This window comes from Benincasa hispida, chromosome 7 (genome assembly GCF_009727055.1).
Source record: "Benincasa hispida cultivar B227 chromosome 7, ASM972705v1, whole genome shotgun sequence".
Taxonomy (NCBI): Eukaryota; Viridiplantae; Streptophyta; class Magnoliopsida; order Cucurbitales; family Cucurbitaceae; genus Benincasa; species Benincasa hispida.
The window spans coordinates 16,294,212-16,366,300 of record NC_052355.1 but is presented as its reverse complement, the minus strand read 5'-3'; the positions used below and the strand labels follow the sequence as shown (position 1 = coordinate 16,366,300).

General features: G+C 33.8%; 3 protein-coding genes across 8 annotated transcripts; 1 reads left to right on the top strand and 2 right to left on the bottom strand.

Moving 5' to 3' along the window:
• Window positions 1-7,540: 7,540 nt before the first annotated feature.
• Window positions 7,541-11,978, bottom strand: LOC120082024 (AP-3 complex subunit sigma). Of its 4 annotated transcripts, none has more exons than XM_039037234.1 (9): window positions 11,454-11,978; window positions 10,258-10,380; window positions 10,028-10,163; window positions 9,901-9,943; window positions 9,739-9,800; window positions 9,370-9,466; window positions 8,869-8,939; window positions 8,285-8,376; window positions 7,541-8,186 (listed from the first exon to the last, which is right to left on the bottom strand). In XM_039037234.1, exons 3-9 carry the CDS (start codon window positions 10,094-10,096, stop codon window positions 8,123-8,125), a joined length of 498 nt encoding a protein of 165 aa, XP_038893162.1. In that variant the 5' UTR covers window positions 10,097-10,163; window positions 10,258-10,380; window positions 11,454-11,978; the 3' UTR covers window positions 7,541-8,122. The 4 variants fall into 4 exon arrangements, with proteins under 4 accessions (XP_038893162.1, XP_038893163.1, XP_038893161.1 ...); XM_039037235.1 differs by having other exon boundaries at window positions 10,028-10,157; XM_039037233.1 differs by lacking the exon at window positions 10,258-10,380 and having other exon boundaries at window positions 10,028-10,157.
• Window positions 11,979-17,538: 5,560 nt separating this feature from the next.
• Window positions 17,539-19,637, bottom strand: LOC120081195. Of its 3 annotated transcripts, none has more exons than XM_039035892.1 (3): window positions 18,984-19,637; window positions 18,838-18,903; window positions 17,539-18,080 (listed from the first exon to the last, which is right to left on the bottom strand). In XM_039035892.1, the coding sequence occupies exons 1-3, from the start codon at window positions 19,053-19,055 to the stop codon at window positions 17,718-17,720; spliced, it is 501 nt and encodes a 166-aa protein (XP_038891820.1). In that variant the 5' UTR covers window positions 19,056-19,637; the 3' UTR covers window positions 17,539-17,717. The 3 variants fall into 3 exon arrangements, 1 of the variants encoding a protein (XP_038891820.1); XR_005482711.1 differs by having other exon boundaries at window positions 17,550-17,610; XR_005482710.1 differs by having other exon boundaries at window positions 17,576-17,610; window positions 18,838-19,637.
• Window positions 19,638-44,269: 24,632 nt separating this feature from the next.
• Window positions 44,270-64,134, top strand: LOC120082228 (putative clathrin assembly protein At2g01600). Its single transcript, XM_039037505.1, has 15 exons — window positions 44,270-44,584; window positions 44,709-44,778; window positions 44,871-44,968; window positions 45,574-45,712; window positions 45,821-45,948; window positions 55,370-55,462; window positions 55,606-55,656; window positions 61,817-61,882; window positions 61,973-62,038; window positions 62,173-62,253; window positions 62,351-62,431; window positions 62,745-62,921; window positions 63,008-63,086; window positions 63,169-63,293; window positions 63,448-64,134. The coding sequence occupies exons 1-15, from the start codon at window positions 44,495-44,497 to the stop codon at window positions 63,799-63,801; spliced, it is 1,698 nt and encodes a 565-aa protein (XP_038893433.1). The 5' UTR covers window positions 44,270-44,494; the 3' UTR covers window positions 63,802-64,134.
• Window positions 64,135-72,089: the final 7,955 nt, after the last annotated feature.

The window sequence follows — 72,089 nt, the reverse complement described above, 5'->3', positions numbered from 1 at the left end:
TGGTTCATGCGCATTCTGCTTCTTGGCGGATTGATCTTCAGGGCTTTCTTTAGCTTCTTTATTTTCGTTGCCTTTAGTTTTCTCTTGGATACCTTGTTTTTTTTTTTTTTTTTGTGTTCCCCAGCTTCTAAGGTTTTTTCTTCTGGTTGGTTTGTTTGTTTTTTCTTTTTTCTTTTTGGGTTGTTGATGACGGGCAGAAATGCCATTATAGGCCTTTTATTTAGAATTATGAGGGCTGTTAAGTAGAACATGCGGCAATTATGTTAGGAATTCATGAGAAAACGAGTTTGCATCAATCAGCATTAAGAATCTCGGCTAACCCGTTATTATGTGTTATTATGCGTTCAATTGTTTACTTTTGTAGCAACCGAAGAAAGCGAACGCATGCGCGGAAGCCAGGCTATCGCAAAGACGACCGCATGTGGGGAATCTCTCCATCGCAGAGGCGAACGCATACGTTCGATGCATGGATGTTGCGGCCATCAACCGCATTCGTCCATCGAATAAAAGTTGCGGCCGTCAAGCGAATGCGGTCATTGCAGAGAGATTGTGGCTACATAATGATAACCATAATAGAGGGATGAACGCAAGGTTGGTGAAATGCAAGCATGAACGCATACCTCGGGAGAATCAAAAGATGATGTTGAAATTTGACCTACCATGTCGTTAGCAGCAGAGATTCAGAAAATGACCATCGTGTCGCGACTGTCAGATTCAGAGTAGGTCCATAAATGTTGTCCGCGATCAAGCTCTATAAATAGAAGCCGTTAAGCAAAATTTCAAATCATCCAGGGTTTTCTGCCTGAGGGCAGATCCTTGTGATCCAGACCAAAGTGTGAGAAGATAGCTTGAGAGTTCTTCATCCCCTTCAATCCTTCGAGTGACGAGCGAAGCCTTCGCCAGAGTTAGAGCTCGAGAGAGTCTACTCCACCACCCATCCATGGCACCACCGGCAGCCTTGACACACATCTGCTGGAAGCAAGATCTTGCTTCCAGCTAGCCCTCCATTTCTCATCTTTCCTTGTATTGTATTACATTTTGGCTTAAGGAATTAATACATTTTGTGATCAATGCATTTCTATATTTCCTTCGATTCCATCTCCATCTTCATTTACTTAGTATCCTTAACTTTCATTGCATCATTAAGTAAGACTGCTAGAGTATCGCATACTTAATCATATGACATAGAAATATGAAGCATGTAGCAAACCACCAGGAGGTGTGCGTTGTGTGAGTGTTGTGAGAAAACCTTATTTGCTTAGTGTGAAGTTGTAGCAACGCTTGTCTATAAGCGGACGCAATACTTGTCTATGAGTAGAATCAGTAGCAACTAACTACTCGGGAGGATAAGTAGTTGATCACATTAAGCAATGTAAGCAAGTGTTCACTAGAGATAGGAATAATCTTACATCACCCATGTTTATGTGATTACCTTGTCTTATGTATGTAACCATCACCCCTTTAGAGCTACTCGAGAGAGAGTCTAAAGAAAGAACCTAAGACTTGAAAGAGCTAGGTTAGAATCGAGGTTGAGAAAGCTAGATTAAGATCACATAAGCAAGAATGGAGACTTAAGAATAAGTTCCGTTTGCTATTACACATCGCGTGTGTCTTCGTCAGGTGTGTATAGCATGATCGCATAGGTTTGCTTTGGCTGGGGTTACCCTTGCAGTCAAGCTTAGGGTTGCGATGAAGACATCCTCACCATTTTATCTATTTTTCTATGTATTTTATTACGCGTCAACCGTTGCCATGTCTCTACCTCTCAATCATACTTCTATCGCTTAATCTGTTAGTTAGAAGTAGGAGTAGTGCTTAGCCTTCAACCTCACATTCTTTTATTCTTCACCGCAAACACATCACCGCATACCATTTAGCTACAAGTCCCTGAGTTCGACCTCAGATCACCCGAGAAACTTACGTTCTCGTTATACTTGGCGAGAGTGCAAGAAAACTTGTGACAGGAATGCATGGTCATTGCATATGAGATCGACGCATACATTCCATTCCAACGCATGACCACCGACGTATGAGAACCAACGCATAACCTAAGACATGCATCGCATAATCGCATCCCAAATTCACGTCGTCAGTTGTCTTTTTATTATGGTTATGCTTGTTTCGTCTGTGCGCTGGTTATTTAGGTGGCTTGTTTGCTGTGGTGCCTTGATCTCAGGTTGTGGGGTCTCTCTTGTTGTTGTATAATAATATTAGCTATTCAAAAAATAATAATAATAATAATAATAAATCGTTTTCTTCAATAAAAACTTGCTCCTAAAAAGTAAACCTGCTTTAATGGGAATACCAGATTAAAAGGACTCAAAATCTTGAAAATCAATTATTTCAGTGTTGCCCTCATGAGGTTAGGAAGAATGATCAATTTTTGCTAATTAATTATTCAAATATAGTGTATTTCCAATGTTTGGGGCAACCTATGAGACATGATTAACTACTATACATAAATCAATTTGGGGGGACTCTGATAAAACTAACATCGACTACAAAATATATCTATCTTCAACAATCCTAATAAGATTCGAATTGGCGGAACCAATCTGGTACATTGTCAAACGAGATATAGTTAACTCACTTGAGGGAAAAAGTTTACCTTGGATATATTCCAAAAAATCTTGGAACAGTGAATTTGATGGAATATGCACCTAAAAAACTCGAAAATCATGATAATGAGAATTTCCATCCCATCAACCATCAAAGAGAAGTCTAATATGTTGTTAAAGTCATAGCAAAAACAATAACTTGTGAAAAAAACCACAACAAAACCTAAATCGATAAACACTTTGTGTGAGTAACAAAAGTGATAGGCTATTTTTTTACGATAGTAATGGATATTTTTCTTCTCAAATCGTTAAAATAATATAAAACAATTTAAACCTTCAAGGATATAAGAAATATCCAGCTAATTTATTAAGAATATGTATAAAATTATGAAAAACAATTCAAATATTTGAATAAATTTGAATATGTATAAAGTAATGAAAAACAATTGAAAGATTTGAATAAATTTGAAATTTAATTAGATAAAATGAAATTTGATAATATATGGATATTTAAAATATAAATTTGGTAGGAGAATCTAAATATTTAAATAAACTGAGATTAATTCGAAAAGTGGTTAAACAGAATCTACATAAATAATAAAATATGTAGATTGCATTGACTACATAAGGAAAATCAGGAGGGCGGATGTTATTGAAGAAATGCAATCGTTCTTGAGGAAAATCAGCAATTAACCTATATACAGAACTCAAACTTGTTTATGATTCCACACTTACCATGTATTTGTAGTTTCATCAATAAAAACAACAACGAATCAGACAAGGACAAATCAAGGATTTAGAAATTTGTGGTCATATGCATGTCAGTGAATTGCCGTAAATCTTATTATTGGCCCATTTTATCATTTTTCAAAATGAAACCCTTAATTTTGCCATACGGTTTAATTCCCCTCTAAAATTCTAAAGGTAAGAAGGCTTGAAAAGATAAATGAACCAGATTTTTGTCCAAAAAAATAGCCTATAAGACTATTTATGTAAAAAATAAGAAATTTTAGATAACTATGTAATTAGACCTATTTACTCTATATGTATTGAAAGCCCATTATTTTAGCTCACGCATAGTTACAACAAAACTATTTTAAAACACTCATTGTCCAACATGTTTATTATTTTATAACCATCCTCTCTCCTCATTTGTAACCTGAACTAAAATGACAGCAGCCCAAATGCAAACTATTATAATCTACAAATGATATAACCAACTCAATGTTCCAAACAATCTCTTAATCGTTTATAACCGATGCCCCTGAAGTTTGGTCCAAGAATTTCATAACTTCTCATACTTCCAACTTTACAATTTCACAACTCTCTCCTTGCTCCAATCACCCCTAAGCATTCAACTTTTCAAATTTGTTTAGCTCTTCAAATTTGATTGGGGGTGGGAATTCCTGGATCCATCAATTGTTTGTTTTCTATTTTTGTTTGTTTATCCGAATACAAAAGTATGTATCTCTATTTTTCCACGTCGCTTTATATCATTATAAGTTAAATGAAAAGTGTCATTGTTTCTAGAAAATTTTCGAATTTGGAGTACATCTCTCCACGCACCATTTCATAAATATTTATATTTAATTTGTATATTTTTCACATATTTAATATCATGTTTATCTAGATCTATATTATGGGCAATAAGGGAGAACTTTTCTCTTTTCCTTTTTTCCTAAAACATATGAAAATTTCTATTTTGCCCTTAGAACCCTTTCTAATATATGTAAGAATTCCTTTAACGAACACATCTCCAGAAAAAGAATATCACATCTTTTCACTTTGATGCATCACTTCACATAATAACTAAAATTCATAAGACACGTCCCTTCACATTATAGCTACAAATTTTATAAATACACACTCCTTCATATTATAACTACAAATTTTATAAACATATCCTTTCACACCGTAACTACCAATTTTTCATAGTGTAAATACAAACATTTTTGTTTTTCTTTGGCCCTACATTCATTTTCAAAATGTATGATAAAAAGAATTCTAGAATGATGGTATTGATGTTTTCATTCTCCATTTCAAGATTGTCGTAATCCTCCTCCATATCTTTATTTTATTGGTTTTTTAGTGGATGTCTGTTGTCACCACCACCCAAGGCTCTAACTAGATAGTGAAATCTCTAAGAGAATTCTCTAAGGTTCTTCCATTTGTAATGGAAACCAGTGAGTCTATTCTCTCTTTTTTTTAAGAAAGAGAACAGGATATTAAGGAAAAGAGTTTTTTAAAATGTAAAATTTTTAGGAGACATTTTCTGTATACTATTCCACCAAAATTGAAGACAACTAACATAAAGAAGCATAAATACAAAAATCTAAAATACAAAAGAAAAGATATACGTGTCAAGATGACACTAGACGATGATTAACAATCAAATAAAAAAAAAACAAATGGTATATAATTAACCACGAAATAGGGTAAAAAATAACTTTAATATTATAGTTTATCATTTAGTTTGGATTGATAAGATATGTAGGTTTGCGGATTAAAAGAAATGTCTACTGTCATATACTAACATAAAAGGGGTTATAAGAGAGGATAATCTTTATCTTCCTATTTGGTATCATTTTTAAATGAATATATATTATCCTCAATTATAATTATTTGTACCTTTTCTTCTCATTATTGTGTGTTATTTTATTTTATTTTATTTTATTTTTTCACATGTATTCTCTTAAGAAGAAAAGACAACAAAAGGGTTATCGTTAGGCAGCAAAAAGAGAATAGGGGAAAAAAAGGTACAATCACACTCACATATAATTAAAAACAACTTTATGTGTACTTTTTTGTTTGCAGAAGAATGCATGCTTTTATATTTTTTTCAAGATTAATAAATTTAATGGTAAACTCATCCACACTTTTCCTAATAATTTTATAGTATATATTCTTTCTTTTTTTCTCTCTCTCTTTTTTTTTTTTTTTCGTCTTTAGGAATCACTATATGTGTGCAGAATAATTACCTATGATATAATAAGATCAAATAATGAGTTTTCTTATTTTGTCTATTTTTTTTATCAATTTTATTTTATAAATTTCATTTTAATTACATCACATGTATTTTAATTTCATTCATCTCATCTAATTTATAATGTTTTTTCTCTTTCTTTACTTTTATTCATGTCAAATATTTAAAATTTAAACTCATGATTTGAATTAAGTAGTATATATACTTTTTAAACCAAATATTTAAAATTCTTGAAAAATCGTGTTCTCAATCAAAATTTAAATTTTGTCATAAAAACTTTGCCATAAACATTGTAAATATTTTAAACCACGTCCATTACACGTATTTCTGACTAATATTTCGTAAATGTGGGGGTATATTTAATATATGAGCCATATAACTTTTTTTGTTTGGAAAGGTTATATATGTACATGATTATGATCCAATTGCTGCCGGTGTGAATTGTAACAAATGGTCAGCACAAAATAGTGATATTTATGCAATTAGGAAACATGTAGGTCCAAATGATGTTGGGATTTTGTCCTCAAAATTAATCCTATTCTGCATGATGTTTCTTTGCAGCATTTTAACAATCTTCAAGAACATTAGCATTAATTGATGCGACCTGTAAAAAGATGGTAATTCTCAATCTAAATTCATTCTCTCGTCTTACTTTTAATTCTATATCGAAGAAAAATCTAGGTCAAATTTAAAATTTCATCTCTATAGTTTAGAGAAAGTTAGTGTAACACTGAGGGTTATACAAATGAATCGAGATTATATCTAAATGAAATGGATTCTGAGGATATGAAAGTATCGTTAAGAAAGTCTTAAATTACATCTTACTTTTTGGTGGCTCAATCATAGGAACTCCAAAGGTAAGCATGCTCAGCTTGGAGCAATTCTATGTTAGGTGACCTCTTGGAAGTTTTCTTAAGAAGCATACGAGTAAGAGAAAAGCATGTTAATGCAAGAGAATGTCGGGGGCATCAAGTGTCAAATCTGGATTTCAAATCCTAATCCAAAGCTTGAGCTTCAGGCATATCAAATGATATCAGAGCAAAACCTCTCCCAGTAAAATGTGGTTCGAGGACAAAGCTTGTGGGCATATAATACCCAAGTATAAAATGGATATATGAATGAATTGAGATCACATCCAAATGAGAGATATCTTAATGATATGAAAGTATGGTTAAGAAAGAAAGACTTGAAAATTATTATCTATACCAACAATGTACACCTTTTTCGGTGGCTCAATCATAGAAATCCCAAAATTAAGCATGTTTAGCTTGGAGCAATTTTATGTTGGGTAACCTCTTGAAAATTTTCTTAAGAGTAAGGACAGAATGTAAGAGGATCCATGTTAGTTTGTGGTGATGATCTTCACTCTTAGAAGCAACTCATGACAAATAAGGATGACGTTATTAGGTCGCAAGAGATGTAGAGAATGCCAAGACCATCAAGTGTCAAATTCAAGTTCTGAATCCTAGGTCTGAGGCATTACAGTTAGAATCTAGTTCCTGTGATTTATAATTAGAATTCAATCACTATAGTTTAACAAGATCCTCCTAAATAGTCCTTATGGTATGTATATGTAAGTTTATCAAATTACAGAGAATATTTATAAGGTTTTATCAAACCATAAGAACTAAATTCTCACTTTTAAAACCAAAGACACTAAATTCCAACTTTTCTCAAATCATAAGGACCAATTTTATAATTTAACCAAAAATCTATTCCATCTATTGCAAGTCAAATCCCAGGACACCAATAAAATAGTAATGGGTAGCATCATCGAAGTGGTGTCACGAGGGCACCAAATCATACTCTTGTGTTTTTGGAAATATATAAATAAAAGGGGATGCAACACGAAAAACTTCTTAAGTAGTCATCCAACTTAGTACTACTCTCAACAAAACATGCTTAACTGTGGAGTTCAATGAAATCCAATACATTAGTGTCGGTGTGATCGTACCTACGTTACACTCTTGTGTTAAAGATCCACATTAAAAAGATGGAAGACCTCACAAACATGAGATACTCCTTTCATTCTCAATTGATTTTGAAATGGATCATATTTATCTAATATAATATCAAAGTTCATAAAGTCCAAACAAACATTCGATTCTAAAAAAATTCAATCCAAGAATAGTGCCCCAATTAAAGAGACATCATCTTAAAGGGATACCGATAAGAATTAAGATAAAAAGATCTAGGAATATATGACCTACTGGATCATACCCTGGCAACACAGGTCTCAATATATTTTGAGAAACTGCATTTCATCAATTGTAAATAGAATCAAAATCCAGGTGAAGCAAAGTAGTCTTCAAAATAAGATCAAGCAGATGCTCGTGAGCATGGCCATTAAGAACCATTAAGAACCATTAAGAACCATGCTCGAGATAAGTGACTCTACCCTGCAGGCATCTGAAATCTGTCGATTAACGATGCAAATGTGTTGTCCTCGAGTCAGATAGCTTGGTGAATTGCCTATCCACTTAATTAGTCAAAATCAATAACAGATCTACCAAAATTTTGAAGGCATAGCATCAAAAGAATCCTTCTGAATCGTGTAGCCAGCTCGCTTAAAACAACAAACTCAACCCCGCCAACCAGAAACTGTTTTCGAGACAAAGTTGATAGAATTTGAGGCTGTTTCTAGCCTGCCATGCAAATCCAACAACATGAACGCGTATTAAATCCTTAAATCACAAAGTAATAATAGGTTTTTGGATAAGAGAGAGAGGGAAAGAGAGAGCACTTGGATATTTCTTCAACAGCCTTCATCACTCCAGAAGAACTGGTCTCTAGCACTTGGCCACCAGAAATAATTTCATCCAAAATAGTATGCATCTGCATGAAATTTTTTATTCTTATTAAATTCTAGTTTAAATATTTTGATTAATGAATAGAGAATCATGTACTACTTCCAACCAAACAGTGGTTATTTCATCAACAGAGTGCACTTGGGTTTTGCTCGTTTTCTAGCCTCTACGTGCTGTTCTTCATTCAAGCCTTTTGGTCATTATTCTTAGAATGCTTTTATTTTTTCTGTTTAAGTTTTGTATTATCTCTATTATCTTCTTATTCTCCTTTGTTTTTTGATATCGTGGTTTTTAGTATTAGTCTCTTTTCATTTTATCAACGAAGTATTTTTCCCTCTAAAAATAAAACAGAGTGCACTTGCTATTTTGGAAACAAACTTGAGATAGAAACAAAGGAGTTAACTGGTTTTGAAACTCTGTGGCATTGTGTGCGCATAACTTGTTTTGAAACTCTTTGGCATTGTCTGCGCGCGCACTGTGTACATTTATGTGTTATTTGAGAGAGAGAGAGAGAGCTGACCTTGCTGTAGTTGAAAACTAAGTCAAGCTCGCATACATTTTTGAAGCACTTGTCCAATGTTTCTACAAAAACTGACAAAGTAGGGCCGAATCATCCATCAATTAAGGGAATAATACAAGACAACAAAACTAATCTTATCATTGCACCACATACCTAAAAGTTTATAACAACAAACTTCTGAAGTTCTAACATTCAAATGTATTCAAATAAGAAATTTTGATGCTTCAACTTCTAGTTGGTTCAATTCAATCCTCTTTTAGTTATGCAATTATTCAGGCCTTTTCAGTAAGAGAATTCTAAGCCCACACGTTTCACCATTCCTTGCACTTATGATAATTATGTACTAAAGAATGCCTAAACACAACAAATACCGTCCAGTTTAAAACTTGAGGTACCAAGGAGCACAAAAGTCCTCATAGACGCCTTATAAGCATGTAAATAATATTTGCATAAAAAATAATTTAGTGATCGCTAATTCATCACATATTATATTGGAAGTACCTTGTATCAGGTCAAGCATGGCAAGCTCATTCTCAGAACTGTTGAAGACAAGCACGAAATAAAGGGTTGCAAAGTGTTTGTAAACAAGACGCGAGTCCTACAACAGAAAGAAACAACTAATCCACACGGTTCATGTGAAGGCAAAGTTGAAGTAATTCTGATCAAAGAAGTCACATAAACTAAATTTATCTGGCATTACTCATTAGCATTAGCCAGTCCCACTAATCAGCTAGGCTAAGCCAGTCTATAATTGCACAGCTGGTTCAATAAAGCCAACCAACATTCATTTTTGACAAATTTCTAGCTTCTCAATTCAAGTACATCCTAAACATGGTACTAGAAGGAAATTGCTGGACGAGGAAATATTACTGGACCGAATATGGACTCAGCCTCCACAAAATTGCTGACGTTCTCAGCTCGACTGCAAAGTACTGTACCACACCAAGAAACAAAAGAAATCAGAATAGAGATACAGGTTAAAAGATATTTTAGTAGTTTGCAAAAATCTAATCAAAATATAGAATTGCCAACCTCCATAGACGCTGCGAATGAGTTCCTGCTGCTTCTCTACAGGCTGAATTCAAGATCAACAGACAGATCAGTTGATAGAAACGTCACAAAAACTACAGAAAAATCAACATAAATCCCAGAAAGGAACCTGAAAATTGTAGAACTTAGCAAACCGAGGCTTGCCCTGAGTATTCATCACTATCACTGCCCGTATCATGGTGGTACGGGCCCTGAGCACTCCAGTTGGTTATAGCACTCAATCGCACGTTTTTTACCGTCTGGATCTAAAAAAATTGTGTCAAAGCCCATACTTTTCAATACAACTATTATCAAACAATAATGCATAAAACATAACAATTAGAAATTATAACAACTTACACAGTTCGGTGGAAACAATTTCTTACAAAAGATTTATAAGGTAAACTATCAAATCCTACAAAATGTTTCGATGTCTTGGGCAAGAACTTCAAACTTCACTTCTTTCAGAACTTTCATTTGATCCTTCATTTGAAAGCATTTCAGAGAAGCAAAAATGAGTACAAAAACATTCAATAAGCAATCCTCATATCAAGTTTTGAAATCCATTTTCTTTCAAAACAATTAAACATACAAACTCAAGCAAAATTTTCAGTTAAAACTTTGTTACAAACAGTGGTCTCAAAACCAAAATCTTTTAATAAATTAGGCTTTCAAAATCAAACATTTCAAACTAAAACTTCTAAATAGGCTTTCACAACAACAAAACTTCCAATACTTTTAATAAAACAAAACTTTCGAATGGATTTTCAATAGAACTTCCAATCCATCGATACTTTTCATTGAACAGAACTTTCATTTAATGTAGTGGGAAAGATGCATAATTAGAGTTGCCAAGATATATGTAGTTTCGCAGTGGTAACACCAATCAATCATTCATTTAATCCTATATGTCAATTCGAGAACATTCAATGCAATTACTTAAGTATGAGGCCACATGAGTGCAACACACACTAAAGCTTCATTCCAAAAGACTGCCAAACCACTATAAGGTGTCTTCCCACAAAATAAGTTCAAAAGAAAACACATAGTTTCAAATATCAATTTTCATAAAAATTCATCAAATAAATAAATACAAACTTAATAATAATTTTTCAAAAGTAACAAAACCAAACAGACTTATTTTCAATTTGAAATCGATCAAAACACTTTCATTCAATTTCAAATCATATCAAGCATACTTTCAAACATTTGTTAAATCGCTTTAGTCAAAACATAATTTTATCAAAATTTATATTTTGAAAGGGATGTAAAAACTAATTACCTCCATCAAGAGCCTACAAAAATTAATCCAAAATATAATCCCTTGAACGAACATCATTTCCTACAAGCCTAAAGAATAAAGACATTGTTTATAGTTTAGAACCAGCCTGAAACCCTAATCGAAACTGAGAGAGTGTTCATGAGAGATATTTTTACCAAAATTCAACATAAACCTGAATCGACCATTCTGAATTAGTCCAAAATTAGTTCTACATATTAAAGACGGATATTAAATACTTTAATCGAGTCGGAAAGGGTTCAAAGCACGTTAATACCTCTTGAACCTAACCAAAAAGGCTATGATCTTCACTGGTTGCCGTCCGGAAGTGTCTAAACTTGTAGATCTGAACTCTAAACGTAATTGGTAATCGGATTTGAGGCCAATCCAAGTGTTATAACCACCGAAGACTTACTTCAATGACAACATCACCGCTTGTTCATGGGTTTTTGTTCACGACACCGTTGAGAACCACGTCCCCGTGGCACGCAAGGTCACCTACAGCAGTTGGATGTGGTGTTCGCGGAGTCGCCGGAAACCGCCGGTGGTGTAGCATTCGCATGTGCCGCCACACATCGTTGCGGAAGTAGACGCCGTCGAAGAGTGCACCGATGAAGATAACACAGTCACCACGTGGATAGGATTTTGCCGGTACCGCTGGAACCGTCCAAGCGCCGCTGATTCGTGGGTCTTTGCAGTTAAGTCACCGCCGGGGGAAAATCCAAGCAGAGAGAGGGGAGGGGGTCGACGGCGTGAGGATGAGGGAGTTTAGGATTATTTGATAGATTAAACTCTTTTTTCTTTTTTAAAAAAAGAAATTGATTAGCATTTTCAAAATAGTTTTTTGAATGTTTTTTTTTTAAATAATAGTTTATACAAGGTGATGCCGATGCAAATATCGAAGTCTCGATTTCATAGAAATATCGATGGAAATATTGATTTTAATTGAAGTTTGGAAAAACTTTATAAAAATTGTTATAATTAGTTAATGAAATTTGATTATGACTGAATTAGCTTAACCATTTTTAATCATTATTGATTCATTTCTATAAGATAACATTTAGATGTATATTGTAAAATATTTGTGCAAAAGTTGATGCGAGAACATAAATTTGTAAATTGTTTATTATAAAATAAATTAGATACAAAAATAAAAAAATCATAACATTAAACTAACATAACATAATATAATAAGGAAAGAAAAATCATAACATAAAAGATGAAAAAAACGTAATACTAAACATAAACACAACATAATGGAAAAGAATAAGAGGAAAAAAAACTCTAGAAGTAGACTAAGGTGAAATGATTTAAAAATTTAATGGAAAAGATTTGAATGAAAATATAGAGTTTTTTAAAATAAATTTTTTTATGGTAAAAGAGAAAAAAAAAACTTCCATGGAGCTAGAGATGTCCAATTTTCCAACGGGGTCGGGGATTCCCCTATTAGGCGGGGAATAGGGGAGGGAGTAGGGGTAGAGATGTCCAATTTTTCCATGAGAACGGGCCCGCGGGGACCCACCCGGGGTGGGGGATGGAGAGGGGTGGGGAAAAAAATTTCAGCTAAACGGGGACGGGACGGGGAATGCATTCCCCGTCCCGCCCCCCGACCCAGCCCCGCCCCGTTCCCGTCCCCGCCCCGATTAGCTTTTATATATTATTATTATTATATAATATTACATTTAAATTTCAAATTTGATTATTTATTGGGAAAGATAATGAAATGTTTAAATTTAGTTTATATATGTGAATAATTTGATTTATGTTTTATTTTTTTCTACTAAAAAAAATTAATTAGCTTTTTTAGGCCAAAATTTGAGTAATTTATCTTAAATTCAAATTGTCATAAAAGACTAATAATAATAATAAAATTTAGTGATAAAATTAATTGTTTAATTAAAATTTGCTCACATTAGTGATTTAAATTAATTAGTTTTTTACAAAAAAAAAATAATTCCTGCGAGGAAGCCCGCTCCGATCCTTGTAGGAAATGAAATGGGAGCATAGACGAGGATGGGGAATGGCATCCCCGGCCCCGCCAGCCCATGGACATCTCTAGGTGGGGAAAAATTTCCCGTGAGCTAAACGGGGAAGTCCCCGCCCCGTTCCCGTCTCTGTCCCGATTAGCTTTTACATATTTATTTAGTATAGTTATCTAATGTTATGTTATTATTATTATTGTATAAATATTACATTTAAATTTCAAATTTGATTATTTATTGTGAAAGATAATGACTATATTTAAATCGAATGTTTAAATTTAGATTATATATATGAATAATTTGATTTATATTTATTTCTTTCTATTAAAAAATTAATTAGCTTTTTTAGACCAAAATTTGAGTAATTTATCTTTAAATTCAAATTTTCATATAAAACTAGCCATAATAAACAAATTAGTGATAAAGTTAATTATTTAATTAAAATTTGCTTACATTAGTGATTTAAATTAATTGGCATTTTACACAAAAAAAAAAAGTAACGAAAAAAAAATTCCAAGCGGAGAACCCGATCCCCGTAGGGAATGGCATCCTCGGCCCCGCCCTGCCCCATGGACATCTCTACATGGAGCTATCATAGGTAATTGTAAAAAAAAAATGAATTTTTCATGGAAATATCCAAATACCGATGGAAATTTCAAATTTTCGATAAGTTAGGGGTGTTAGGTTGATGTCCTAAATCTCGTAAGGTCCTATAGTTTGTAATTGTATTATACAAACATTTTATTTATGTAATAAAATATGGATGTTTTATTTCTAAAATTAGTTGCATTAACCACAAACTAATAAACTAACATCAAAGTTATTTTGTAGCTTAAACATGTATATAGAGACATACAAATGGATCATGTTTAAGTGATAACCTAAATGGTTTGTAATAGATGGATAAGGCTGGATACCTTATCCTGGTGATAATACGAGTATGACTCGTTTTGTAGATGTTACAATTATTGTAAAATGCTACAAATGATATGATCCTGATTATTCATGTAGAGACATGTGAGTAGAGATATTCTATACAAATGTGTATGTACAAAATCAAACCACGAAATGTTTAGTCTCATTATATAACGTCGTTTATAATAGAGACTTCCATATCACTAGGATGATCATAGGTAACATGACCTAAATCCTGAGTAAAGTTGTGAACTCCTGCATATGAAGGCGATCCTGTGATTTGTATGAGTGAGAGTGGCAAGATCATCGACTCAACAAGTCTACCATTTTTGGAGATTGAATTCACTCCTTTCCCAACGTCGAAGTAAGTAGATAAATTACTCTCTTAAGGACTGATTCTAGGGCCTGAACAATATGGTGCCACACCCTCTTCTGGACTGAGAGGGGTTTGGTCATAATTGCACTCTAATTTATTGTTCATTAGAAGGATCAGTGGTACTTAAGAAGTTAGATGTAACTATAGGGGCAAAAACAGTAATTTTGGCCTAATTGTAATTTGTGAAGGGTCTGTTGACTGGTTATATCCAATGGACACAGGAATATATCTGTAGTGCGAAGAGGGCAGCGGTCGGTCTTTAGTGGGGTGCCCAATAGTTAATGGATGGTGAATAATTAATTAAACTAGTGAATAATTAATTAAAGGGTTTAATTAATTATTCACATACCATTGAAGCTTCAAGCTACAGGTTTGAATTAATGAGAATCAATTTTTGGATTAATCTAAATCGTTCGAGTTAATTTAGGGAATTAATTATATGTGATATAATTAACTTAATCTAATTATATACAATATAATTACTATAATGTATATGATACATTATAATATAAAGTTTATTTGAGAGGAAATAGATATTTGATTGTGATTCAAATGTTAATTATATAAATTTGATTCATATAATTTAATTTAATATAAATGGGATTTATATTAAATGTCATTGGTGAGAGAATAGAAACTATAAGTTATATTGCATTTGATACAATGTAGAAACTATAGGTTATGTGTTATATTTGATATAATATATAGTTAATATATATTATATGATAAGATAGTTATCACATAAATATATATTAAATTGATTTATGAAAATAAATTATTTTTGAAGGGAATTGTAACTCTATCCCCTTTTTTTCTCTCTAATACGTGATAGTGGGGTAGGGAGAGAAGTTCTTCTTCATGGTGTGGTTTCACATAAAGATGATAAATACAGAGAAACATTATGAGAAATATTTTAATCACATCACTTCCTCTCATCTCTCTAAAAATTTCTCTCTTCCAAAATAGTCAAAGCTCATAAAACTCCTGAATTCTCACCCAAAGAATACAAAGACAACTTTCATGGTGGTGCCCTCATTGACAGTTAGAGGGTTTGAGATTGTACATGACGAGATTTGGAGAAGGAATCTCGTGAAGAAGGGTTCTTCAAGGGTAAGGTTTCTTAAACTTATTTTCTATTATGTAATCTTTGTTTTAAAACATACTGGAATTATCTTTTAAATGCATAATCTATACATTTTTGGTGTAAAATTTATGTTCTATAAATTTTTTGTTTGGATCAGATCCTATGTTCTGCTCAAGAATCTTCAACAGTCCCTTCAGGGGGAATTGAAACTTCCCCTACTAAAATTTTGGGCCTGTCAAAATCTTAACATTTCGAAATTTGGACCGAAATTCTAAAATGTGGTTTTATAACCATTTTCAAGTAATTATTAAAAAAAAAAACCATTTTCAATTTTTTGTTTAATATTTCATTTTATTCCTTTGTCGTTGAAATTTTCATCTTACAAAACTAGCACATTTTTTAAAAAACTTGTTTGGCCCATCTCGGGCGAGATCGACCATTGAGATTTAGTTTAAAAAAATTGACTTTTTCTAACTTATCGATTATTTTGGCCCATTTGAGCCTTTGCATATTAAACATTCTACTCATTTTTCCAAATATTATGTAATCTACTCAAATCTTATATATTTTCAAATTTTCTCGAAATTCGATTATCTTTACCAAATATTATATCAAACCTTACCTATTTTTTAAACATTTAGCCCAATTTCTAATTTCCAAATCAATTTACCAATTATCCAATTGAACTTTTTTAGATGGGTCTCAGTTGATTGAATTTTTTTTTAAAATTTTGGGAAAGATTAAGGTTTCGTTTGTTAACCATTTGATTTTTTGTTTTTATTTTTGAAAACTAAGTTTATCACATTCTCATTTCTTATAATGATTTGCATCTTTCTTAAGCACAATAGTTGAATTTTTAGTCAAATTTTAAAAACAAAACTATTTTTTGAAAGCTATTTTTTTTTCTCAAAATATGGTTTGGTTTTTTAAACCAGAGTTAAAAAGTAGATAACAAAATAAGAAATTTGGAGGTTGGAAATTGTGTCATTGGCTTAATTTTCAGAAACAACAATAAAAAACAAAAAGTTGCCAAAAGGAGCCTAAATTTTTCAAATAAATTACGTAAGATATGGAAAATATATAAAATCTTAGTATTAATCTCGGGCAGATAAATACTGAGATCGGTGAATTCTTGGGCAGATTAATATTTTATATATTTTCCCTATCTTACTTTTCTTTTTGCAAAATTTAATATTTCCCCAAATTTTAAAATCAAAATGCAATCGTGAAAAAAAAAACTAATTGGTAAAGTGATTTTGAAATTTAGAAATTCATATAGTTGTCAAATAAAAATTCGCCTAAAGTTTTGAAAAATTAGGTAAGAATTGAGTAGAATATTTGGTAATGATAACTTTAAAAATATATAAGATTTGGGTACATTATATAATATTTGAAAAATAGTAGAATCTCGATGTTTAATCTATCGAGATGTAGAGAGAAAGGCCAAAAGGGCCAAAACAATCATAAGTTAGAAAAAGTTAATTTTTTAACTAAATCTCAGTGGTCGATCTCGCTCGAGATGGATCGAGAAAAACTATTTGAACGAGTTTTCAAAAAGGGTACTAGTTTTGTAAGATGAAAACGTCAACGTGCTATTTCTGACAATTTTCCTTTTATCTTCAATAACAACACTCTCTTCCCTGTATTTTGCCTCTAACGACGGCGATGATAACAATGAACACACAGTTATTTTTTCTTCCTCCAAAAACACTCGATGTTCGGTAACAACAAACAAAAGTGTAACAACCCGACCCCCTTAGGACTCAAGTTAGGCCATTACTAAATGCATGCATACGACACTCTTTATAGTGAAATAAATGCTAAATAAATAAGTTAAACTCAAAAGACTTTCATTAAATTCAAATATTAAAAACAGCCAATAGGATACCCATAAATCATAAATGATAATAAATAGGTCTGAAAACAAATCTTAATAGTAAGTTTCAAACATCAAATTGAAAGTTGAAAAAAAAAACATGGAAAGAAATCTAAATATCATGAGCGGAAGCATAAAACTGGTTCCAGTGGCTCGATCACGGATTCCACTTGTCAATCGTTGGTGCATCTCTACCTTTACCTAAAACAACAACATGAGAAAGAATGAGTATAAAATACTCAGTAAGTAACCTCACTACTAGGGTCAAGCTAAGCATCTATGTCCTCTAGTGGAACATATACACTTCTCTAGTCCTCAGGGGACACATACATATATGAAAAGCTGATTTTTATCCTACTGTACTTAAGTATGCCCACTACCTCTAGTAAGTCCCGTATGACCCACAACCTCTGGTAAATCCCGAAGGAAAGCACCTCTAGTGAATCCCGAAGGAAACACAGCCTCTGGTGAATCTCGAAGGAAACATAACCTTTGGTGAATCCCGAAAGGAACACAACCTCTGGTGAATCCCGAAGGATAACACCACCTCTAGTAGATACCGAAGGAAACAAAACCTCTAGTGGATCCTGAAGGAAACACAACCTCTGATAAATCTTGAAAGAAACACAACATCTGGTGAATCCTGAAGGAAACACAACCTCCGATGAATCCTGAAGGATAACACCACCTTTAGTAAATCCCGAAGGAAACACAACCTTTGGTGGATCCCGAAGGAAACCACCACCTCTAGTAAATCCTGAAGAAAACAAAACCTCTGGTGAATCCCGAAGAAAACAAAACCTCTGGTGAATCCCGAAGGAAACAAAACCTCTGGTGAATCCCGAAGGAAACAAAACCTCTGATGAATCTCGAAGGAAATACAATATCTAGTGGGCATCTAACTAATCCGTGAGGATACCATCACAATCTCAACATCATAAGTATCACATGGTTGTATAACATACATATACACCTCAACATCATGGCTCTACAACATACATATACATCTCGTCATCTTAGTCTCATAACATACATATACATCTCATCATCCCTAGATTCAGTAGGATCTCCAAGAATAATAATATACTCAAATTATGCTAGCATTCAAACATCTCTATGTGCATCTAGTCTTTTAAATCCTCTTGTCAGCAAGGGATACATAAACATCAAACCATCAATATATCCTCAGTAAATCATAATTATCAATAACCGACTCTAGTCCTTTCAAACCTCACTCTATGAAGGCATACATGAATATCATGTTAACTAATGATCCTCTATAAATCATAATTATCAATAATTAACTCTAGTCCTTTCAAACCTTAGTCAATGAAGACATACACGAATATCATGTTAACTAATGATCCTCTATAAATCATAATTATCATTGCCTGACATTAGGACAGTTCTAGTAGTAAAATTACTTACCTTGAATTGCACGACGAAATTATCCAAAGTAATTTCTCCCGCCTTAGACAAGACCCAAGATTTAACCTAAGGACAACATAATTTTAACATCAACCTTTACCAACACTTTCGAACCAAAATCCACTCCTCTACTCCATAACGCTTACCCAAACGTCTAAAGAAACGGCCTCGAACGAGTTGGGCAACAAACCAAAATTCTCGAAACTTGATTCTAACATCAAGACATCAGGGACAAGCCAAATCTTAAACCGAAATTCAATAGTTTTCGGAACCTCCAAGAAACCATAAAAAGTAGCACAATCTTACCTAAGGCCCAAAATTATGGCGACTGGCCACGAGTTCCAGTTGCGGTGATGGGCTGAATAAGAGATTGTCGGTCGGGCATGACGAGCGGAGCGAGACGGCTGGAGTGGCGGTGTGCTTCGACAGAGACGGCGAAGACTGACAGCCCGCACAGTGAGGCGGGATCGCGCGGCTGGGGTTGGAGAGATCTGGGCAGCGACTTCGGTGGTTGGTCGATGAGCGCGAACGGACGAACCAGTCAGCGATTGGATCTCGCAAGGACAGACAAGTGGCGAAGGTCTCTTGCCCGACGCGACTAGGTAGACGAAATGGTGCGGACGTGAGCGGTTGGGTGTTACGACTGTGCGGACGCGGGCGGCTATGTTCTTTCAGAGGCGCGGCGCGTGGCAAACGTTCGACTTCCGATCTGGGTGGCGACTAAGGTCTCGACTGGAGGGAAAACACAAGGGGGAGGGGGTTTCAGCAGAAGAAGAAAAGGGAAGGGATGAGAAAATAAAATAAAAATTAAAAAAATATATTTATTTTATTTTACGTTATTTTATTTCCTCCCTTCAACACTTATTCTTTTTTTTTTTTTCCAACAATTTTCAATTCAAAACTCAACCACTTTTCCCCAAAATGATTTCAATTTTTGACAATAACTCTAAAATTAATTCAGGTGACAAAAGTCCAAATTTCACCATTTTCTCTGATTAAACAATTAAATTGAAACATCCCTTTATTAGTAATTACAACTCAGTAATTCAATTAAATTTCTAAAATTCTAAAAATGTTCTCGAATATTATAAAATACTGAAATTACATTACGAACAAAATTCAGGATGTTACAAAAAGTTTTTTTTTTTTTAATGTCAAATGAATTAATTTTAGAACTTAGAAGGAAAAGTGAGAAAGTAAGCAACAAGTGATAAAGAACCAAAGCTAGAAAGTGAACAAGAATGTGAGATAGAAGTAGAACAAGAACAAGAGAGAAAGTGAACTAGGACTCGAATTAGAGCAAGAAAAGAACAAAATCATCTGACTTTTTTTTTGTAACGCCAGCAAAAGATTAGAAAATCTTGTTTTAAAATAGTCGATCAAATTTCATTTTTCTATAAAATAGGAGATCATTCGTATAAAAATCTCCTAAAGTTTCAGATTTTTTTTTTGTTTATCTATGTTTCCTTTTTTGTTTTCCTCTTCCAATTTATGAACGACATTTTTTGCAAATTAAGTTCATAATCATGTAATTTTAAAAACAAAGGACTCATATAAAGTATTTTCAAAAAGTATATAACATAACTAAAGAAATTCGGTGAATGTTATGACATAAGTTGAAACTAATTTAAGTTCATGGTTTAAAATTGGACAAAGAATGTAAGCCAAATGAAATTTTGTACCAATAATAGTTGGAATTCAATTTTAAGGTAGGTGACACTACTAATGAAATGTCTTCTTATCGAACTAAAACTAATATGATTATGTTTTTTGCCTGGTCAACTAGAATGTTATATGAGATATATGTTGATAAAACATGACTTTTTACGTGGTCTATTATGATTTTTTTTTTTTTTTTGTTAAGCATGACGGGAGCTTATATGGATCTATGTGAGATCTCATGCATGTATATGGACCGACAGATTTAGTATAGGTACTGTATGCTCTCTCTATATATATCCGATAGTATCAATACCATTAGCTAACTTAGTGGTAAATTTATCTTCCAGTCCTCTCTAGAGTTGGGAATTACACACTAATCCCCACCAAAGGAAGTAATCTACATTTTAAAATTTCTTTTTGTTTATTTTTATAAAGTTTTAACTTCAATGAATCTTTAACTTTTTTATTTATTCTTCAACTTTTTTTACTTCTTCTTCAACTTCTTCTCCTAGTTTGTGAGGTAAGTTTTTTTAAATTTATTTTTCATATTCTTTTAATTTGTTATTTTATTTATTTGCATTTTGTTTTAATATTTCAAAACATTCTTTTTTTTTTGTTTTAATTCTTTTAATTTCTTCTTCAACTTCTTCTACTAGTTTTTGAGGTAAATTTTATAATTTATTTTACTTCTTCTTTTTAAGTTTGTTATTTTATTTATATGCATTTGGTTTTCATATTTCAAATAATTGTCTCTTTTTTTTAGTTTCTTTATTTTATATTTATTTTATTAATTTTTAAAATAATTTATGGACCTTAAATAAACATCTTAAACTCTATTTGTTAGGTTGTTTACATCATGATATTGTTGTTATATTGTCAATTTTTTCTTATGAATTGTTGGGTTGTTTAAGTCAGTAAATTTATGAATTTTTAGAACTACTCATTTATAAATTATTTTTCTTGAATCATAAAGCTCCCCGTCAATAATTTTTTTGGATTTGCCACTGTGTGTATGCATTACATGAGATTATGAATTTAGACATATGTATTCTCATTTCCTTCTCATACGATTGCATGAAATTGATGCAAGTCTAGTAGCTTTCAACTATATAAAACTGATGTGCTTAGACTTTATGTGTTTGTTATTGATATGTACCCGTACATGAAATTGATGCAAACCTAAAGGGTTTAATGTATATAAAATTGACAACAAACACATTTGTATAAAATTGATGCACGTCTTAGAGGATGGAAACAAAGTGAAAACGAGGATGGCAAAACTTAAGGACCCACGAGTTAGAAAAAAATCAACTCGTGTTTGTAGTGATTACATAATCCGATCCTAATAGTGAGATAACCTACTGAAATGACATGCATGTAGTAATGAACTCAGTTAGAAGTTTTGGTATATTTTTGTTATTATTTGTTTATAGGGACAGTTGCAAATATAGACATTAGACCCAAAATATTAACAGTAAAAAAAATTACAAATATGAATAAATTTAAATAGTCTATAATAGACCATATTATTGGTAGTGATCTACCATATCACTGGTAAAAGTATATCAACGATAAACTTAATATATTTGTAATTTTTTAAAATAATATTATACACTTGATTATTATTCCTAAAAATGTTACCAATTACAATTACCCTTAATAAGGTAAAAAAGGAAAATTTTTCACCCTATTCCTAAATCTTTATGACGCCCCAAGCCTTCAAGTACGTCCGTTTGGGTCTAAAATTTCAATCAAAAGTTATTGATTTAAGTTCGGCTTGATATGCCTTTGTTGAAGAAGGAAAATTTTAGGATTTAGGAAATAAACTTAGCCTCCATTATGGTTCCTCCTTACCTAATAATGAAATTTGTAATGTAACAAATTTTCAACCTAATGGGAGAGATTAGGGGTGGAAATGGTTCAGTTTGGTGGTCAACCGAACCGAACAATATTTTTTAATATGTGAAATCGAATCAAATCGATTTATTTTTTTTAATTAAAAAAGGGTTCGATTTGGTTCGATTTTAAATTCGGTTTTGTTCTTTAAATTAAAAATGGTTCGATTTTAAATTCGTTTTTACTTTTTTTTTTAATATATATATAAATAAATATATATATATTAGTTAAAAACGGTTCGGTTCGGTTTCAAATTCGGTTTTCAAAATTGAAACCGAACCGAACCGGATTAATTCGGTTTCAAAATTTCTTCAAACTGAATCAAACTATATTTTTCGGTTTCATTGAGTTTTCGGTTCGGTTTATGTGGTTTGAATGGCCACCCCTAACCAAAACCACCCTTTTAACTATCTCTATGTACCAACTAAGATGCTCCAAAAATTTCAACAGCATCATGACTAACTATAATATGAAAAACAACTCATTTACATTAACACCTGATAAACATTATAACTAAAACTCTTGCAAAAATACTTAAACATTCAACTTAATTTAATCACTAAGGACAAATTAGTTTCAAATCAACACTAACACATTCAACAGCAAATCCCAACATGAAGTTAAAGTAAAGACTAATAACAATACAATGAATTAACAGTAAAGCTCACAACACTAAACCCAACAACAAAAGGTCAAGCAAAATGAACTTAACCTAATAGAAGCAACCAAACTAGTTCAAACTTCAAATCAATTAAGAGAATTAAAGAATCGCCTAATGATCAATCTTTCTCAACAATAAAAAATCATATCATTATCGCAGGGTTACATGAACAACATTAACACTGCATTTTTAGACTACGTAACAACTAACGAGCATCAAGCTTTTAAGTCATAAATGTACAAACAACTACACAACATCGTAGCACACAACAAATAGACTAAACACGTAGAACTCTACTTACCTAAGTGTCTTAAAAGCACTCCTAAACTATTCGACATGCTCTTGATACAATAAGAATAAGGTCTTAGAATTAGAATTTAGTTTGTCTTAAATCACCAATTAACCTAAAAGCTTAAGTTGATGGGTGAAGGTAAATTTAATTATATGTTATCTAATACCACCTTTCACTTGTGGACTTGAAATATGAAGAAGACCCAACTACTGAAAATGAATATTAATCGAGGAGGAAATATTAATGTATGGGCTTGAACACAAGACCTCCCTAAACCACTTGCTTTGAAGGGGTGAGCATTGGTTTGTCGGAGTCGGTTTTTCGATCAAACCATCACTAAACCGACTATGGTCGATTTAGTAAATATTCAAACTAATATTGATCATCGAGGAGTAAAAGTCAGTCGGTTTGGTCAATTTTGTTCTTTAATTTTTTTAAAAAAATTTGCTAATTTGGAATTTTCCCAAACCGAAACTGACCAACCAACTTCGATCCAATCCGTCAACTCGGTTTTTCAGTCTATCATGCTCATCTCTAGCTCTGATACCATCTTAAATCACCAATTGATCCAAAAGCTTAAACTGATGGATGAAGGTAAATTTAATTATATATCATCAAAACCTTAATCAAAGTTCCAAAAAGGAGTCAAAGGGATTCTCTTGCCCAAAAATGGCCTTAATACACCTTTAAAACTTGTCCAAACACTCCAAAAAATGGTCTAAAACTACAAAACAAGATAGCCCTAGGGATTAGCAAGGTCGAACGAGTTTGAAACAAGTCTGATTCTACACTCAGAATATTTCAAATTGTTAGAACCCAATCTAAAACACTTTAATCTAGTTTGAAATCAATTTAGAGTATTCTTACCACTGAATCTACCTAAAAGAACTTGCAACCTTATTCATATTATTTGATGTATATAAATCCGTTTATGTTCCGTTAAAGTTGTTGGCCTTCAATTGGGCTTTTGGGTTCGACTCACGTCTTTTTCTCTTAAATGGAAGAACTCTGATACAACTATCTCCATAATGATATGATATTGTCCACTATGGGCATAACCCTCATGGCTTTGCTTTCGTTTTCACCCTAAAAGGCCTTATATCAATAGAGATAGTCATTCTCACTAATATACCCATGATCTTTCTCTTATCTAACCAATGTGAGACTTTGGTCACATTCCCAACAATCTCATCACGATTCGCCTTAATTCTATCAACTATGTCATGTGGAAATTTCAATTTACCTCAATTTTGAAAGCACACAAGCTATATGGATTCGTTCATGGTTCAAATCCAGTTCAGTCGAACACAATTATGTATGAAACTTCATCATTGACCTCTGAAAATTCATTATTGACGATTCATGCTGCTAATCCTTATTAGGTTGTATGTCCTAAAACTCACCGTTTATAAAGTTAAACATTTTCTATTATCAATAAAGATACCATTCAATTGTTATTGAATTTGTAAATTGCACTTATAAAAACTAAATCCAAAAAACTAAGATCCATGGCTATTATATGAATACTTGAACTTTATGTGGAGACATAAAGATGGATCAAGTTCGAGTAAATAGCCAAAACGATCTATAGTATACGAATAAGGTTGTATGTCTTATTCTGATAACACTATTAGATGTGTCACTCTGTAGTTGTTACAATTTTGTTGTAAAGTGCTACAAACGAAATGATTCTGATTTATTCATGTATTGACATGAGGAGTGGGGGCGTCCTATGCAATGAGTTTGTGTAAGATCGGACCAAGAAATAAGCCACTCTTACTTTATAACGTTGTTTACTGTTTAAGACTGACTATTTCGCATAGATGATCTAGGTAACTCAATCTTAGTCTTGAGCTAACTATGAACTCCTGTTTATTCAAGATCATCCTTAGATTTGCATAGGTGAGAGTTGGCTCAATATCGCCGACTCAATAAGCCTTCCATTTCAAGCGTAAGATCGGGTAGATAGCTGGGGATATAGGGTGCAAGATAGAGTTCACGTCTACCTAATTTAGGGATAGGAAAAAGGTTGTTCTCTTAAGTGCTAAATTCAGGTCTTGGACAAGGAGCCCCACCCCCTCATTGGCCCGAGAGGGATCCAGTTTAGTGATTGGATCACAAACCAATTGTTTTGGAACTTAAGGAGCAAGATGTAATTTCGAGGGTAAAACAACATTTGACCCCACACAAATATATCTACAGTGAGAAGAGTGCAACTATTGAGCTATACTAGTGTGACTCGGTAGTTAACGAATATTGATTAATTTGGTCTAAAGATTTCTAGTCAATTAATCTCAAATTATTGGTGCTCATGATTTGTAGGTCCATAAGTCCCTCTACTAGCCCGTAAAACATGAACACCTTAAATTAGTAAATTGAATGAATTTGAAACGATTTCAATTTGAAGTGTTCAAATTGATTTTCAATTTGAAATGTTCAAATTACAATTATGATTTGAATAATTATATCCGATATAATTGACGTTTAATTTATCGAAATTAAATGAAATTGAAGAGTTTATAATATTTAAATATTGATTTAAATATTAATTACATGAACATGATTCATGTTTAAAATTAGGTGTTTGATTAATTTAATATTTGATATTAAATTATTGTTTAATTAATTAAAGTCAAATTAATTTTCATTTTTTTATTCAATTTGAGAAATTAAATTTTGATTTTTAAATTTAATTAATTTTGAATTAATTAAAAAATTAAAATGAAATTGGAAGTGGAGAAATCCAATTTTCTTCAAAATGAAGTGTGTTCGTCAAAATTCAAACACCTAGCATCTTTGTAAGTGGCATTTGAGGTGGCTTTGAGCTGAACCTTCAGTCTTTGCAGGTATGAGTTGCATAAAATCTCAGAATTTCTGACATTGAAAAAAAAAAGAGGTTTTTCTGAAATTTGAAGAAATTTCTGCAGAAAATCCGTCTGTCTCAAACCCTTTAAATTACCTCACTCAAATTCACTTCAATCTTAAATTCCACCACTCAAATTCAAATTCAAGGCTAAGAATAGTAGAGAAGATCTCTTGTGGTTCACTGAAAATTTGAAGTTGAGAATTTGTGAGGAGCAGCTAGGAAATGTTCTTGAAACCCTTTTATGAAAATTTGATTTTGCATGTTTTTAAAATTCAAATTAAATGTAATTAGAGTGTTTATTGATTATGATTGCTTCCGTTACATGATTCTCGATCCTATCAATCCGAAAATACACTCATGATTAATGCTACTTTATCTGCAGAAGCTCTAGCTTACATCGTTGGTTGCAATTCGTCAGATCAGGTATGGTCTACTTTGGAAAAATACTATTCCTCTTATTCTCAGACCAATATCGTTAACCTCAAGACCGATGTTCAATCAATTTCGAAGAAGAGCGATGAATCTATTAATTCTTATGTCAAAAGAATCAAAGAAATCAAAGATAAACTAGCAAATGTCTCAATTGCCGTTAACGATGCTCTCAACGGTCTTCTGGAGGAATATAATATTTTTCGAACATCGATGAGTAGTCGATCACAATCCGTATATTTCTTTGAACATGAAGATCTTACTATTCGACCTACTGTCATATATGCAACCAATGGACCTATAAATGGTAATTCTGCTGGAAATTCTGGATCGAATCATTCTATTAATAGTAATTAAAACGCTTCTAGAGGCAGAGGTCATGGAAGAGGTAACTCTGGGAAAGGACGATCAAATTTTGGATCTCCTTCAAACTCCGGTCGAGGAAGAGGTTTTCCTTCTACCTTAAATGATAATCGCATAATTTGTCAAGTCTGTTCTCGACCTGGTCATTCCGCACTAGACTGCTACAACAAGATGAATTATCACTTTCAAGGGAGACACCTTTTGGCTCAACTCGCAGCAATGGTAGCTAATATCAACAGTCAGTATCTCAATACACATACCTCTCACGGCTCTTCCTGGCTAACTCACTCTAGTTGCAATGCACATATAACACAATAATTTGACATTTCTTATATTTTAAATAAGTTGGCTTATTTTCCTATATTTGAAAACATTTCTCAATTAAAATTAAAATTACTAATATATTGAACTTAATTAATTAAAATAATTAAATATTAAATTATAATTAATATAACATTCATTAAATATACTAATTGGTCAATTATAATTATTCATTTTTCAAATATTTATAGTTAAAATTAGATTTAAATCCTATTTTCGTCATTGAACTTTGAATCTTGTTTTATCTTAGTCTATAAACTTTCAAAATCATCTGTTTTAGTCCCTAAACTTTTAAAAAGTGTTTATTTTGGTCCCTACTATAAAAAATATGTTAACTATTTAAAGATGAAATCTATGTAAGGATGAAATTGCATTTAGCATGGGTTGAGCAAGATGAATGTGAAATAAAATATCAACAATCAACGTGCCAAAATAGTTAATGGCCAAATTGAGATCTCTTATAGAAAATCGCTTTACTATCTAAGTCAAAATTGAAACCATAGATTTTTTTTTTCATGACTAACTTATTTGGCAGCCTAATCATAAAAAATACAAAGTTAACTCACAATTAGGTTTAAGAGTTAACAGAATCTTAATAGTAAGGACTAAAATGAGCACTTTTTAAAAGTTCAAGAACTAAAATGAACATTTTGAAATTTTAGGGACCAAAATAGAACAAGATTCAGAGTTCAAGAATCAAAATAAGATTTAAACCTTATTTAATTAAATGTAAGAGAATAAATTAAATTTAGTCTTAATTTAGTATTATATAATATATTGTTATATTGATTAATTTTTTAATCACCTAATATATCAATAAATAAATATTTTTAGAGAATTTTCACATATAGAAAAAATGTTAAACTATTTATAAAAATAGTAAAAAAAAAAAAAAACACTGATATATATTGATAAACTTCAATCAACTTCTATCAATGATAGACTTGTATCAATTTCTATCACTGATAGTATCAATGATAGACTTGTATCAATTTCTATCACTGATAGTATCAATGATAGACTTCTATTAGTTTCTATCACAATTAGATCTTGATAAACTTTTATCATCCTCTATTAATGATAGACTTCTATCAATTTCGATTAGTGATAGATATTGATAGATTTCTATCCACGTCTATCAGTGATATACTTGTATCAGTTCCTATCACTAGTAGATGTTAATAGACTTCTATCAGCGTCTATCTGTGATTGACATTGATAATAATGTCTATCACAACTATCTAAAAGCAACAAAATTTTCAATAACAATGTCCAGTGTATGTATCATAAACTATCTAAATGCAAACAAACTAGCAACAACTAGCAACAACAAAATGATTAGTTATTGGTAGACAATTAATAGTAGTCTATCAGTATCAGTGATAGAACACTATCATTATCTATCACAGATAGATAGTGATAGACAATGATAGTGTTCTATCACTTGGTCTTCCATTGTCTATAATTATCATTTTAATTACTATTTTGGAACTAGCAACAAAATTACCAAAAATTATTATCTCTTGGTCTATAATCTAGCCTTTCATTATCTATCATTGTCATTTTAATTAACATTTTTGAACTAGCAACACAACAATAAATAGAGAAAAAGAAGATCTATAGTTGAAGAAGTCGGAAGATGAAGAAGAAAAAGAAGTTGGAAGATGAAGAAGAAGGAGCCGGAAAATGAAGAAGGAAAAAATAATTAAAATTTTCTAGAATAGGTGCGTTTAGTCACTGAAGTTTCAAATTAAAAAATCTCTTTCATTGATAGAAGTATTTAAATTAACGGAAGTGTCCCAGTAGATATTTTATTTGCTAAGGTGGGTTAGTAATTGGGTTTATATTTAAAGAATTTTCAAACAAAAAGGAAATAAAAACCCAATTGGAGCCCTAATAAGAAGTAAGAAGGCGAAACAAACTCTCTCTATTCTCATTCCAATTCCATGCTTTGTTCACACACGCTGTCATGGCCTAGAGTCCAGGCATCCACATGCTTAAAAACCTCAAACAACAAATTATCATCCAAATTCACTAATCCAACCTTGTCCAAAGGGTCTCTTCCTCTGGTTCTTTGCACTGGGTTTCTTCCCCATCTCCATATGAAACAACTTTCTTCATCTCCAAACAAATTGCAAGCCTCCATTTATCTGTCTAATGAAAAGAAATGGTGAAGTTGAAAGACAAGTTTAGAGGACTGGTTGAAAGTTTAGTGGGTGAGTTTTAATTTTGACCATAAAAGATAATAATGATGGAAATAAAACGATATATAGGGAGGGAGGTGAAAGAAAAGAAAAGAAAAGAAAAAATGGTCATAGAATCGAGGGAGAAAAAATAAGGAAGGAATGGAAAATGGGTATGGAGGATTGAGGATGAATAATGGGAAGGAAAAAAACAATAGTTGGGTTTGGAATTGGAATGTGAACACAGAGAACCAACTTCATTCTTTTCATGGGTTTTGTGTTCCTTTTCTTACTTCTTTTTAGGGCTCCAATTGTGCTTTTATTTTTATTTTTCCTTTTTTTTTGTTTCAAAATAATTAAATATAAATCACCTCATTAAATAAGAAATCTATTTGGATAGTTCTGTCAATGAAAGGATCTTTTAAATATGTTATTTAATATTTAGGGACTAAATTGGTTAATTTGAAACACTAAATGTATCTATTCTAGAAAATTCAAGAACTAAAAATATATTTTTCTATCTCCAATTTTCTCACTTTGTTATCTACTTTTTACCAATGGTTTAAAAAATCAAGCAAAACATTTTGAAAACTAAAAAAAGTAACTTTTAAAAACTTGTTAAGTACAATAATTTTCTTCCATTCTTACAATAATTTGCAACTTTCTTAAGTACAATTGTTGAATTATTAGCCGAATTTCAAAAACAAAAACAAATTTTTAAAAGCTACTTTTTCTGGTTTACAAATTTTGGCATAGTTTTTCAAACTATTGGTGAAAAGTAGATAATAAATGAAGAAATTTAGAGGTGAAAGTAGTGTCTATAGGCTTAATTTTAAAAAACAAAAACAAAAAACCAAATGATTATTAAACGGGCCCTAATCTTTCAAATTATAATTCACAAATAAAGAATTCCGATTAATCTAAATTTAATAAACCTATTATAAATATGTTAAATTAGGTGTAAGGTAAATGTCCATTATTAGTGTCCATTGGTCATGTGTCACTTATCTATTACCCCATGTATTGTTCACACCATTAGTGTCCATGTAATCCATCTTCTACTTGCCAAATTGCCTATAAATAGTGACATTTGGTTGGTTTTGAAAGACACACATATTGGTGATCAATCCAAAAAATGGAGAAATCTATTCTTTGTTATTTTATTTAATTTTTGTTATTTGTTTATTTTATATATTTATAAATTATATTATACTTATTATAATATTTATTTATTTATTTTATTATATATTATTATTATATTATATTTTCTCTATATCAGTGTTCTCGTTTTGTGTCATTGTACTCCTCAAATTCACAACACGTTATCAGCATGAGCTCCTATCGGTTTTCTCACTAAAGATAGGTCCTAAAGGTATGTCGGTTTTTCCCTCTTCGTTATAATTAATAAATTTAACGTTATTTTGCATATTTAATATCAAACTTCTAATATAAATACAATATTCGATGATAGTGCTGCCATGACAAATCTCACAAAATTGGAATTTGTCACCTTTGATATTGACGACAGTAGTTATTTGTCATAGATAATTAATGCCGAAATCCACCTGAATGCTATGAATCTTGGAGAGACTATTAAAGAAAGAAATATAACATCCAGTAAGGACAAAGAAAAAGCTATGATTTTCCTTCATCATCATCTCCACGAGGAATTGAAAAGGGAGTATCTTACAATAAAAGATCCTCGTATCTTGTGAAAAAATTTAAAAAAGAGGTATGATTATAAAAAAAAATAGTTATTATTCCTAAAGCTCGTTATGAGTGGATGCACTTGAGGCTACAAGTTTTCAAATTAGTAAGTGACTACAACTCCACATTACTTAAAATCAGTTCGATACTCCTGTTTTGCTGAGATAAAATTATTGATACTGATATGTTAGAGAATACATTTTTTACATTTCTTGTCTTGAATATGCTTCTGCAGCAGCAATATCAAGAAAAATGTTTTAAACAATATTTTATACTAATGTCATGTTTTCTCTGAAGGAACTCGACTGAGGAGAATCTTGAGCGGAAGCGGATCAATCAAATTTCACTAATTATCGAATAAAAAATTTACAGTAAACATACAAACAGATATGCATTTAAATTAAATTACAGCATACTATTCAAGAAAAAGGGTTTCAAGAATTTTATCTTTGAAGACCTTTTTTTTCACGAATCCTCCTTCGAACAGTCAGGTACAACTTGAAGACCTTCTTTAAGAATTTCTCGAACCAAAACCCGGACACAACCACAATGCTACCTTGGTATTCTCGGGATGAGAACCCAGGAGTGGTGGGCTCTGACTATTTTGGTTAGGAGGGAAAAGTCTTAAGGTGGAGGAAGAAGATCGAGAGCTTTCACAGTAGGCAAACTCACAGAACTTTTCTTTAACTTTCTCAATCGTTCAACACACTGACAAAATGTACGGTCGAATAGAAAGAAAAACTATTTTTTTAATTCCTCTTGCCATAAAAAACATAACCACCCACTAAAGTAGGTGGAGAGAAAAGATGGAGAAGGAAGTTGTAACTCCCTTCTTTATTATTAAAATAATAATAATATAATATAAATGAATATGATAACTAGCTTATCATATTATTTTTATATTAAATTATATGTTATATAAAATATAACATAATCAATTTAATAGTTTTAATATTGTATCACATATAAATAAACTATAAATTCTTCTCTATTATATGACATTTTAATATAAATATGATATATATTTAAATTTAACAACTATGAATCATATTCGTATAAATATATTTGAATCTATTCAAATATTTATTTTTCCCATTAAGCTATAATGTATCCAATACATTATGACAATTATATCACATATAATTGAAATAATTTGATTATATCATATATAATTAAAATCCCTCTATTAATTTGAACAATTTAAATTAATCCAAAAAACTTATTCTCAACTAAATTCTTGTGAGCTACCAAAGGGATCTCATGGACCTGTAGCTTGAAGCTCCAATGTGAATAATTAATTAAACTCTTTCATTATATATTATCACCATCCGTTAACTATCGAGCAACTCCACTAAAGACCGATAGTTGCACTCTTCACAGATATAGTTCTGTGTCCATTGGATTAAACCAATCAACAGTACGATGACCCTTCACAAATTGCTCGTAAGTACAGCTAGGCCAAATTACCATTTTGCCATGTAGCTACATCTAACTTCTTAAGTACCACTGATCTCTAATGAACAATAGATCATAGTCCTACTATGACTAAACCTCTTCAGGCCAGGAGAGGATGTGGGCCACATTGTTCAAGACCCGAAATCAACCCTTAAGGGAGCAATTTATCTACTTACCCTTGCCTCGGGGAATAAGTAAATTTCATCTTGTGTAAGCTGTGTTCCCAGCTCCCCAATCAGACGAATCTCCAAAATGGTAGGCATGTTGAGTTGACAATCTGGTCACTCTCACCCATACAAATCAAAGGACCGCCCTCATAGGCAAGAGTTCACAACTCACTCAGGATTCAGGTCATGTTACCTATGGTCATCCTGGTGAAATGTAAGTCTCTATTATAAACGATATTATATAATGAGACTAAACATTTTGTGGTCTAGTCTTATACCAACTTCTTTGTATAGAATATCCTCGCTTGCATGTCTAATACATGAATGATTAGGATCAGATCATTTGTAGCATTTTACAACAATTGTAACACCTACAAAGTGGGCCATACTCGTAGTGTCACTAGGATAAGATACCCAGCCTTATCCATCTACAACAGACCATTTAGGTTATCACTTAAAATGATCCACCCGTATGTTTAAGTTACAATGATAACCTTGGATGTTAGTTAGGTTTGTGGTTAATGCAACTAAAATATCATATATTTTATAGATAATGAATTAAATATCAAATATTTTATTAAATACAAAATGAGTTTTTTCATACAATGTTTACAAACTATAGGACCATACGAGATTTAGGGCATCAACCCCAGCATGGCCAAACAAAATAACGAGTTATTAATGAAAAATCATGAATTTTGACTAATTAGGACAATACCATTCCCTGAAGTGAATGCTGTGAATTTTAATAATAATCGTGGTCGAGATGTGATCGTGGTAGAGGAAGAAATAATTGTTATTTTCGTGGTGGTCGTTATAATCATTCAAATTTCAAAGAACCATACAAAATGATGATCACAAAGGAAAATGTCCACAAGATAAGAGTTCAAAAAGTGTTGAAAATAAATGCTTCCGATGCGAAATGACTAGGTATTAGTCATGTACCTGTCGTACATCAAAGCACTTAGTCGATCTCTATCAAGCATCCTTGAAAGAAAAAGAGAAAAAAAAATGTGGAAGCAGATTTTGCATACCACGATAATGACATATTTGACCCATTCCATATGACAAATTTGGATGTGGCAGATTTCTTTGAATCTCTTGAAGAGAAAATTGGCATAATTGATGGAACACCAAGTGTTTCCTTTGACTTTGAAAATATCTAGACTTATTTTGTTTTTTTTATTCATCTCTTTTTTTTTTTTTTTTTCCTTTTAATAGATGTTAACTTTTGTATATTCCAAATGTTATTTTTCTTATGGTAATTATTTTGATTTAATGAAGAAATCTGGATCATTTTCATATGTTGGGTAACTAAAAAATGAGCAAAGAAGATTTATGTCTGGCAAACAGTGCAACTACACATACAATACTTATAAGTAGAAAATATTTTTCCAAACTGACAATGCTGGAAACAAAAGTCAATACAATATAAGGTTCTACAAATCTAATTGAAGGATTTGGAAAAGCAAATATTATTTTGCCTAGAGGAACAAAATTCACAATTGACAATGCATTTTCTCTAATCAATCAAAGAGAAATCTACTTAGCTTTAAAGATATACGTTTTAGTGGTTATCATATTTAGACGGATAAAAAGAATAATATGAAGTATCTTTATATCATATCTACTATGAAAAATGTATACTGGAAAAGTTGCCTGATTTATCTTCTGGATTATTTTATACTCATATACGAGTAATTGAAACATATGCAATAATGAACTTGAAGTTCATGAATCCAGACATATTTACAATTTGGCATGATAGATTAAATCATCCAAGGTCTACAATGATGAGAAGAATTATTGAGAATTCGAATGAACATCCATTGAAGATCCAAAATATTATTGGATCTTATGAATTATCATGTGATGATTCCTCTTAAGGCAAATTAATCATTAGACCATCACCAATCAAAGTGGGGACGAATCACCTGCATTTTTAGAACGAATTTAACCCACAAAGTGGACCATTTAGATATTTTATGGTATTAATAGACGCATCTAGTAGATGGTCACACGTGTGCTTATCATCAAGTTGAAATCTTGCATTTGCAAGATTACTTGCTCAAATAATTAAGTTAAGAGACCAATTTCCTGATTATACAATTAAGACCATTCGTCTTGATAATGCTGGTGAATCTACATCTCAAGCTTTTGATAATTATTGTATGTCAACTAAGATAACTGTTGAACATCCTGTAGTTCATGTTCATACACAAAATGGTTTAACAGAATCATTTATAAAACGTTTGCAGTTAATTGCTAGACCATTGCTTATAAGAGCTAAACTTCTTATATATGTATGAGGACATGCTATTTTGCATGCAATATCACTTGTACGCATTAAGCTAGTATCTTATCATAAGTACCAGCCATTACTAATAGCTTATGGCCATGAGCCAAATATTTTCCATCTGAGAATTTTTGGATGTGCAGTATATGTTCCAATTGCTCCACCACAATGTACTAAGATGGGTTCTCAAAGGAGTTTAGGAACGGATATGATTCTCCATCGATTATCAAATATCTTGAACCCCTGAGGGGTGATGTATTTACTGCACATTTGCTAATTATCATTTTAATGAGACAAATTTTCCAATATTAGGGAGAGGAATTAAGAAGTTGGAAAAATAAATTATATGGAATGCATTGCTATTGTCTCATTTAGATCCCCGTACAAATCAATGTAAACTTGAAGTTCAAAAGATAATTCATTTGCAAAATATAGCAAATCAATTACAAGATCCATTTATAGATGCAAAGAAAGTAACTAAGTCACATATACCAGTTGCAAATATTCCATCGAGCATTGATATCCCAACACAGTAAGTTGTCACTAATGAGTCTGTAACACGCCAGAAGCGTGGCAGACTAGTGGGTTCCAAAGATAAAAATCCTCAAAAAAAGAAAAATAATTAATAGTCAAGAAGACTTAATTGAAGATGTAAATACCCATGAAAAAATTCATGACATGATAATGAGGAAGGTGGAATACATAAAGATAATAATGAGATTTAAATAAACTATGTCATGATAGGAAAAAGATGGAATCTAATTTATGTAGTTATTGACAACATTTTTGCGTATAATGTTGCTCTTGATATCATATCTGAAATGAGAATCCTGAACCAAAATCTGCCGAAGAATGTCAACAAAGAAAATATTGGCTTTAGGGAAAAGAAGCAATCGAGACAGAATTATCACTTTCAAAATGTCAAACTTTTAGACCAGTAATCGAACACCAGAAGGTATCAAACTTGTGGGATACAAAAAGGTATTTGTGAGAAAAAAATGAAAATAATGAGGTCATAAGATATAAAGTAAGACTAGTTGCACAAGGTTTTTCATAAAGACCTGATATTTATTATAAGGAGACATAGTTTTCGGTGGTAGATGCAATTACACTAAGATATTTAATTGGTCTTATTGTGTATGAAAATCTGGATATGCATCTTATGATGTAGTCACGACATATTTATTTGGTTCTCTTAATAATGATATTTATATGAGAATCCCATAAGGAGTTAAGGTATCTAAAATATATAAAACAAATTTCCAGGAATTGTATTCAATAAAGTTACAGAGATCGCTATATGGATTGAAACAATTAGGACGAATGTGGTACAATCGCCTGAGTGGATATTTATTGAAAGAAGGATATCAAAACAATCCAATATGTCCATGTGTTTTTATTAAAAAAATTATAGTCATGATTTGGTATTATGGCTGTATATGTTGATGACTTAAATATAATTGAGACTCCTGAAGAGCTTTCAAAGACAATAAAATATCTAAAAAATAATTTTAGATGAAAGATATCGGAAAAACAAAATTTTGTCTTGGCTTGCAAATTGAGCATTTAGTAGATCGCCTACATCGTTTATGTCTATCTATGTTGATTATCTCTATAGTGCCAATCCAATCCAAGTCCTTATTTTTTTTTTTTTATTTCTTTTCTCTTATTTTAATATAACTATTATATTTAGAATATTTTTTCTTATTATATTTTGTTAACTTTATCTAGTTAAATATAAACTATATTTATTTTATATATTTTTCTATATATATATATATAAAATAAATTTATTTATTCGATTCAAATTGTTATTTTCATTTGTTTTTTATTCATTAATATTTGTTCATCAGACAACTTATACAGGAAAAGTTTTGAAAAAGATTTTATATGGACAAAGCACATCCATTGAACATTCTAATGGAAGTTCGTCACTAGATGTGAAGAAAGATATATTTCGATCTTGATATGATACTGAAGAACTTTTTTGTACTGAAGTACCATATCTTAGAGCAATTTGTGCACTTATGTATCTTGCTAATAATACAAGACCAAATGTTGTATTTTCAGTATTAGTATGATATAGTTCTTCTCCAACAAAAGGACAATGGAATGGTATTAAGCATATACTCCGTTATCTCTGAGGAATGATCGATTTGAGTTTGTTTTATTCAAATAAATCAAAATTTGATCTAGTTGGTTATGCAAATTCTGAATATTTATCTGATACATACAAAGTTAGATCTCAAACAGGTTATTTGTTCATATGCAGAGGAACTGTTATATCATGGCAATCGGTGAAACAAACCATAGCAGTCACTTCCTTAAATCATTTTGAAATTCTTGCAATTCACGAGGCTAACCAAGAATGTGTATGAATAAGATCAATAGTTCAACACATTCGTATAACATGTGGTTTGTCTTCTAGTAAAAATCTTCTAACAATATTATACAAAGACAATACAACATGCATATCCCAAATCAAAGGATGATATATTAAAGGAGATAGAACAAAACATACTTTGCTGAAACTTTTATACACTCATGATCTTGAAGAAATTGGCAATGTCATTGTACAACAATTTTATTCGAAAGATAACCTGACAGACTTATTTACAAAGGCATTTTCTACTGCAACCTTTGAAAAACTAGTGCACAACATTGGAATGCGGTGACTTAGAGATCTCAAGTGATGTTTCCATGAGGGGGAGTAAGTATACTTTTTAAGAGTATCAAATTATATGAAATATGTACTCTTTTTCCTTCACTAGGATTTTTTTTTCCAACTAGGTTTTTTCTAGTAAGGTTTTAACGAGACATATTTCATATATAATGAACATTTAAGGGGAAGTATTATAAATATGTTAATTTAGGTGTAATATAGATGCTCATTATTAGTGTCCATTAACCATGTGTCACTTATCCATTACCCTATGTGTCACTTATCCATTACCCCATGTATTGTCTATGTGTCTCAAGATTACACACTATTAGTGTCCATGTAATCCATCTTCTACTTGTCAAATTACCTATAAATAGTGGCATTTGGTGAGTTTTGAAAGACACATATTGGTGATCAATCCAAAAAGATTGGAGAAAGTGGAGAAATTCATTATTTGTTATTTTATTTACTTTTTATTATTTTATTTATTTATATATTTTATTAATTTATTTTATTATGTATTACTATTATATTATATTTTCTCCATATTCGTGTTTCCACTGTGCAGTGTTATACTACTCAAATTCACAACCGAACCACGATAGACTTAAATGTATATTTTACTCTAAGAATAGCCTAATTTTGTAACATGAGGCATTACATGCAAAGTACTAAGTCATACTTATACATAAAAACCATATATTTCATATTTCATATTTTATTAGAAATGAAAGAGATTTGAATGGTTAACATTATGTGCAGCAAAGTTTATTGTCAATAAGTGCAGCAAAGTTATTGTCAACAAGTTTGTCTTAAAGCATTCAAACTGTAATTAGAATGAACTTTGAAAATACATCACAAAATTATATTTTAGCAAGCCAAGAAGAATGAACAAGAAATACTTGCAATCACTTAAACTCCCACAAGATTCTTGGTTCAAAACCAGATATGATAGCCAACATGGAGCGGAATTAAATTTAATTTCTATTCTATAATTATATCGACTTGATTATGAGCTATTTGGGACGATGAGTTGAGTTCATATATCGGTATTTGAGGTGTAAAGTTGTGTTGTCTAGGTTAGAAAGTCGTATTTGGGTGTTGAGTTGAGTTCATATGTTAGAAGTTTCTTATCAGTTTTCCTGACATATATAATCTATTTTTATGGTGATTATTTTTGTTGGAAACTTTTTTATTTAATAATTATATATATCTTTTTTTTAATAAATTATGGATTGCATTTTTTGTTTTTGTTTTTTTAATAGAAAAAACACATGTTATGTTCGGGGTTTTGGGAAATGAGGTTCATGGTTTATTTCTAGATCATGCATTTTTTTTTTAAAAAAAATAAGCAACCATTTTATAATTTATGCATGTGACATTTCTAGTTAAGTTGGACAAAATTATATTAGATTCATTGAAACAAAATAAATTTGGATTTATATTGTAAATAGATTATCCTTAAAAGATAACGGTAATATAATTACCCTATTAATGATCATGTTACATGGTTGCCATGGAAAATATGTAATAGATGACCACATTCTCTCGTCCAGTTATATGATGAAAAAACTATATATGATATGGGTCAACAAATGGTTAAGTCCAAAATTACGTAAATGTCAATCCAAATCCTCTATCTAATCGATATGTTTGACGACTTTCTTCTGTCTCCCAAACTTCAGTTCATATTTATCTTTTTGCCACGATATAAACTTCTATTTGGATTTATTTGGAAAAAAATATTTTTCCAAAAATCATTTCCATTTAAATTCTTCTGATAGAAACTGTTTAAAATAAAAAACAATCATGTATTTGACAACTCTCTCTCAAGAGTGATTTTATATATAAGTATGTTTGGATTGTTATATGCTAAAAGTGTTTTTATTAATGTCAAATTACTATAATTGACAACTATAAAATACTATGTAATTATAATTTAAAATAATGGACATCGGAGTTGGTGAAGGTAGCTGCCACGAAGGTGGCTAGAGTTGGCCACTGGTGAAGGTGGTGGCAGGTTGGGCATTAGTGGTGATAAGGGCTAATTGCAAGTTGGTGGATGTTGGAATAAAATATCGGTGACATACAAAATTGGGCCTCCAAACATTGAATTGGTAACTTATAGCAACTCATATATACACCTTCAAGCACCTCTTAGAGAAATTCCACAACTTGGAACCACCCAACCCACCAACCTCTCACCTATCACAAGGATGGTAGTTGGGTTGTAAACCTATCAACACACCTTCAAATTGTCCATGTGATAACATAAGTTGAATGTAATTCGTTTTAAGGTTTTCTACTCCAAAATTACATCATGTCTCCACAAAACTTGAAAGTTGAATTGTAAGGTTAAGATCAAGGGGGTGTTTGGTCCATCAATTTCATAGGATGGTGTTAAACAACTCAACTTCAATAGTAAACAATATTGAAGTTTGCACATTTATTGAGAAAATTCAACTTTGTCTATTTATCTATTTTGCACATTTATTGATAAATTTCATCTTACAACTTTGCATTTCAAGCATAGACTTCCTAACTCCAACATATTAACTTCCGACTTCATAACTCAACTAGTTCCCAAAACACCCCCAAGAGATAAAGTAGTAGACCAAAGATAATCTAGCATCTCCTTAGCAACTCCACACCTCCATCTCATCCTATTATTGATCCCTATATAGACAAGAATGAGATTACCTGATGAGAATGACATTCTACGATGTTGAACCATCCGAACCACCAATCACTCTCTCATCTACCACAAGAACGGCTACTATAAACGTTAGAATAAACACCATATCTTTTTTGATCAATTATCCCCTCTTGTATGAATCTAATAGGATATTAGTAAACTAGAAACAATGATAATCATCAAGAAAGTGACACAAACAATTTTGATGTAGAAAAATATCCTCAATACGAGGAGTAAAAACCACGAACTGAAGTAAAAAAAAAAATCTCTACTATAACCAATAATGGGTTACAACGAGTTTTGCTTAGTCACAACTAGAGATGTGCACAATAAATATCAAGATTAATAATCTCAGCAATAAACAACAACAATAAAGAAAATAAATTAGAAAGGTCTCATTTGAAGTGAAAACCAACTATCCACTGTAATATGACTATAGGTAGCTCCAAAAGAAATCTCCACCATCTAGATCAATTACTTCATGTCACAAACACATCATCAAAATTTAGCTCGATCGGACCATAAATCGACCACCGAAAGGCTAAAAATGCTACTACACGCGTGATTTTCTTTTCTAAATTTTCTATCAAATTCTCTCTCTGTCGTCACTTTCATGTGTGATACACAATTAGATATGTCCAAAAAACTCATGGGGTTGGGGCCCGCAGGGACCCGCCTTGAATGAGGCGGGGAATCCCTGAATATACGGGGAATAGGGCAGAGAATCCCCAAATACATGGGGAATGGGGGAGGGAGTGGGGAATTTTTTTTTTTTTTTCTGTTTGCAATTTGGGGCCGGAGACGAGGAATATATTCCTCGACCCCGATCCCGCCCCGTTTCCTGACCTCATCCTGACTTTTGTATATAAATTATAAATTTATAATATATATNATATATTGTAGATTTTGTTAGGATAATTATGGAGGTTTTAATTATTTAAGTTTAAGACTTTATTACTTTAATTTCTTAGATGTTGTAATATTTAAGATAGAATGTTCTAATTGTTGAATTTTAATTTATAAAAATTATGAGAATTTAGCATTTTAATTATATTTTTTAAATTGAATGTGCATTATTATTTTTGTTACCAAAATTGATAATATTTTATTTAAATGAAAGTTGTATTGGATATGTTTAATGAATTTTTAAAAATATATATTTAATTGAAAAAAATTGTTAGAAAAAATGATGACAGAAAAATTTTCCCCACGGGGAACCCGATCCTTGCGAAATCCCCACCCTGTTCCTCGTGGAAAAATTTATGGGGATGGAGAATGGAATAGGCCTAGGAGGCGGGGACGGGCTTCCCCCTCCCCATCTTGCCCTGTGAACATCTCTATACACAATCAATCGACTGCTGAAGGTTTTCAATATAAAATCTATTTGATCCAAGTTGGGCCTTTAATATGGGCCTCCACTAAATGTGAAATAAAATTTTGGGGTTGATCGCTAAATTTGTAGCTTCCCCAATTAAATAACTTGATATGATATTTTATTTCATTTCATTTAAGAGGCTTATGAATTTTTTGTGGGGAATTATCCATTTAAATGGTTTCATAGTGGAAACTAACTATTCAATTGCATTTTTTTTTTCAAAAAATCATTTCATTGATTTTTTCCACAAAAGGTTAAGCAGGGAATAATTCTCCACGAGAAACCCAACTCCAGGAATTTCTTGCAAAAAAGCTCTATCTCAATCCTCATAAAAGTAAATGGTGAATTTCATAGTAATGGGGAATGAAATGGATGGTAAGGACGAAATGGGGAAGCCAACCCTATCCTTGCCTTATCTCATGGACGTCTCTAAGTTTGTCGATGTCATTTCTCTTATTGTACTCTTGTAGTTGAGAAACCAAGGGGTTTATTCTTTCAGACTCAATGATCTTTGGAATTACATGAAGGTCAAGACCTCTTAAAGACCAAAGTCTAAGTTTTTGTTGATGGTATTCGAGTTTTCTTTCAGCGATTCCTTATTCTTAGTTTTTCTTTTTGTTCTCGAAATTATAATTCTATTACACATGGTCTTACTTGTGATGTTTGAATTACTAACATCCCTGGTGGCTTGTAACATTTGAATTTTTTTTTATAGAAGCACAAAGAAAATAAGAGAACTCTAGAAAATGGAGAGAAAAATAAAATGAAAAAAAAAATCTAGAAATTTTGAGAGGAAGAGAAGGAGAGAAAAATTTAGAAAGATTGAAAGAAATAAAAGAAGGAAAAATTTAGAAAATTGAGAGAAATAGGAAAATAAAGAAAAACCTAGAAAATTGGAGAGGAAAGAAAAATCCACAAGAAATGCTATAGTGATGGATTAAGTTCTATAAATAGAACATAAGGGTCTTTTTAGTGAACAAACGAAGAGATCTCCCAACTTTTCTTTCCATAAGCTCTTCACCGAAATCTTCTTAAAGCATTTTCAAGCCAAGCATAAAGAGAAGTTAGAGCAATCAAAGATGTAATTAGTTTTTCTCTAAACTTATGGTAGTATTGATTGTATTATTGCATTGATACTTTGATGCTACGATTTAGCTAGACTCAAGTTGGGTGCTCATGATTATGTTTGGATGAGTTTTTTTATAAGGAGAATATGAAGGTACGTCCAAATCATAGGAGATGCAGAAGAATGTCGGGACTATTTAAGACTGAATGTGGATGTTGAATCAAGGACATACATCACAGGGAATGCAGAAGGATGTTTTGTGCTAGGGTCGATTAATGTCGAATCTGGATTGTGAATCTTGGACTTGAAACAATATCGTCGTCTAACCTTAAGATATGATGACATTATAATTGGGTAGACACATTGATTTTCATGTCATGTATGCATGCATTTGTGCATTTAGACACTACTCACAAGAGAACTACTTACTAAGTGTTCCATATACTCACCCCACTATATAGATTGTGGAGTTATGAATGTGGCTGAAATGGCATGGCAGGGAAGATTATTTGACAAAGGGACAAAGGGCAAGTCTCTGTATAGACTCTTTTGATAAAGATCTTAATAACCTACCGTGTTAATGTTCTTTTAAGATCTGGTCTAGCATAATATGAAATGTTTGTGCAAAATAGTTTCAAGATTTTACCATTTTAACTCTAAGTTCTCACTAATACTCAATTTTGATTATTTGGATTGACTTTGTATTAATTAATTTAAATGAACTATAATTAAATTAGTTTGACTATTTTTTTTGTTATCATTAGAATTGATTTAAAAGATTATACATCATAATCACTTTATATTAATCGAAAAATTACCATCGAAAACTTTAGAGTAAAAATGTAAAATTCTATAATTTAGAAAAAAATGAAAAAATAAATTAAAATTAAAATATATAATTTAGAGGTAAAAGTAGTATATATAGACTTAATTAAAAAAAATAAAATAAAATGATTACTAAACGTGACGTGAAACATACCAGTGACATTTTTAAGGATAAAAAGTCACATAAAACAGAAGGGCCAGAAGATTTGACCTTCAAACCAAAGTTTTGATATAATATTCATAGTTTAAACAGCATAGTCAAGGGAGTACCATTTTATATAAACCAAAATAGATGACTGTCAAAATATATATATACACCAAAAAAATATTGAATTGCCCATAAAAGCAAATATCATTAAAAAAAACGAACTTATAAAAAAACAATTAAATCCAATCCTAAAAATAAAAAATAAAAAATAAAAAATAATGATGATGACACGTAAGATATACCGAACCATGGGGCCATCCACGCCATCCCCAACATAGGTCAGAAAAAAATTGGAATCTCTTTTCTTCAAAAATCAGATTAAAATTCTTTAAAAAAAAAAGAAAAAAAAGAAAAAAAAAGTAAAGGGCTTCTCCATTCGATCTTCCTCTCCGCCGAAGAATTCCTCTTGTTCTTCGTTGGATCACAGCGAGAGAATCACGGAATCAGAGAATTCAGCCCTGAGAAACACGTAGCACTGTTGTGTTTCAGAGAGAGAGAGAAGAGATCTAGGGAGAGTGTTACAAGAATATGGCTACGCTTCAGACATGGAGGAAAGCCTATGGCGCTCTCAAGGATTCTACCAAAGTCGGCCTTGCCCATGTCAACAGCGATTACGCGGTATTCTTGGATTGATTCCTTTATTTTTATATTGTTATTGATTTTGTCGATCGGGGTTTGATCCGATTTCTGCGTTGTTTTTGAGGGTGTTATCTTATTCTGCGGGATTCTTGTTTGAATTTAGGATTTGGATGTAGCAATAGTCAAAGCTACTAACCATGTTGAGTGCCCGCCTAAGGAGAGACACCTCAGGAGTGAGTGATAGCTGTTTCCCAGATCCATTTTGTTGTTAACATCAATCGAAATTTGCATTGTTGGTTTGATTTTTCTGTTGTTGTTGTTTCAGAAATTTTGATTGCTACGTCTGCAATTAGACCTCGTGCTGATGTTGCTTATTGCATTCATGCCCTTGCTCGTCGCTTGTCCAAGACTCGGAATTGGACGGTACCTTTTTTTTTTTTTTTTGATGATATCTTTTACGTAAGAAATTTTGTGGGTTCCTTTATCTGCATGTGGTTTTTCTTTAATGCCTAAATTTATCTGCATTGGATTTTGTTAAGTTCATTATCTGCAATTGTGTTTCAGTGTGATAGTCCATAAGTGGTACTGCGATATGCAAATTTATTTTACTGATTCTTAATTTACCATTTGAAAGGACATTTCCATTTCTGTAAATTTGGCAGTGCTTCTGGTAATTTTTATTTTCACTGTAAGCTTTAGGTTCGATCATATTATTAGTTTAGTTTTTCTTTCGTATTTTTTTTAGTAGGATTTCATGTATTCACTGATAATGAAGCATGTCCAAGCATGTCCTTTAAACATAATGTCTGTATCTCAGGGTTATTTTGGCAAGTATGACATCAAATTATCTATGATTATCGGTGGAATGAATGTGAGAGTACAATGCTTACCAGCTGACTTATTTTCCTAAGATTTTATCTAGATATATTTTACAATTTTCCCATTACATACTTGTTTCCATCATCTATTGATTCTTTTGACTTGATTTCTCTTTCCATTCACTGTATAAGTTTCTTCATGTTTTACAGGTAGCTTTGAAATCATTGATAGTCATACATAGGACATTGAGGGAGGGCGATCCAACATTCAGGGAAGAACTTTTGAATTTTACACAAAGAGCCCGAATTCTTCAACTGTCTAATTTTAAGGATGATTCAAGTCCAATTGGTAAAAATTTTTCGATCCTCTTCTCTTCTTTTCATTCAAATGATACTCTAATAGTGTAGTCAATAAATCAATAATAATAGATGGCTGATAAACAAATTTTTATAATAGCTTGGGATTGCTCTGCATGGGTACGTACATATGCATTGTTTTTAGAGGAGCGTCTCGAATGTTTCAGGATAGTGAAGTATGACATTGAATCTGAACGCCTGCCAAGACCTGCCCAAGGTCAGGAGAAGGTATTGTATAGAAGAATTTTGTTAATTCATCTGGCCTCCTTGCATGGTACATGTTTGAGTGAGTTATAACATTTATTTATATATATATATAGTCTGACAGATGCATATACTTTTTTTCTATCGGGACAAACAATATGATTATAGATTTCTTATTGTACATCCTATTGTATAGAAGAATTTTGTTAATTCATCTGGCCTCCTTGCATGGTACGTGTTTGAGTGAGATATAACATTTATTTATATATATAGTCTGAAAGATGCATATACTTTTTTTGCTATTGGGACAAACAATATAATTATAGATTTCTTACTGTACATCCTAATTTTGGAATAACTTCTTATAAAAAATGGAATAACCCTAAAGCTTCCTCCCTGGCTCCGCCCGACCCTGAAAATTTCTTTCCACAAGGTTTTCTTCCATCTCTTGAAGTGGTGAACTCATAAACCTTGCTCCATTATTAGATTTAAAATGGTGAGGGAGCTAGCGATTGAAAAGATTTATAAGTTATCCCATAATTTTGGAAATGTAGGCATAGAATATAGGAAAAGATCAGTGGATTGGTGCTTTATTCATGAACCAAATTCCTTTTGAAGAAAGGTGGCTATGAGTATTCACGGAAAATCTCCTTTTGAATGGCATATGCTAAGATGACATGTTACAAGCCTTAGAACCCCTTGGTATAGTATTTCCAAGATTTGGAAAAAGGTTGAATCCTTCTCAACTTTTAAACTTGCTAGAGGTAATTACATATTCTTTCAGCAGGATAGATGGGTTGGTGTCTTGGTGATAATTCTTTGATGCATTGTTTTCTCCAATTATTTGCTCTCTTCATCTCCAATGGTTTGGCTATGGATTTTTGGGATTCAAATATTATCTCTTGGTTTTGGTCTTTCGTAAATTATTGAAAAATGATCAGATATTGGCTTTACAATCTGTGTTGGGTATTCTAGATACCTTTAAGATTAATTCATTTGATGATTCAAGGTTATGGACTTCAGAATCATCTGGATCCTTGTTGGTTAAATCCTTATCACGGGAATTAGCTTCTGCTTCTACTTGACAGCCGGTTTTGTTCAATGCAAGTTGGAAATCTCAGTCTGAAATGGATTAATATTTTGTTGCGGATCATTCACAATGGTTCTCATAATACTTCTGAAGTTCTACAAAATAACCAAAAAAAGGATGTCTCATGTCTCCATTCTTCCATCGATTTGTCCTTTATGCCAAACGGATGGAGATTATCTGTTCCATATCGTCTTTGGATGCTCTTATTCGATACATTGTTGGTTCAAGTTGCTTTCAATCTTTAATCTCAAGTGGTTTTTGTCTAATACATAGAGAGAGAACATTCATCAGCTGTTAGTTGGTCCAATTTTGGAGGAAAAAAACCAAATTTATTATGGATTAGTGCAGTCAAATCTAATTTATCTGAATTGCGGATGGAAAGGACCACACTTTTTTTGAAGGCAAGCACCTTCCTTGGGATGATTAGTTTGAATTGGCTCGCTTACAAGCTTTTCCTTGGTGCTCTCTTTCTAGATCTTATGCTAATTTTTCATCATATGATATATATATTAATTGGAATGCCTTTATTTTCCTTTTCAACTTACTCTTTATTCACTCCTTTGTGGATTTTGTATCTTTTGAGCATTAGTCTCTTTTTACTTCTTTAGTAAAATATTTCTTATAAGTTATAAAAAAAATGAAAAGTTTTGTTTCTTTTTAATAAAAAAGAATATGGGAAAAGATAGTTCATCACTGCTCATACACTACCAATTTGAATTGACGTAGGAACCAAGGTTTCTCTTTTGGATTCTACAAAAAAAAAAAAAAAAAAAAAAAAAAAAGAAAAAAGAAAAAAAAAAGAAAAGAAAAGAAAAGAAAAGAAAAGAAAAGAAAAAGAAGAATCTACATATTTTAAGCGTAAAAGTGCGCTCCTGATTAAATGGCTCGTGTATTTCCATCTTTTTTTTTTCTCAGTTTTTGCAGTCTTTGGTAGTTTTTAGAGTGTTTGGTGGGTGATGGGAGGGATGCCATGAATCCTTTTGCGTTTGTTTCCCTTGTCTGTATCATTCATCCTCGATGAGGAACCACTTGGTTTCGGCATTCTTTGTTTGATAGGGAAATATTAGATGTTATTGCCCTTCTCTCATTTGATGATTAGGGAGTTCTGTAGTAATTAGGGGAGAAGGGGTGTTCGTTTTTGGAGCACATGTCCTTCAAATGATTTCTCCTGCAAATCTTTCTTTCACTATTTGGAAAATCCTTCTCCCTCGAATGGTGTCTTTGCCTCATTGTGGAAGGTGAAAATCCCATAGTAGGTCGAGTTTTTTGTATGGTAGGTCCTTCATGGATGGGTGGCCAACGAGTTTCGAGACTGTTGTGCAATTTGATTGGATTATTGTGCTGCAGTTTTTGTAGGCAGACGGATGAGGACCTTTGAGCATGCTGTTTGGAGTTTCTTCTTTGAGGAGTTTGGCTTGAACTGACTAGACAAAGGGGGTGATTGATGACTTCCTTCTTTTTGCGAGAAAGGGAGGTTTTCATGACTGGCTGGGTATGCTGTTTTATGGGATATTTGGGGAATGAGGAATACTGGAGTCTTTAGAAGAGGGCTTGAGAGACCTTGAAGCGATATATTAGCTCTTATTAGGTTTGATCGGGGGTCCTTTCTTTAGATTGCTTCTTTCTTTTGTGTGCTATTTTTTATGTCCTTGTATTCTTTCATTTTTTTCTCGACAAAAGTTTGGTTATCCATAACAAAAATAAATAATAACAATAATAAAAATAAAAATAAAGAAGAATTTTCAAAATTGATGGCAAAAGTTGGAGTAATTGTTGGATCTCGGGAGGTAGATGGTTGAAGAAGGATTCAGTTGTGAAGGTAGTAGACTACCCCCAGAGACAAATTCTAGAGTGTCTTCCCGATGTAATAAAATCAATCCCATCAAGAAGAACCAAAAGTTGAATTTGTCACCTTTGAAACCGATGTCCTAGTAATAATTTTTTAGGCCATGAGCGTTTTTTTTTTTTGCCAAAAACACTTTCATGGATTGCTGAATAGAATTTCCAAAAAAGGGTATTAGTATTACTTTTGACACCAGGCCTTGTACAAGGATCACAAGATTCAGAGAATGATATTTTGCTTTCAGGAGCTTGTGACTCTTAGGAAGTGACATTATGAGGAATGCTTTCAATGAATTAAGTTCGTATTTTTCTAGAAATGAACTCCTACATATTGTTTAAATTTTACAACATATTCAGAAATCATTTATGAACAACGAAAAATTTCTCTTTTGTCTTTCATATGTGGAGGTGACCTTGGTCTTGTGCCCTTTCTTAGAGAAGGTTTCAGTGAGCTTATCCATTTGCTTTGAAATTGCTTGTGGGGCAAGAAAAATAAAGAAAAGAATAGGTATGTAGGCTTGCAAGTAATAATGAAATAAGAAGTGATTTTCTATATATACTGTACAAAGCAAAAACACTTTATTTTAGGCCATATGTCTGTGTTGGACCGACAATTGTTAGCACAGTAGACATGTGTTAACCACCAGTTGATCAAATTTGACATTAGTCAAATAGTTATTGGGCACATCTTGAACATTTATTAAGCGTGGTACACATATATCATTAACCATAATAAACGCGTATCAACCATCACACAAACATATGAAAAACTATTATATGGCACATGAACTAAAAGTGTTCAAATTTTTATGTATATATTTACTTCTAAATATTGAACATAAATAATGCTAGGACAAAAAGAATACAATTTGAGAGTGAAAGACATTAATTATTGTTTTTTTTAAAGCATATTTCCTTTGCATATAAAAGCACAATATTTACACAAATCTAAATTTAAATAACTGTGTCATGTCATGTCCGTGTTCTAGATTTGTGGGAAGTAATGTGTCTTTGTGTACGTGTCATGTTGTGTTGTGTCCATGCATCATTGGGTAAAATCATGCGTCCTCGATCAATTTTTTGCTCCACCTGCTCAATTATTATTGTGTTTTTAAGGGGTCTAGGGTTACCACCCAAGAACTGAATATAAACCAAAAGCAGAGATGCAATATCACACCCCCCAAATTTTGGCCAACTAGGGTTATATTCTTTTCATTGCCCATTTTTTTTTTTTTTTAAAAAAATACAAATTAAACTCAATATTAGCCTTCTTAAATCCTGACATGCCATCATTGGTATCAATGCTTGCGACCAGGGATTTGGAAAGGCCAATCTCTTCAGACTGGAAGCAAACTCAAAAGCTTTGACGACACATAACAACTTCCTGATTTTAGCTTCTAAGGTCGAGAATAAAAGAGTGTCATTAGTGAGCTGAAGGTAGGAATCACGTTATTTCTACCAAGCACATAACCTTCAAGCAGACCAACACAGGCAACTTCTCCCTAAGGCAACTGAAATAATTGAAAACAACGGTGGAAAAGAAAGGGAATAGATTATCATCTTGGTAGTTGCCCCTACAATGAATTTTACTCCTTAGTTTCTCATTCAATATGCAAATAAAGATTCTGATCAAAGCCCTTTGGTGTAAAAGTTCTATCTGCCCAGTTTTTTTTTTTTTTTTAATATATATATATATTATTGATAAGAGATGAGAGCTTGTAAGAATCACAAAGAACAGCCTAAGGGATGGAGAAAGAGTATCTCCTACCCAAGAATTTCAAAAAGAGCCGTCCAATCAATAAAATCAAGATTGACTATAGTTACAAAAGATTTCCTTCTCCATTCGCCTTTCAAAGAGAAAGGTTAGCTTCTTTTGTTAACTGGGTTATGTGTTATTTTGTGGGATATATGGGGGAAGAGGAATTACAAAGTGTTTAGGGGTGTGGAGACCTTGGTGATATTTGGTCTTTGGTGAGGTTCTATGTTTCTGTTTGGGCTTCAATCTTGAAGATTTTTTGTAATTATCCTCCAGGTAGGTTATTAATTAGTTGGAAACCCCTTCCCTGGAGGGGTTTTGAGGGCTGGTTTTTTTTTTTCGCCCTTGTATTTTACCATTTTTTCCTCTCAATGAAGCAGGTGTTTCTCTTGTGAGTTCTTTCGGTACTTGTTGGATCCCTCCCCCATCAATGAGTCGGTCTTTGATGCTTTGTGGAGGATTAAGATGCAAGGTATCGATAGTTAATGCATTATTCAATCAAAGGTAAACTTGCCTTGGGCTAGATGCAACTCCCTTAACCTCTCAAGATGGTCAGGTCCCCTTTGCCTTTTCTCTCTCGAGATAGATACTCAGCCAAAAACTAACTCCCTCATACTTCTATCCCTACACTATAACTCTCCTCTCTCACCTCTAACTTATTGTGGTCGCCACTGCCTCCACTATTTACATTTCTCATTCCTTTCTTGCCTTTATGTTGATACTGAGATATAATGGGAGGCCTAACATTACCCTCCGCTTCTAAAACCACCTTGACCTTAAGGTGAAAATATGGAAATTGTTGCTTGAAGCCATCTATAATCTCCTAAGTTGCTTCATGCTCCGATAGCCGTTTCCAGGTGATGGGGACATCCCAAGCTCTAGTGGTAGGATTCTTCCTACACCCAAACACCTACATAGGTTCAACTATCCATTCAAACAACTTAGACAAATTAGGGGCCTGATGACTGAACCACTCGATGTTGGCCCAATGCAGCTTAAGCTATGTCACATGAAACATAGGGTGGATAGTTGTGCCCTCGAGTAACAACAGTTTATTTGCTAACAAACCAACTCGAGCCACAATCTAATAAGGGTCAAAGTACTTAAGTGACATCTTTTCATTTCTTTTTCTCAGCAAATACATTTGCCTATTTGGATGCAACTTCAAGGAAACCCAATCACCAGCATTAAACTCCACCTCTCTTCTCTTCTTATCAGCAAATTTCTTCATACGTTCTTGCACGACTCTTAAATATTCTTTCAATATGTCTTTCAAGTAAAGTAACACCACGTCTCGATCTTGAAGCTGCTGATCCTTAGTGGAATTTGGAGTCTGATGATCTCCATATGACACAAATGTTGGTGGCAAACATCCATACACCGCTTGGAATGGAGTTACTCCAATAGAAATACGGTATGTTGTATTGTACCAATACTCCGCCCATTGTAGCTATGAATGCCATTGTTTCGACCGTTCACTACAAAAACACCTCAAATATGTCTCAACACATTCATTAACCACTTCTATTTGACCGTTGGTTTGTGGATGATATGCTGAATTTCTATGCAATTGTGTACCAGCCACCTGAAACAACTCCCGCCAAAGATGTCTTAAGAGCATCTTATCATTATCAGGTACAATTGACTTAGGATAGCCACGAAGACGGTCTATCTCCTTGATGAAAACCTAAACCACTGGCTTAGCTATAAATAGATGCTTTAAGCCTATGAAATGAGCATATTTGCTCAACCTTCCCACATCTTCTTCATCTTCTGTAAGCTTACTCTAACTTTGGTCATACTAGAACCCCTTTCAACACAATGATTTGAGCTCCTTATGTAATTTTCATTGTCAACATCTACAAATCAATCTCAGCCACTCCTAAGGCATGGAGCCATTGCATTCCCAAAATCATATCAACTCCTCCCAACTCAAGAGGAAGGAGACTGTCCACAATCAACAACTCCCCGACCTTCATTTCTACAGAAGCACAAACTCCCTCACCTTTAACAATAGCTCTAGTGCCCATTATTGCACCATAATTTGTCGTTCGACAATCGATAGACAATGTATTATTTAGTTGAAGGAAAACTTGCCTTGGGCAAGATACAACTCCCTTAACCTCTTAAGAGGGAGACTTAGCCAAAAACTAACTCCCTCATACTTCCCTCCTTCCAATAGAACTCTCCTCTCTCACCTTTAACTCTATGGTCCCCACTATCTTCACTATGTACATTCCCCATTCTCTTCCTACACTTACGTTAATATTGAAATATAATGGGAGGCCTAACATAAGATTTTTAAGAAAGTCAAGTTTTATGCATAGCAAGTTCTACTCAGTCGTGTGAACACTATAGCTCGATTATCGAGAAAGATGCCTTCATTAGTGAGTCGAGTTTGTTGTATTCTTTGTCAAAAGTGCGAGGAAGACTTGGATCACTTTTTTCGAGTCGCAAGTTTGGAAAGTCAGCGTGGATCTGTTTTTCAGGAGTTTGGTTTTGGGCTTGCTCGTCAAAAGGTTGTTAGAGATTTGATTTAGGAGTTCCTCCATCTGCCTTTTAGTGAAAAAACTGTTATTTATGGTGTGCTAGTGTGTGTGCTTTGTCATTTGTTTGATCTCAAAAACCATTTTGTTCCCTGTTCCCTCATTTGTATCAATTGTCCAATCTCAAAAATCATTTTGTTTTTGATTTCCATGTGTGGTTTGGGAGCTCCTATTCCTTCTCTTTCGTGTTTCGTCGTGCTCTTTCCAATAGGGAAACGACAGAGGTGGTTGATCTTCGTTCCTTACTTGAGGGTCACCCTTTTAGGTGTGGGAGAAGAGATGTGGGGTTCTGGAATCTGAATCCTTTGGGAGGGATTCTCTTGTAATTCTTTCTTTGGTAAGTTGATTGATTCTTCTCCCTTAGGATTGTCTGTCTTTTCCGTTCTATGGAGGATTAAGATTTTGAGGAAAGTGAGTTTTTTAATTGGCAAGTCTTACATGGTCGTGCTAATACAATGAATCGGCTTAAGAGGAAGTTACCCTCGCTTGTGGTCCCTTTTGTTGCATTCGCTGTTGGAAGGCAGAGGAAGACCTTAGCCGTCTTCTCGGTCGGTGTGAGTTTTCTAGTTTGGTTTGGGACTCTTTGATTCATACGTTTGATGTTTTGGGGGCTCGTCAGAAAGATGTGGGCGTGTTGCTCAAGAAGTCCCCTCTCAACCCCTCTAGGGGGAGAAAGGTCGTTTTCTTTGGTTTGCCGGGGCGTGTGCTATCTTGTGGGTGGTGTGGAGTGAGTGGGACAATAGGGTTTTTAGAGGTATGGAGAGGGACCCTTGTGAGATTTGGTCTCTTGTGTGTTATTATGTTTCTTTGTGGGCCTTGATTTTGAAGGCTTTTTGTAATTATTCTTTAGGTGTTATTTTGCATTGTTGGAGCCCCTTTTTGTGGAGGGTTCTCCTTTTTGAGGGCTGGTTTCTGTCGCCCTTGTATTTTTCATGTTTTTTTCTCAATGAAGGTGGCTTTTTCGTTAAAAGAACAAAGTGTGTGCTTTGTCATGGGATCTTTAGGGTGAGAAATAATAGAGTTTTTAGAGGTGTGAAGAGTGACCTTAGTGATATTTGGCCCGTGGTGAGGTTTCATGTTTCTCTTTGGGCTTGAGCTTGAAAGACTTTTTTTGTAATTGCACTTTAGCTGACATTTTACTTAACCCTTTCTTTAGTGGGTTTTTTGTGGTCTTGATTTTTTACTATGTCCCTGTATTCTTTCATTTATTCTATATAAAAAAATTCAATATTAACTTCTTAAAGGATTAAATTGAAAATTTGTTAAGCAGTTATATCCCATTCTATGGGAATTTACTTTTGAAAACTATTAGGGAGCAAATTTATAAAGTGTGTGAATGAACTTATGTTTCAGAAAAGCAATTATGGATTCATTCACAATCATCTTTACCTAACACAAAAGGAATTTAAGATATTTCTATGACCATTTTTAATGTTGTCAGAGTTAATACCAAATGTAGCCTAAAGTCTCACAATCTGACAACTTCTGCCATCTTGCATTTCCTATACATTTCTTTTTTCCACCGAAGAAAGTAGTCTTTATTTGTGAACTCCCTGAAAAACTTTTGATTAAAGAAAAAGGGATATAAGAGGTTGAAAAGATGTCATCAATTGGATCAATAAGGTTAAGACGCTGGATCTCATTCTTACATTCGTGCCTAAGGTGATTGGGTCCTAGTGTTGCATTCTTTGTAGGGGGCAGCCGAGGAGCCAAAGCATCTCTTCTGGTCCTGTCAGTTTAGCAGATCGTCGTGGAGTAACTTTTTTGTGTCCTTCTCCTTCAAGTTGGCTTGGTGGAGAACTTGTAGATCCTTGACTCAAGGAGTTGCTCTCCCTTTCCCCTTTTCGTGACAAGAGGAGCTTGTTATGGTTATCTTATCTTTTTACCATTGACTAATGTTTGCAGAATTTGGAAGGGAAGGAACCATAGGATTTTTTGATGTAGTTTCTACATATTTGTATTTTTTTGTTGTATTTCTTAGTTCATTGTGTAACAATATTTATTTTTTTAACCGAAGAAAACAATTGTTCTAATTTTCTGTTTTCTTCACTTTCTGTTCTAAATATGCTTGGACATGTCCACTGCATGACCTGATTGCATCTGAGGGTTGGAGAAAAAGAATACAAACTAAACTGTGTGTTTTGGAGTGTTTAATGAGTGTCCCCAGTTAGATGATTGAGATTCATTAATCATGGTTTCTTTCATTGGCAGGGATACAGCAGAACCAGGGAACTGGACAGTGAAGAACTGTTGGAACATTTGCCTGCTTTGCAACAGCTGTTGTATCGTCTTATTGGCTGCAAGGTATCTTTCTGACACTTACGGACCTTCCACTCTCACTTGATACTTAAATAAACTTTCCTTTTTAGAATGTGGCTTTATTTTTTTATAATTCTTTTGCTGTGACCTTCTTTAAGCATGAAAATGACTTGATGTTGAAATTACAGCCAGAAGGAGCCGCTATTGGGAATTATGTTATACAGTACGCCTTGGCACTGGTATGCTGACTTTTTTCTGTTTATATTTGTTATTCACAGTTCCATGGTACTGCTTTTAATTTTTATTTTAGCATAGAATATTATTAATGTTAACGTTGTCATCATTATTATTGTAGCAACAATATTCTCTTTGTTTTAGCTTCTTGGGTAGGCTTAGTAAAGGGGTTTCTGTTTCTGTTAAAAAAAATTCTACTCATGCTATTTTGAATTCTGGGCATAATATTTGGAGGGGGGGAGGACCGAAAATTACATATTTCCCATGCTTAAACTTAATTAGAAAGAAGACTTTCTTCCCTTTACCAGTCCATTTTATGTTCATTGGATAAGAAATAATGCAGGGCCCCAGTGGATGGAAATTCAAGGTTATAAGAAAGAGACATGCCTTGGGGATGTTTTCGTATTGAGGGCCCTTCATGTGGTACCATCTTGGAAAAAGGTTAACTTATTTTAGGCACCCTTAGAGGGATGTTTTTGTATTGAGGGCCCTTCATGTGGTACCATCTGGAAAAAGGTTAACTTATTTTAGGCACCCTTTGTTGAAGCTGTAATATTTAACTTGATCATGTGCCCTTTTCTTTTCTTTTTATTTTTTTAAAAGTTGACAAAAATTCATTGACCACAAAACAGAGACAACCTAAGGGTCCGGGGTAGAGACACCCCCCCGGCCTCTTTTCTCGAGCCATAGTACATTTTTTTGGAGGATTTTCCTATCAAAAGTCTGATACATAGGTTGTTTAACGTTAACACCACTTCTTTGCTAACTGTGAAACCTTATGGGACGTTGATTTTCTTTTTCTTAATGCTTGGGCTTGGGGGTTTACAACAAGTGCCAGCAGGTTCTCTTCCTCTATAGGTCCATCGAGGACTCCCTGTCGATCTTCATGTCCCGCATTCGTCTCAAATATTACGTTGTCTCCATCCTGAAAAAATTCTCGAAAATCTTCTGGACTCTTGTCTTCTCGAGTACTAATTTCAAAAGATTGATTCATAGTCCTATCTGGGCTTGAGAGGGAGATGTCTGAGCCAATGTCCATTTCTACAATTGAGTTCGATGGGGCCTCAACATGACTTGGGCCTACCCTTTTATTTGTGTTGTACCGTTCCTTTTTTGGAGAAAGGATATAACCCAGTTTTCCTTAGCAAGGAAGACTCCTTTTGTTTTTTCGATTTGATAGACAGGACTCCTTTTACCTTGGGCTACGTCTTCCTGTATGGGCTTTTGGCCGTCCATATTTTGGGCTTCATTCGTGGACTTGGAGATGTTTTTAGGCTCCAATTCTTCCACTGTATCAAATCCGTTTTTGAGGCAGGATAAATTTAAATGACTGCTGCAATTATTCAAAGATGTGTCCGCCTCTTTTTCCTCAAAGAAGACTTTTCAAATATGGGATCTCTGGACAGTGGGCTCTATCTTCTGTTTTCCATTTTTCTGCTAGGCTAAATTTAGGATTCAAAGTTCCCTTGTGAAAAGCATTAACTGTTTCGCCGAGAAGCTTCCATGGATTCTGGCGACCCTATAATCAACCTATTGCCATCTTGATGAGTCACAACCTGCACCGTATAAACATTCTCTCCATCGATCTGGTTGATTTTCACTGGGGTAAAGCCACAATAATTGTTTCTGATTTTGATTCCCACATCTACACAACCAATAAGCTATGAGTTGCTTTCTGCATAGTCCACAAAACCTCCCAAGCGGTCACCACACCAATAGCTTTAAAGAACTTCAAGTGCCATAAATGCAGTGGAATATTTCAAATTCTAATCCATCCTCGGTAGGAAGGCACAACATTTTATTCTATGAGTGGTGGTGTCCCACTTCTCAGCTTTTAATATAACTGGACCAAAACTCATCCGACCTCTATTTTTAATTAAAAGTTCTGCTAATTCTCTGGAAGGACATTCAAGTAACATTTTGTCCGGTGAAAAGGATCATGGGCAAATATTGTATCTGTTGGTTTGGGAATATCTCCAAAATCCTTCCCCAATCATCATGAAAGTCTCTTTTAAGGAGTATTTCCCCAAGCATTTTAAGGAGTAAGGACGGATTGGAGATGGGAACTACCGTCCGAAGTTTCATGGTTGGAAGCACAGGGATGGGGTCATGGTCAGAAGCACTCTTCAGCTTAGCTACTTATCCTTCAATGATCTTTTGAGCATGGCTCTAGCGTCAGTTAAATATCTTCATCACAAATTGACTTAGCAAACTCTCTTTGAAGACATTCAATATTATTTATGGTTCCCCAACAAATCCTGTTCAAAGTTGCGGTGTGAGGAAGAGGCAAGCCTTTAAATGTAGAGCCACAATTTGGATGTTGGGACACATAAACACTATATGCATAGCACTAGTGGGAAACCCTTTCTTTTGTGGGGTTTTTGTGGGCTTGTTCTTTGTACACCCTTGTATTCTTTCATTCTTTCTCAATGAAAGCAGTTGTTTCTATTAAAAAAAAAAAAAAACTACATGCATATCACCTTTAGCAGGGAGAGCCCAAGGGAAACATCGTGTGCTAAATCTCAGATCAAAATGTGAATATGGAACTTCAGTTGTTGAATAATCCTGGAAAATGGAAAGTAGTTATAGTTTTGGTTTCTGATGAGGGAGTCAGTTTTCTAGAAGATAGAGTACCACTGAGACATTGAGTTAGTCAAAATTTGTTAAATTCTATATTCTGGATATGATGGTCGCCTGTTTCCTAGAATGGAGGTCATTGGTGACCCACGCCCAATGATTTGGACTTCGCTAGGAAGGTTGTCTGAGTAAGATGTATTAGCTGCAATGAAGAGACTAGGTAGCATAAGGCTCCAGATCAGACAAGTTACGTGGCTATTGTCTTAAACCATAATTTGTTGAAATGTTCCAAAATTGGAGGGACACGTTAATTACTGCATAATGTCGAAGTTCATATGGTTAATTCAGAAGAAAGAAGGGTCACAAGAGTAAGAGACCACTGGTCAATTGATCTCTTTACTAGTGTGTCTACGTGTGGTATGCAAAGTGTTGGTAAACAAGGCTGAAACATGTGTTCTGGTCTACAATATCTTGTAACCTAATTACGTTTATTAAAGGAAGACAAGTATTAGATTCAATCCTAATTGGAAACGAGGCTGTTGAGGACGTTGATAGACCCCAAGTCACTCAGTTTTGTACACACTGGGAAGAGAGAGAATTATAATTAGTGTTGGCCGGTCGGAGGATGAGGGACTGGCACGTTCTGCTGTGTTGGTTCGCGAGTGTGTTGTTGTGGTCTTGTAGGCCTAAGAGAATATTGTTAGTTAGAAAGTTTGTGGTGAGGTGCTTGTTGTAGGGGATTTAAAGGTGTTTGCGTGAGGAGAGAGGATATGTACTGTGTAATCTAGTTTTGTGGACTCTGTTTTGGAGTGTATGGTATTAAATAGAGGTACCTGAACTGCTCTGGGTGAAGTTGTATCATGTATGATCAGTGTTTTCAAAGTGCAAGGCACACCTCAAAGTGACAAGTCCCTTGATTGTCTCCAGGCAAGAGGCGACAAAAAGACGTCGCCTGAGTGAAGCGAGGCGCAATAAATAAATAATATAATATAAATATATTTATAGATGGCATAGATTTTTATGTATAGTCACATCAAAGCCTTGCAAGATTAATACTAAATGGTTAATACGAAGTGGTAAAAACATCAAAATATCACACCTCACCTCAATAAATCTGAATATATAATATAATAATAATAGTAGTATATATATAAAAAAAAAATCTCACCAGAAAATGAAATCAGAATCATCTAAGTGGTTTCAACGAAAAAAGAAATAGAAAACAATAAAAGAAGAAATTATAATCTGCCCTCCACTAACTGAAAGAAATTAAAATATAAAAATATTAACTGTTTCAAATTTATTATACAAAACATTAAAGAATAATATAATTATGATTTTACATTTTAATGGTTTAAATTGAAGATTCAATTAAAGAACCTCTGAAAAATGATTATAAAAGTTAAACATTTCATTAAAAACCCAACTCATGGAAGAACCAACAGCTCAGCATGAAGTCGAAGAAGAAAGAAGCTGAAGAAGAAAGACTGAAACAAATCAACTGAATATGCAGTCAAATGAAGAAGAAGACAGTCTACTGAGGGAAAAAAAATCAAAAGCTCCCGATCATGTCAGAAGAACATGAGAAGAAGAATTGAAAAAGAAAGCAAGGAAGAAAAAAAGCTGTAGAATTTGGAAGAAGATGAAGAATTCAATTGAAAATGCATGTAAAACCACCGACTGTCTAGGATGAGATTGACAATCAAATTGACATTCTTTGCATGGCATTTCATTGGCCCTTTCATGAGTTTAGGGATTAGATTTCGTCTCTCTTGAGTATTTTTCTTTTCAACCAAAAAAAAAAAAAGAAAAAGAAAAAAAATTAAAGTTGTATATTTATTGGGCGTGCGCCCTTGTCTATGACAAAGGCGCCAACAGGCACACAAAAGTGCAGTCAGGCGAGCGCCTTCAATCAGGCGCTCGCCCTGACTTACACAGAGGTGAGAAGACCCCAAGTTGCCTCGCCTCTTGCCTGAGGCATGCACCTGGGGTCGCCTCAACATCACTCTGTATGATATTTTTTTTTTTTTGGGAAAACTACCTTGTTAGTCCCTGAATTTTTAGGAATAGGTGCATTCGGTCCCTATAGTTTCAATTTGGCCATTTTAGTCCCTCATTTTCAAAAAGATCCCTCTTCATATTTTCTCTTCATATTTTCTTCCTAATTAAGTATTTTTTAAAATTATTTTAAATTAAAAATAAAAAATATTTTTCTCTCTCTCAATCCCAATCCCCTCTCCTCTCTCTCCTCCCCACCCTCCATGGTCCTTTACCCTATTTTCTCCCTTTTTGTTCTCTCTAAAAGTTCTAATTTGTACTTAATAGTTAAATCCTCTTTGCCATCTTCACCTCTCTCAGCATATATACTGTTTTGTTGAATACTTCTAAATTTCACCCACAAATTTCTACCCATATGCCACATCTCACCTTCAACAACCTCACCGGCTGTTTATGAACCAAAAAGCAAATTATTCACTAAAAACCAACAATTTAGTTGGGAGTTAACGAAATCCCAATCGGTGTCTCTCTCACCGTTGATTGCCGTCATTTACAAGACCCAAGTGCTCCTATGGGTCGTCGGTCCACATCGTCACCTTTATAAAAAGAACAAGGTGGAAACCCAGTTGAAAAAGGAAGCAAAAATGACCAACCTGCCGTGGACATTCTCATCTAAAGAAGAAGGAAAAGAAGGCTTGAAACCAATTTGAGACTTAAAGAAAAATTGGGGAAACACAGCTGCTGCTACATAGTCACCGTAAAGAATGGTGGAAGGAGTGGAGGAGAGAGAAAGGAGAGAGGAGAGAGGAGAGAGGAGAGGAGATTGAGATTGAGAGAGAGAGCTATTTTTTTTTAACTTTTAATTTAAATATGTGTTTAAAATAATTTTAAAAAAAAATTGGGAAGAAAATGGGATGAGGGACCTTTAAACCTATTTTTCAAAAGCGAGGGACTAAAATGGCCAAATTGAAACTATAGGGACCAAATGCACCTATTCCTAAAAACTCTAGGACTAAAAAAGTAGTTTTTCCTTTTTTTTTTCAATTCTTTCTAAACTCATGAACAAAATGATTTGTTGTTGTGAGGTAAAATATTTGTTAAATAACAAGTAACCAGCAGCATCACAAATCTCGTGTTATTGACAATGAAAAAGTTTTTCCATTGAATAAATTAAAATTTCCACAAAAAAAGGGTTAATTCTAGCTTATTTGAGGCTTGGATTAGCAACAAGTGCAGTTTGCTAATGAACAAATTCATTAGGGGGAGGGGGGTTGTTTTATTCACACGGTAAAAAAACAAACTTGGATATCTTTGCTTTTGTTATTTCATCGGTTACACTCTCTTTCTCCATGCTTTCATATGTAAGGACCAGGATACTGCACTATTATAGGCAAAGGCCATTTTTTTTGTTCTTGTATGTATGTATCCTTCGTTACGCGAGGAGTTCGAAAGATTTCTTTTCTCTGTCTATCGGTCTTTTGGCTAAGATAAAGTGTAGTATCTGTTCTTATCTTTTTTCTGTTCTCAAAGGATACTTTTCACGTAATAAAGCTTTCCAGTCTTGCTAATACCGTGACATGCCATTTTCAGGTATTGAAAGAGAGCTTTAAAATCTATTGTGCTATTAATGATGGAATTATAAATCTCGTTGACAAGGTAAGTAATAAGTATCTTACATAAGCAAGACTTTCAGACACAGTTTCATACAGTGCATTGGTGAGACTAATTTTGTTTTGTTTCCTGCAGTTTTTCGAGATGCCGAGACATGAGGCTATCAAAGCCCTTGATATCTATAAAAGAGCTGGCCAACAGGTACTTTAAGCTCATTTTTGTTTCTGAAAATGATAGTTATCTTTCACAATGATTTCTTGTTGTCTATCAACTTTTTCCTCCTCCAAATGTTTCTCAACCTTATTTATGTTTGTCTTGCCTTTACATTGCTGCAGGCAGGAAGCCTATCAGATTTCTATGATATTTGCAAAGGGTTAGAACTTGCTCGGAATTTCCAGTTTCCTGTTTTAAGAGAGGTAATGATGGTAATATGTAATATAGCAATTTTTGCTTCTTATCGATTAAAGCTAATGTGTGAACTTATGCTTTCCTACTTCATGACAACACTTCCAGCCTCCACAGTCATTTCTTAATACGATGGAAGAGTATATTAGGGAGGCACCACGAATGGTTACAGTACCGAATGAACCGCTGGTCAGTATATTCTCGATAACCTTTTGTACCAAAAATTGGGTTGTACTTCAGAGGATATTATTTGTGTATTTCAGGAATTTTCTGTTTGAGAATGTTTAAATCAGGAATTTTGTTTGACAATGATGACAATGTGCTCGGCCTAGGGCTTTTTGTAATTACTCCTTAGCTTCTATTAACCTCGATTGGAAGGTGTTTTTGTAATCCTTCCATTGGGCAGGGGATGCCTTATCCCCATGACCCTTGGGTTGTTTTGATGAGGCTTTTGCCGTTCTAATTCTCGTTAAAATAAATTATATTTTCTCATTCTGAACAGCTGCAACTTACCTACAAGCCAGAAGAATCTCTTTCCGAGGATCAAAACTTACCCACCAATGAGCCAGAGGCTTCTCCTTCAGATGATCTTTCTATTACTCCTGTTGAAACGGCTCCACCACCGCCACCAGCACCGGCTCCTGCTCCTGAAAGCCACTCAGAGACTGGAGATTTATTGGTACATATAACACTAATTTGATAATCCCCCTCACCCTCCTTCAAAACACGATAAATAGTTACAATTTTTGCCTGGTCGATTTTCAGGGATTGAGTCTTGATACCACGGAAGTATCCGCAATTGAGGAGAGAAATGCTTTGGCTTTAGCCATAGTTCCTTCTGGTGGTAAATTCCAAGTCTTTCTTTCTAGTTTGGTTAATTGGGAAATTTTCTTAACTTGTGTTAATGATATCAAACTGTATACCAGATACAGCGGCACCCACTTTTCATTCCAATGGTACACAGGCAAATGATTTCGATCCGACTGGTTGGGAGCTAGCCTTGGTCAGCACTCCAAGTACAAACCTTTCATCAGCTAATGAGAGACAACTGGTAGGTCCTTATTGCGATTTTGAATTTCGAACCATTTCATTATCTGTGAATGTTCGGGCCAGTTTAAATAGGAATGTAATTGTTGTGTAGATAAACATTGGTGATATGTTCTTCAATCAAATTGATAACTTTTTCGCATTCTATGATGAACCAGGCTGGTGGATTGGACACACTCACTCTTGATAGTTTATATGATGAAGGTGCATATAGAGCTTCTCTACAGCCCGTGTACGGTAAGCCCGCACCGAATCCATTTGAGGTGCAAGATCCGTTTGCATATTCAAACACCATCGCGCCACCTCCATCGGTTCAAATGGCACCACTAGCTCAGCAGCAGGCCAATCCTTTTGGTCCATTCCAACCTACCTTCCCACAGCAACAGCAGCCCTTTACAATGGACCCAACAAATCCTTTTGGTGATGCAGGTTTTGGAGCATTCCCTGCCCCTAACCAACATACTGTACCACCGCCTGCAAGCAACCCGTTCGGAAGCACAGGCCTCCTGTAGATCGCTTGTGGTACCGTTTTCCAACGTGTAATTTAGTCAACAGATTCGATTTCATCATATTTGACGGGATGTAAAGGGTCGGTTTTTGTTGGACGAGCTGGAAAGAACGGTTGGCTGGTTTGGGGCGTGCGACATTTGTTTTGGTTGAAACTTCGAGTGAGAGTGAATAGTGAAAGGGTGTAATAAGTAGTAAATGAAATTCATGACCATTTCAAGTTAGCTGTGGAATACTTGGAACTCTCGTCCTATATTCTGCTGATTTCGAGTGCATTTCTCATAGAACTCGGCCATATATAATTTTTATGCATACGTATATAATTCATCGATTCATCATGTTTCTGATCCTCCCATTGTTCTGCATTTGTACATTTTGTTGATATTTCATATGTGCTACAATCCTTGTCCATGGACAAAAAATCGACAAAGAGCGATCCCAATGTTAGCGATGAAAGTAGGAAAAATCGAACTGTAATTTAGGCTTACCTCGATATGTTATGTGTCACGGTCATGCTTGTCCAGGGCCTGTTGCCCATGGCCGCATGCCCGATCCAACCCCCTTCTAGCATACTTTCATATCTTGTATTGTATTGGCTTAGTTAGCTTGCTTTCTTTACATTTTCATTATAAGTGACCACTCGCCCTTTTGCATATGCAAGGGAGCCAGTTGGCTTTTTGTTCAGAATGCACTATAAGGGGATAAGACTAACCATCACTTCCTCATAACCTGAGTAGTACTCTATAAAGCTGTTGTTGTTGCTTATTGCTTTCTAGTCTACTACAATCTTTCTTTCTTTATTCATACTCACAAAAACTTCTTACGAAAACCTTTTCTCCAAACCCGTTTTCTAAAATCGTTTTCCCTAAAACGGGGGTGGAGGTTGCGAGAGGCACTCGGTGTGCCACCGGCAGTCCGTATTTGAGTTGGCTGACGTGTTCGTGAGCGGGAACAAGTGCCGTACAATCGCTAAGAGAAGCTTACGAAAGAGCGATTGTGACAGTTGGTATCAGAGCCAGATTGGCTTACAGAGGGAAGGTCAGTGATCATGTCGGCGACGAAGAACCTGAACAAGTCCCATGTGGACAGATTGGTAGAGATGGAGGAACAAATGCTCTACCTGAGAGAGGTCCCAGATAATGTCCGTTTCCTAGAGACTCGGCTACAAGAAGTTGTTGAGAAAGCCGATGGAATTGATGCGGTAGTAGGCCGCCTAGACAGATTACCCGTCAGAGAATTGATGATGAGGGTAGAGACCCTCGAGACCAAAACAGCACGGTCCGACAGCTTTGAACGAGGCGATAGCCATCGGGCTCTGTTGCCCACATAGAGGAGCGTGTCGAAGAGCTGACAGCTCCCAAAAAGCATTACTTCAGATGGTAACCGATGTCTGAAGACTTTCGGTTGGCCCTTGACGTCGTCAGAGCCGAGATAGCGGATGTGAGTGCTAGGGTGAATCTCACCAGTTTAGTCATTATCGGATCTACACCCACCGTAGTCCAAGCAATATCAAACAGCCAAATGGGTGAGAATGATCTCAGCCCTCCAATTGAAGAGAGCCTGGCCCACGACGAACCCACGTTCATGGCCATCCCGATAGAATCAGTTGAGTCCACTGAAGAGGAGATCCCCCAAGACGCTCTATTTCTTGGAAGAGTATCAGGATGTCATGCCGAAAAGCTGCCAAATCCTTACCCCCACGAAGGGGGATTGACCATGAGATTGACTTGGTACCAGGGGCAAAGCCGCCTGCCAAGAATGCATATCGGATGGCCCCGCCAGAATTGGTCGAACTCCGGAAACAATTAGACGAGTTGTTAGATGCAGATTTATCAACGCGCGAAGCCCTTTATGGAGCCCCAGTACTGTCCAGAAGAAGAAGGATGGAGCCTCCGGTTGTGATCGACTATCGGGCCTTGATAAGCTCCACAGTTCGCAACAAATATCCCCTTCCTATCATTACTGACTTATTTGATCAGCTTCACGGTGCTAAGTATTTCTCGAAGCTGACCTACGGTCTGGATATTATCAGGTCCGAATTGCTAAGGAGACGAACCTAAGACACCTGTGTCACGAGATATGGGCTTCGAATTCCTCGTGATGCCCTTTGCCTCACAATGTTCAGCAACTTTCTCTACCTTAATGAACAAGTGTTTCACGAATACCTGAAAATTCGTTGTAGTGTATCTTGATGACATTGTGTCTATAGTGCCTCGCTGGAGGACCATCGACATCACCTCCAACTAGTCTTCGAAAAGCTGAGAAAAATCAGTTGTATGTAAGAGAGAGAAGTGCTCCTTTGCCCAAGAGCGCATAAATTTTCTCGCCACGTGATTGAGTGTGGTCGGATTGGTATGGAAGAGGGCAAGGTGGCCGTGATTAGAGATTGAAGGTACATCATCCGTGACCGAACTACGATCCTTCCTCGGACTAGCCAACTACTATAGGTGGTTCGTAGAAGGATTTTCGAGAAGAACAGGCCACTAACCGAACTGTTGAAGAAGGATAGCCAATGGAGTTGACTCCTGAATGTCAAGCCGCCTTTGAGGCTTGAGAAAGTGATGATTGAGGGGCCGGTCCTCGGAATTGCCGACGTGACTAAGCCATTTGAAGTAGAGACTGATGCTTCTGACTTTGCGTTGGGCGGTGTCCTCCTCCAAGACGGACACCCCATCGCGTATGAGAGTAGGAAACTAAATGATGCCGAACGGAGGTATGCCCCTTCGAGAAAGAGATGTTAGCAGTAGTTCACTGCTTGGAGCCTGGAGACAGTATCTCTTGGGGCCAAGTTCGTGGTCAAGACCGACAACAACTCCATTTCACTTCTTCAACCAACCGAAGTTGTTGTCGAAGCAGGCACGTGGCAGGAGTGTCTAGCGGATTTCGACTTCCAATTCGAACATAGACCGGGGAAAAGTAACCAAGCGGCCGATGCTCTTAGCCAAAGAGCGAACATGCGGCCCTGTGCATGTTCGCCCGCCTACAAGCAAGTACTTTGAGTGCAACAGTACGAGAAACTGTCAAAACTCACTTGACAAACGACACAGTGGTGCAGGCCATTATACAGTTGGCCAAAGAGGGGAAGACACGCCAGTTTTGGTGGAAGACGATCTCCTATACATCAAGGGCAATCGCCTTTACATTCCAGATCCGGGGAGTTACGAAGGCGCTGATGAAGAGTGTCACGACACACCGTGGGCAGGACATAATGGTTGGCAGAGGACTTATGCCCTTCTGAAACAAGGCTACTATTGGCCAAGCCTTCGAGACGATGTCATGCAATTTACCAAAACTTGCCTTGTCTGCCAACAAGACATGGAGAGCGTGTCTCTCGACTTCATCACCCATTGCCCAAGGTGGGAGAGTTCGAATCGATCCCTGTTATCATCGACCGATTCTCAAAATATGCCACTTTCATCCCAACGCTGAAAATGTGCACAGCCGTGATGACTGCCCAGCTGTTCTTCAACACATCGTGAAATTATGGGGTGTCCCCGCGAGCATTGTTAGCGATCGGGACGGAAGATTCACTGGACATTCTGGACAGAATTGTTCAAAATATTGGGGTCAACACTGAATATCTCCTCTAGCTATCATCCCCAAACCGACGACCAGACGGAACGCTTCAATAGTATGCTCGAGGAATATCTGCGTCACTTTATCGACGCTAGCAGAAGAACTGGGTCCAGTTGTTAGATGTGGCTCAGTTCAACTTCAATAGCCAGTAGAGTTCCTGTACCGGAAAAATGCCCTTCGAAGTGGTGTGCGGTAGACAGCACTCATGCCACACTTGGTGGACCACCCTTATGCAGGCAAAAGCCTCAGCACATAACTTCACTAAAGAGTGGAGCAAAACCTCTGAATAGCTCGCGCCTACCTAGAAAAAGCATCAAGAAGGATGAAGAAATGGGCTGATAAAAGCGGAGGGTCCTCGAGTTTCAAGCCGGGGACAAGGTCCTGATCAAGCTACGACCGGAACAGTTTCGTTTTCGAGGCTAGAGAGACTAACGGCTAGTAAGGAAATATGAAGGTCCAGTGGAGGTAATTGAGAAAGTCGGGAGAACCTCATATAAGGTTCAGTTAACCCTCATGGATGAAGATTCACCTGTCATCCATGTGAGTATCCTGAAGCCCTATCATCCGATCCCAAGGATGAACAACGAAACATGCTAAGCGCCCACCAGTCACGATGAAGAGCTCCACTGAGAAAGAAGTTGCACAAATCTTGAATAAAAGCTACGCGCCGTATTGAAGACCCAGACGAGAACTGACAGAGTTCTTAGTGAAATGGAAGGATCTCCCCGACGAAGAGATCAATTGGAGCGGCCGAAGATTTGAGAATGCAGCCCAGCCATCGCAGATTTTGAATAAGGTCAGTTGACCGGGACGTCAACCAATTAAGTGGGGGAGAATGTCACGGACATGCTTGTCCAGGGCCTGTTGCCCATGGCCGCATTGCCCGATCCAACCCCCTTCTAGCATACTTTCATATCTTGTGTTGTATTAGCTTAGTTAGCTTGCTTTCTTTACATTTTCATTATAAGTGACCATCGCCCTTTTGCATATGCAAGAGAGCCAGTTGACTTTTTGTTCAGAATGCACTATATGGGAATAAGACTAACCATCACTTCCTCATACCCGTAGTAGTACTCTATAAAGCGGTTGTTGTTGCTTATTGCTTTCTAGTCTACTACAATCTTTCTTTCTTTATTTACACTCACAAAAACTTCTTACGAAAACCTTTTCTCCAAACCCGTTTTCTAAAACCGTTTTCCCTAAAACGGGGGTGGAGGTTGCGAGAGGCACTCGATGTGCCACCGGCAGTCCGTATTTGAGTTGGCTGACTTATTCGTGAGCGGGAACAAGTACCGCACAATCGCTAAGAGAAGCTTCTGAAAGAGCGATTGTGACACTATGCAGGCAAGATCCAATTGAAGGAATCTACATTCTCTTTACCCCTTAGAATGATTTTTTTTTTCATTTGTATTGGATGAGAAAACCTTTATTATATCTTCCTTTTAGTACACAGTTTGTCAAATTTTGATGGCTGAACAATCACAGCCTAAAATTAAGGGTTATCATCAATTACTTGCCGTATTAAATTAGCCTAATATATCATTTATGGCAGCTTAAACTCTCTCTCTCTCTCTTATCATAATCATATTACATGTAAACTAACTTTTCCAAATTTAAATTTTAGATAGGTTTTTTTGTTTGATTCGACAACTCCGAATTTTGGAAATTTTATTACATATGGAATAATTGTCTAAGATGCCTATTAAATTACCAAAATAAGTATAGTTCAATTGATACATAACTTGTCATGTCAACATTTAAGTTAAAAATTTAATTCTTCAACTCACATTGTATAGAAAACAAAATACAAAATACATTTTTGGCCTCTCAAATTTGGATAATGGTTCTAGATGTAAATAGTCTTCTGATCATTAGTTGATTAACAAAAAATGATGTGAAGGTTAAGTTGTTGATTGTGTATAGTTGAGGTGACAAATATACTAATTCAATATTATTGTTATTCTTGAGGTGACTAATCTCTCATTTCTCTTTTTCTTCCGGTTGCTAGTCAATTAAAGGTCCAAGGATCATTTAAAACTACTTACTAAACCTCGATAACAAAGACCTTATTTGATAACCATGTGATTTTTTGTTTTTTTGTTTTTGAAAACTAAATTTATGAACACTATTTATATCTCCAAATTTTTTCCTTTGTTATCTACTTTTTACCGATGGTTTAAAAAACCAAATCAAAATTTGAAAACTAAAAAGATAGCTTTTAAGAACATGTTCTTGTTTTTTAAATTTGACTAAGAATTCAACTATTGAACTTAAGAAAGATGTAAATCATTGTAAGATAGATGGAGAGAATATAGACTTAATTTTTAAAAACAGATAATAAAAAACGAAATGGTTACCAAACGAGGCCTAAAATGTTCATTTTAAAACCTCGGAAACAAAATAGAATTTTATAGACCCAAAGAATATTTTATCAGAAAAATATAATAAATAAAGAAGATGTAGATTCAATGATCTATGTTTTTGTTTGTTGTCATTTAGATAAGGGAATGAGGACAATAATAAGAATGAGATCCTTATTTGGTGCGAATGGGACATAAGTATAAGACATTTTTCATTCAGAAGTCAGCTAAACTATAACTTTAAAAATAAATAAATAAATAACCATTCAGAATGAGAATTTTATTTTCTTATTATTGTTGACAAAGTTGTCTAAATTAAGAATTAGAAGTCTATTGATGTTGCCTACTAGGATATTTGAGAATCGAAAAAAGAAATCATATTATATTATAATTACTCAGATGTTTTTTTGTTCTGCGTACTTTTAACCAATTAAAAATATAACTTTTAACTAAAATTATAATAATGAATTGAAAAATTATTTTAAACGACGAAACTGCTAAAAATATTTATAAATAATAGCAAAATATCGTAGTCTATCTGCGATAGAGATTTGTGACTATCATGATATAGATAGACATAAATAGTAGTCTATCTCAATCTATCATAGATAAAAAAAAATGAAATTTTGCTATATTTATAAATATTTTAGTTTATTTTTCTATATTTGAAAAAAATTCTTAATCAATTATATATTTTTATTTATTTTATTTGATAATAATGATTTGGAGGAAAATGCTCAATTCATTTTTTGATTATTCACTGGGGTTGAAACTAAAACTGAAAAATCAAAACAAACCAAACCAAATTAACCCATTGATTTGGAAAAAAAAATATTGTGTAAAAATTCTTATAAACTCATTGATCTTAATAGAATAAAAGTTATGTGAAAAAATAACTTTGACCCATGCACGTATTATTCAAAATTTATAAACGTAAAAAAAAAAAGGGAAAAGGTTCTAATGCCCTTTTTCTCTAGAAATTTATCAAATTTCATATGGTACCTGTATTTTTTTTTTTTTTTTTTTTTTTTTTTTTTAATTTATTGAGCATACATAAGAATATTTTTAACGATATATTGAACAAGACCTTATAATAGAATTAAGATTACAATATTTTCTAAAGTTTAAGGTTAAGGTTGCAATACTTATCTAAGTTTGAGATACAATCGGATGAAATTAAAAATTTAGGGTTAATTAATATACAGTTTTGACAAGTTTATAGTCAAAATTTATTTATTATCTAATTTTCTTTATTTTAACAATTTATTTAATATAAAAATAAATGATTTATTAAAATAAAACTTCATCAATTAAAAAATAAGAAATATATATTTTTTAACCAAAAGTATATTATACTATTATTTGTATATGTTATTTATTACATCTATTTTAAAATTAATAATTAATAGTTAAATATTTAACAAAGTATATTTAACAAAGTATAAAGAAAATATAATTTTGTAAAAAAGATTAGATTTGCTGAAAGAGAGATCAATCTGTTTTGTCCTTGGAAAAATATTATTACTAATATAAATAAGAGAGAAAATGTAAAGTAATTTATAAAGATATTTTTTTAATAGGAAATTGAGACATTTCTTGACCAAATGAACTACGAAAAACTACTATAATATTTTTTGGGCAGGTTTGAGAGTGATTTTAAAGCAATAAAAATCAATTTTTACATCTTTAAAATCATTTTGAAACGTGATTTTAAGCATTCAAAATTAATTTTGATGATATGAAAGTTTCATCTAAAAGTTTAAAATTAATTTTGAAGGATTAAAAACATTTTTAAAAGTGATTTAGAATTTGAATATAATAAAAGTGATTTTAAAAATTTCAATATCACTCCTAAATATACATGTAATAAAATTTTATAATATGTTTCAAAATTTGCAATATTAAAAAAAAAAAGAAAACTCAGAACGAATTTCACCTAATGATTTTCCTATATTTCTTGGAAAGATGCTTTGTAAACAAACATAATAAGAGGAAGAAGGTCCCAAATGTTAAGAGGGAAGAAAATTAATAAAATATCGCCTCTCATTTATAAACGAGAGTGAAAATGTTTGAATGGTAAACTAAACAGAGAGGTCGTAGGACTTCCGAAATAAAGAACGAAAATAAGGTTGATGAAGGTTTAGGAGAGAAATGAGATTACTCCTTTTATGAGACGGAAATTTTAAATTGACAATGGGTTAGAGTCTTTTTAATAATAAGCGGGGTACATTGACATTAGTGTAGAGTCCACTAATATTTATGAAATTAAATTTCAAACGTGAATAATTTTATGGATCTCACCAATTAATTTCATTTTCAATTCTTAATTCTCCTTTCGTTGACGTAAATGAACCTTC

Coding starts and splice junctions, on each gene's coding strand:
- LOC120082024 (XM_039037234.1), bottom strand. CDS start 10,096: ATGATACGGGCAGTGATAGTGATGAATACTCAGGGCAAGCCTCGGTTT. Junction 8,940..9,369: donor CATGCTTGACCTGATACAAG/GTACTTCCAATA, acceptor CTACTTTGTCAG/TTTTTGTAGAAACATTGGAC. Junction 8,187..8,284: donor GCTGTTGAAGAAATATCCAA/GTGCTCTCTCTT, acceptor TTTGCATGGCAG/GCTAGAAACAGCCTCAAATT.
- LOC120081195 (XM_039035892.1), bottom strand. CDS start 19,055: ATGTTAGAATCAAGTTTCGAGAATTTTGGTTTGTTGCCCAACTCGTTC. Junction 18,904..18,983: donor CCGTTTCTTTAGACGTTTGG/GTAAGCGTTATG, acceptor TGTTGTCCTTAG/GTTAAATCTTGGGTCTTGTC. Junction 18,081..18,837: donor ATTTCGTCGTGCAATTCAAG/GTAAGTAATTTT, acceptor GTTATCCTTCAG/GATTCATCGGAGGTTGTGTT.
- LOC120082228 (XM_039037505.1), top strand. CDS start 44,495: ATGGCTACGCTTCAGACATGGAGGAAAGCCTATGGCGCTCTCAAGGAT. Junction 44,585..44,708: donor ATGTCAACAGCGATTACGCG/GTATTCTTGGAT, acceptor GTTTGAATTTAG/GATTTGGATGTAGCAATAGT. Junction 44,969..45,573: donor CCAAGACTCGGAATTGGACG/GTACCTTTTTTT, acceptor CATGTTTTACAG/GTAGCTTTGAAATCATTGAT.